Source organism: Passer montanus, unplaced genomic scaffold (genome assembly GCF_014805655.1).
Source record: "Passer montanus isolate IOZ18808 unplaced genomic scaffold, ASM1480565v1 scaffold27, whole genome shotgun sequence".
Lineage (NCBI taxonomy): Eukaryota > Metazoa > Chordata > Aves > Passeriformes > Passeridae > Passer > Passer montanus.
The window spans coordinates 8,044,192-8,116,280 of NW_024367372.1; the positions used below are offsets into that span (position 1 = coordinate 8,044,192).

The 72,089-nt window shown below is 40.0% G+C and overlaps 1 protein-coding gene across 8 annotated transcripts; it reads right to left on the minus strand.

Annotated features, from left to right (window-relative positions):
* Nucleotides 1-21,557: 21,557 nt before the first annotated feature.
* Nucleotides 21,558-57,164, minus strand: BDKRB2 (bradykinin receptor B2). Of its 8 annotated transcripts, XM_039712856.1 has the most exons (4): nucleotides 57,091-57,164; nucleotides 56,240-56,378; nucleotides 42,744-42,939; nucleotides 29,845-32,765 (listed from the first exon to the last, which is right to left on the minus strand). In XM_039712856.1, the coding sequence occupies exon 4, from the start codon at nucleotides 32,761-32,763 to the stop codon at nucleotides 31,621-31,623; it is 1,143 nt and encodes a 380-aa protein (XP_039568790.1). In that variant the 5' UTR covers nucleotides 32,764-32,765; nucleotides 42,744-42,939; nucleotides 56,240-56,378; nucleotides 57,091-57,164; the 3' UTR covers nucleotides 29,845-31,620. The 8 variants fall into 8 exon arrangements, with proteins under 8 accessions (XP_039568794.1, XP_039568795.1, XP_039568790.1 ...); XM_039712855.1 differs by lacking the exons at nucleotides 56,240-56,378; nucleotides 57,091-57,164 and adding an exon at nucleotides 52,851-52,925; XM_039712860.1 differs by lacking the exons at nucleotides 29,845-32,765; nucleotides 42,744-42,939; nucleotides 56,240-56,378; nucleotides 57,091-57,164 and adding exons at nucleotides 21,558-23,514; nucleotides 52,851-52,917.
* Nucleotides 57,165-72,089: the final 14,925 nt, after the last annotated feature.

Genomic DNA, 72,089 nt, shown 5'->3' on the forward strand with positions numbered 1-72,089 from the left:
AGTTGTTGTCTATCTTGTTTACTTCAAAATCAGCAAATAATGTCTTTTGTAAATTAAACTTCATCCCATATATCTGTTGTGGAACAGAAACTACTTGTGTAGAGGACAACCAACACATGAGCTCTAGTCATTCAGGACAAAAAGAGCAGGATAATTACTACTGAGATCTATGGCTGATGCTAAGGTCAATTTTAGGTGTATTACATATACATCTAGCTGGGAAAATGTACATCCTTATATGGATTATATTTTGATTATGATAATAATATTCCAGGAAGTCAAGATATGTGTGAAAAAGCAATAGACATTACAGTTTATGCAATGACAAAGGAAATGTTTTATAAGGCTTATAAATAATTTCCCCAAATTTTCTCATTTTCAGAGGGGAAGTTTTTAGTTGCTCATAATGAAATGCTGAGATTGACTTCAGAAGAAACTGATCACAGTGACAGAAAATACTAACAAGGAAGTGGCTGCTACAGAAGAAAATTAGGTGTCTTAGTCATAGTCATTCACAGAGACCAGGGAAAGTCACAGCAAATTAAGTAGTGAGGTCTCCCAAGTCATTCACAACTAAGTGATGTATCTTAATATAACCAAAGCTGCATTAATTACTGACAATAAATTAGCTTCTCTTTCAACAGAGAAAATAAAGGCTTATTTAAAAAATATGTATATATCTACACAGCCTCTCAAGGAACAGTGATAATTGCTTTGTATTGCAATGTTAAAAATAGTTAAGTGCATTGTTTAGAATGAATAGACTGCAAACTGCACTAAGAATATTTGAGAATATTCTTATTCAAGTCAAATAACTTGAATAATGGTGGTGCAGTGCCACATTAACTTTGGGAGATGTTACTCTTTCCAATAATGGAGCACATCATCATGATGCAGTTTAGTGCCCTGACTCATGCTCATATGGTGTGCTGCTGCTAAAAAGCTTGTGTGCCATTTGGACAGTTCAGGACATGGTTTCCCTTGGTAAATGTATTTTCAACCAGAGGAGTCTCAGTCAAAGGGAGAAGATGGTGAGCAGGAGAAATATGAGGAAATATGAGAAAAATGTTTCTCTTGCTCACCAGCTTTTGGTCTAGTCAAAGAACCACCTTGTTTTGTGGCCTTCACGTCAGAGTTGAGTTCTGCACTGAAGTTTCTACCCTGAGAAGACAATATTACAGCAAGTTTGTGCTTTCTCTGGATACTTTTCAGTTCTTAATTTGAAAGATATTGCAGTTTACTTTTACCCAGCAACTGAGGAAATGGGGGGTTGTTTTACAAATGTGAAGTTTTTGTTGAGATTCTGTTCTACTAGAAATAAATGTTATTGTCCACGTCTATAATTGGCAAAAATGTGTTAATAATGACACACAGAAATACCTTGAATTGATTATGAAACAGTTATTTCCAGAAAAATACCATCTTTAAGAAAGAGGCAGGAGCCCTGATTTTACCTGAGAAGAAGAATAAGTTATATCTATGTAATTCCTGCAGCATTGTACTGTGGGGTTTTTTTATGCATTATGTTTAGGTCACAGGGTGGCTAAAGCTGTCCTTCACCCTTCTTTCCAGTAGCTACTCCATCCATGTCCTGCTTTTCCTCCTGAGCTGTGCCTGGATACCTGGTTTTGTGCTTATATGGTGCATTAGAACTGGAACTGGATAATTAATGGGCTTTAATCCAGATCACTTTCCTGATTCAGTTAATCACACATCTACAGATCCCTCTGTCCTGCCTCAGCTAAAGGAGGAAGAACAAATGGGTGGAGAAAAAGTTCATCTGGGGTAGGATAAACCAACAGAATCCTTGAAAAAATACATGGGAAACTGTGGCCTCAGCAAAGATCAGTTACCTTTATATCTTAATTTGCTCTCTGGGAGAAATGAAAGAGAATTTACCAACTTGTAAGCAGACTGCCTATGAGCACTTGGATCTGTTGTTATCTGTCACAGCAGGATATGACTTTTTACTGCTTTTGGTAATATTGCCTGACACTTGTTTATCAAACTCATTCTCTCTGTTAACCAAAGAACAATCAAAAAATCGCTTTTCCTCCTTTTCTTCCCTTTTTATGAAATGTAAGAGCTCTCATTATCTTGCTGTTCTCTGATTGTGAGGTTCACTATTCAACACTGATATGCATGTGTTTATTTGTATTTAAGTATGTGAATTGGCCTTGATAAAAATCTTGCATGATATGATCTCTTTTCTTTGTATTTCTTTTGCTACATTAATTTAGTAGAAAATGCCTTAATATTTAGCATCTTGCAATAATACTTTTTATTCTGCCTGCATCTCTATTTGTGCTGGGATAAATAACAGTCTACTATCTCAGTGAGATGACACCAATGCAGTTTTTATGCCAATTGTGATAGTAGTCTAATTTGTCAAAATCTCAGATTCTGCCAGTACTTCAGAGAGCAGTGTGGAGACTGGTAAAGATTCATTAATATTAAAATATGTAACTTGCTTTGTCTACACCACAGGTAACTTATAAAGTGCATTTTATGTGCTATTATTTTTTTCCATGTAGTTAAACCCCTAAATGCTTAAGTGTCCACAAAGCCTGACTGTGAGTAATCTTGTCTAATGTTTAGATTTAGCAGAACAGTTAAACAGAAGTCAGTGGAAGTTAGCAATACATGCAAGTGGTTTTTGTAATAAAGGAAAATGTCCTTAAGTGTTTGCTTGAATACAGATTTCAGTTTCTATACAAATAACTGAAATTCACAGCAGTGTGTGGAGTGTGACACATTGAAGGTCATGAACTGTTTAAAGCAATGGATGATTCATCTTCTCAGATACCTGATTTTATGGAGTGGCCCTTTTGGATCTTCACCAAAATTCAGTAAACAGATTATTTTCTAGAGTGTGTTTTTAAATCCCTTCAGATTTTCACTGACAGCATGGGAAAGTGTTAGAGAACAACTTAGTTGCAGTGACTGTAGCTGGAATTAAACACCTTGAATTCCAATTCTTCTGGAGAAGCAGTAATTCATTTCTACCAGGAGGGGCTGCTCAGCAACTGTTCCTTGATTGCAACGAGTCCAAGAAAAAAAGCCTAGCTGGGCTCCAGATCTCTGTGTGTCAGATGTTCACACATGATGTTCACAGATGTGCCTCCCAAATTTCAGGCAGCTTAAAGGAAAGGTTCCTTGTCTGTGTGTGTGCATGTACATACTCTCATCAAGCCTCGTATGATGCTCTGAAACTTCAGTCATGGGGTGGAGTCTTTCACTCAGTAATAGCAATGGCTCTGATTTGGGTCTTCATGCCTCTGTGCCTCAGCTCTCATTAATCTAAATAATAATAAAGCTCAATAATTAACTAATGTTTTGAAGTATTATTATAATAATAAATAAAATAGTATTTTTAAAAAACCCTTTTTCATACCATTATGGCTTTTCTTATTACACTAACTGAATAATTTACAGTTTTGGCAGAGAAGAGGAAGTGAGAATTCAAAGCACTGCAATATTTCCAAAAAAATCCCATGCTGTTTTTGCTTCACATTGCCCTATCCATGCACCAGAGTTAATCTCACTCTTGAAACACTGAAGGAAAAGCTGCCTTAGATATCCATAACAGTGGTCTTTGAAATGTTGTCAGTTGTCTTGGCTTTCTCAGATTTATTCACAAAGTCTGCTCTGATATTTTTGGTTGTGCTCCAAAGCAACCTGAGCCTTCTCATCTGCCAGCCTGGACCAGCCAAGCTCCCTGCATGGCCACTTGCCCTTCCAAGCTGTTGATCATGGCTGCAGCCAGCTCCTGGCAAGGCAAGCACATTTCCTCAGCATCCAGGAGCAGATGTCCTCACGTATGGGTGGACATGTCTGTCCCAGAATTTCTTTGGTAAAGGATTTCTAGCTGTGCTCTTCAAGACAGAATACACTTGTTATTATTACACAATTGCCTTGGATGGTGGCTTCTTGTCTTTGGTGTATGGCCCTGGGCAGCCAGGCTGACTCCCTGTGATGTGTCTGGTCAGCTGGAGTAAGGCAGCCACCTTCTGGAGGTGAATGCAGACTGGGAAAGCTGTGCCTCTGCAGGCCATGGGTGTCTGGTCTCTAATCAAGGATTAGAGGGGGCAAATGGAAGAGAGAGATGGTGAGCTTTTGTGGGAGAGCCAGGTAGGTCAGTGGTGAATTTGGCACCTGCTGAACACAGCCCATGTCACCTGGTGACCTGTGTTCTCCCTTGTGGCACAGAGGGAGGCAGTAGCTCTCCACTTTGTCCTGCCCTGTGCAGCTGTACCCAGCACGAGCCACTGCTCACTCACACCTGCCTCTGCTACATTCTTGGAGGACTCTCAGGTCTGTGGGTCTGTCCTGGGGCCATAGGTTCACCCAGGGGGAGACCTTCATCAAATGTCAGTGACAGGGGAGTGTCTGTGCCCAGACTCTGTAGCAGGGGACAGGAGGGATCCCTCTGTGAGCAGACTGGGCCAGAGGCAGTGATGACAGCCAGCTCTGAGGATTACCCTCTTGCCAAAGCTGTGGACAAGATTTGTGACTGAGCAGGGCTTTGGTTCCCGCTTGGCAGAGCCAGAGGTGCTAAAGCATTAGAAAAGAGGTGGGTTGTAGCACCCCAAAGCTCTTTGTATGTGCAGGTTTAGTGTTGCTGTTTGTCCACACACAGCAGGAAGGAATTTGACTGGCCACTGGCCAATTTATGAATGTGCTCTTGAGAGGAGATGATTTTGATTTACACTGTCAGAGCATATCAGGTAGAGGAGTCTTGTGCACCCACATGTCATGAGTTATAAAGAGTTCTGTTCATTCATTCATTGTCTTTAATGAATACAAACTGGAACACAGTAGTGAAAAGAATTCTCTTTGTGTCACCAGGGATCTGGGCCTGACTGGCTTCAAAACTTCAGAGCACAAAGTGTGCATTACTCTCTGGCATAGAAAAAATAATGTAGCTTTCATCCTTTTTTATTCCCTTTTTGAGCTACAGTTCCTCTTATGTTTGGGTATTGTTGTTTTGGTGGTTTTATGGGCCTCAGGGAGCTTTTCTTTCCAGGACACCTTGCTTTTCATCTGGAAGACTTCAATTTAGTGCCCTCCATGATCACTCCCACTTGAGTCAAGACTAAGCACAAGATACAGAACTCTAAGCGTCAATTTTTTATTCTCAGATGTTTCTCACAGAAAACCAATGCTTTGGTTTTGAGTTCATGCTTTGTGAGTGTGATAAAGATGACCATCTTCACCTTTCCAAGACTTCTTTTATTACCCTTCAGCTGCAGAAGTGAGGTGAAAATTGTGTGTACATGACAGCTTTTCTTTCCAACTCCAAATGGTGCCTTAACCTCCAAGCCTCCTGTAAAAGCTTCCAGCTCTCTTTAAATGGGCGTCTAGTGCTCAGTTACTATCCATCCAAGAGTCTGGATCAGTGCTCAGTTCAGGGTTTGCAATCCATACAATGTTGTGGGGATGTGAAAATCAGCCTGGATGCTGGTCCAGAAACATCTCCTAAGCACACTTGATTCACATGAAAAGCAGTCAAATAGCTGCCATCACCCTCCACCTCACAGAGATGTGCTCTCCACAGGCTGCTCCACGCCATGAAAACTCACATTTAGTGCCCATTTGCAGCTCTGAGTTTTGCACTGGTTATTTTAGAATCCTTTGCATGTATTTGCATAGCCATTTACATAAGGAGGCCTTGATGGTAAGAGTGAAAATGGAAGGGAAATGCAGTCCTTAGTGTTCTGATAATGTTTCATGGTGTTTGATTCCAGAGCTCCTGCTTCACAGCTTATTTGTCCACTCATGTAGACACTGGCAATTCTGAGTTCTCATCAGACATGCTCTGGAATGATTTTGGGGCAGTTCAGGCAGGACAGAGTAGTGCCTACTGTTGTTTTTCCATAGGAAACACAGCAGCTAAGGCTTGGGAAGCAGGTCAGTGAGTTCTGCATGGTGTTAGAAACCATCAGTGTCCAGCTCTGTGTTGCCAAGAACTGCTTCCCTAAGTGCTTCTTTTTGAGTAGAGAGTGCATGGCAAGGCAATAAATGTATTTTTTAAAACTGCATTGGAATGTTTGAGAGTAACTAAGCAACACAGGTAATATGCATTAAAAACGTAGTACACAAAAGGACAAGGCACCAAGAGCTCCTCTACTAACATCTAAGCTACATGATTGATTCTCTGTGTCCTCACAGAGGTGTAAATCAGACTGGCCTTGTTGCAGACAAAGGATCTGTGTTGTTGGAGACTCCTTCTGTAGCCCTCAAGTTTTCTGTGCTCACACCTAGCAGTGCCTTTAGTTAGAGAGGAGTCTGTAAGGGATCATCCCTTGGAGAAGGCAGTTAAGGGGCAGCAGTGCTTTGGAAGAAGTGATTTTGCAAGACCTCACTGTTGCCTGGGGAACCTGTGTTTCTGCCAAAAGGACTTTAAAAATGCCATGGCATTCTGCCCCAGGGTCTTCTAGAGCTGAGCGAGGGTGCAAACCAAATTCCAGTAAAGTGACTTAAGCAAGATGTTTGCCATCACATTAGGTCTGTTCCAGTATTCTTAAATTGGCTGTGCATTATTTACAGCTGAAAGGAAAAACGCAAACAAGAAGAAAGCAATTGTATTGGTGGGAAACCAGACCATCCACAGGGATAATTTGGCCTTTAGGGTCATTACATCAATGTACATTCACCACTGTCACTGATACTGCTTTGCTGATTAATCATACAGGTCTTTCAACTTCTGCTCTTAAAAATCCCATGGGAATTGGTCACTCTTGCTAGTGAACTCACAGTCACACAACCCTTGGCAGAGACTAACTTCTGGGTGGATATCTTGATCCTAAATTCTGCTGGGAGCCTTAGGACAGGAGTTTCCGATCCAAGCAGGAGGTCAGCAGCCTGCCCAGTGTGGCATGTGTTCAGAGCCCATGGTGGGGCACAGGTTCATGTCTTCTCCTTCAGCTAAGGCAGACTGGAAACCTAAACTAGGTGATCTCAGGAGTTCCCTTTCACATAAATAATTCTGTGACTTCATAATGTGAATTTTAGTCCTAGGTACACATTTCTTGGAAGCAATCTGTCTATGGTTTCAGAGTAAAGCAGGATGCTGAAATCTCAGGAGGTTACTAACATTACATTTGGCAGTGTTCTTTCTTCATCTTTTATCTGTGAACAGGGAGAAAATACTTTAAAATATTTAAACTAAACAATTTTAAGGATTTGCTTAATACAAAATATGCACTTAGCAAAAATAATGCAAAACAATTTAGGCTACCATGAAATTCTGCATAAGCATCCTTAGGAGATTCTTTGGGCTTCTTTAGTGGTTTGGAGGCCTTCCCACCTCTCTTTCTTGGCAGCAGCATTTCTGACTGTGTTTCTGCAGGAAGGACATTAACTGTTACCTGTTACCATGAGAGCTAAGCACATATCCTTAGAAGTTTTCAATCCCCCAGCTCCTCTTTCATGCATGCTCATGCATACACTCTTTCTGCTTCCCTGTGTCCCATTTCTTGAGGACTCAAATGCACATCTCCTGTAAGAGACAAGGTTTCCACTGTAGTACACTGATGTGGTCCCTGAAGCAGCTCAAAGTGGCTGATGAGTGACATGTATTCCTCTTTTCTGAGGAGCTGACAACATTGTCACTTCACCCCTGGGAAGGCAATAATATCCTCATTTACTTGGCATCCACTCAAATCATCTTGCACCAGTTATTTGAATTTCAGGGCCATGTGGCACAAGAATTCATTGGCACAGAGCAGTATCATTAACAGCTGCATTGGTGGAAAGAAATGGGCATCCTGAGGATCTCCTAAAATTCACAGGTCTTAGGAAGTTGTCTACAGACAGAATGTGATAGGTAGGTCTTTCTCATGCCTTTGAAAAGAGCAGGGGTTGTTCCGTGAGCACCTGTTCAGTGAGCACACCTTGCTTTGAATCATAAGCTTCTGTTTTCAATTTAATTTTTGTGTTTTAACAGAGCTCTACTCTCCATTTGCAGTCCTAAGTAATAATGCCAGAAGTTTCTCAGGCTGCTTGGCTGCTGTCTGACTATTAGGTCAAGTCCTTCAGAACAGTCACATCAGCCCAAAACAGATAGTATTTAGAAAGGGATTTACAACAGTTGAGAAGAAAAGTAGAAGTTTTCATCTAATCTTGAAGAAAAATATGAATGTTGTACTTCCCCAACATGCCTATACCCATCCTCAGCAGCTGCCTCTGCACTTGAGCTCACCTTCAGGAAAGCTTCTTTACCTTGTCCTCCAATCCTCCTCTGAGGCAAAAAGAGATGTGTGAGCAAGCAGACCAGAGGAGCTCTAACACAAGGACAAGCTAACAAAGCAGGGGACTGGGAGCTGCCTGATGCTCCAGTGTTTTTCTCCAATACAGACCATCAAGGTGAACAAAGCAATTTAATGGTTGGAATGGATCAGGGAGATCCAGCTTCATCTGACTGCTCCTGAATCACATTTCTGGTGCCTCTACTTGGCTGTTTAAGTGCAATTCCCCTTTATTTTTCTTTCAGGTGTGTTAACTCTAATGGTATGTTCCATGTAAGATCTGTTGGTGATTTCGCTGCTGAAACAGGCAGTGAACCATAGGTCATGGTCCCATCAGTGTGGACATAGCTGGGGACCTAGCTTGCCCTGTGGCATTGTCATGTCTCATACTGGTAGCATCTAATCTAAGCTGTCAGAGCTGCTGCAGTGACAGCCCGTGTGTGCTGTGATTGATGTGAAGGTGTGCAGAAGAATTGGGATTGAACAAGGAGGCCATGTCAGCATTGCTGCACGCTTTAATTTGGTGACACAGGCTATGCTGGGCAGTGCTGGTGCTTGGGAGCACTGGGCAGGAGTGAGAGGCACAACACAGCTCACAGACACTTCCAGTAAAGCATGCCCACAGTGCTTTCTGGCTTGTCAGTTCCCATGGGGCAACCACTGATGTGGATAATGCTCCTTGCACAGAGTTCTGCAGCAGTGGTCCAGGCTGCAACACAAGAGACCTGCTGTGATAGCTTTTGAAATTCTGTCTTGTGTGTTATAAATTGCAGTTGTAAATTTGCATAACTTACAACTGCAATTTTAAAAGGTTTAGAGAAATTAGGCATTCATGAAGCTCTATATTGCTTTACCAATCATATTCACTAGGAGTCTTTTTTATTTTTTATTTTCTCTGAGAAGGCCATCTTATGGGGTGGTCTGAATTCTAGATGAGATTACAATGAAAATATTGTGTTCAAATGTGGATGAAGCATTGTAAATATCATTAGTCTTTCAGAGACAAACTTGGCAGGCAGCACAGTAAGCTGCATAGAGCAGCAAGCAGAATGTGCAACACAGCCTTTCCTTGAGACTGAAGAGATGCATTTCACCAAAAGCCCCTAATACCTGTGAATATTTCAATAGCTCAGGCTAACAGCTGCTGGTAAAACTGTGCTGAAGGTCCTTTAGGTCACAGCACAGTGCTGTGTGTGCAGCTTGCCACTGTTTATGCTGGTCTGTTGGGAAGGTCTCCTCCAGCTTGGTAAGTGCTGCTGCAAAAAACAGACTTAAACTCTGAATTAATTTCCATGTATGCAGACTGAGTGGAGACATGGAAATTGCTTCAAAGAGGTCGGGTGGAAGAAACCCAGATAGTTTCCAGCAGGAGTGTCCAGCTGAACCACAGAGGCAGAGCAGTTTTAGGGGCTACTACTAATCCAGCAAAGCAAGAGTCACCCTTTTCTTCTTTCCCATATTCACAAATTCCTCCCCCACTTCACCAACATTTCTCTCACATGCCAATCTGAACAAAGTGACTTGACTATTCCTGTGGAAGGGTGCTCCTGTCAAAAGAGGCTCTGCTTAGTGGGTCTGAAAGAATCCTGGCTGATGGAAGAAAAAGGAAAGTAGGTGCTTTGGATGGCTGTCCACACTGAAAACCAGCATGTGAAACTGCCAGCAGCAAGATTAAAGAGATAATCATTCTTCAGTATGCTGCAATATATACCATGTACTGCATAATTCCAAACAATGAGCATTTGAAACAAAAGACAGCTTGTTCATTCTCTAGATATTTGGTAAGGAAAAAAGTGGCTGTATTTTTCAAATAAAATGCTTGTCTAGAAATGGTTCACCAATTCTAATCAAACCCATCTATCTTCATATAACTCAGTGTCAGACAGTAATTACAGTCAGTTATGTTAGCAGACACTAAAAACAAATTTGCTGAAAGGGAAATTTGGAGTATTTATTGTAGTGCATATGTGGAGGAAGGAAGAGCTAATGCCCTAGAATATTGCAAATGGTAAATGGATGGGGTTTAGACCTCATGAATTAGAAAATATTTGCCTTTCAGAGCACTGTAGCTTCTCCCTATTTTCATGTAGAAGTAGAAATAGATTATTGAACACTGAAAGGTGTTTTAGTCCTAGTTTCATATGTATACAAAAATACAGAAACTATTCATATAGCAAATAACACTGACAAGACAAATGGCGGAAAACAACCAAATGAACAGCCTCCATTGTCTGCCCTACCTTCATTTACCTTCTTGTGCTGTGAGACTATCTCTGCTCACATGACTAAATAATTATTGCCACACAGTCCTTTTCCTGCTGTCACTCTCGGGGCTTGGACTGACAAGAGGGGGCAAGTCCTCTAGTTTTCTGGCTCTTGCTGTTTATTCTTTAACTTCTTTCAACAAGGATACACAGTTGTAAATCCAATATCAGATGCAGTAGCCCATTTGCCTTCCCCCAACACCCCTGCTCTCACAGCCTCAAGTTATGAGACATTTAACTTTCCCTTCCATGACACACACATTTTTTTCCAAACAGTGAACTGTCTTACTGTCCTTGCAATGAGTTTAGCACTGTTATTTATTACTGTAATTTGAGGTAATAGCATGTTCACAGAACTGTATGTGTCTCAGTTCAGAGAACTGAGTGTGTCTTGCTGTCTCGTTTACTCCTGAAAGGTGTACAGGAAGCATCACTTCGTCCAGCAACAGCCTTGGAAAAACAAAGGAATTTCCCTATTAGCATGTGTGGGGGAAAAAAAAAATTTTTGGACATCTAGGAAGATACTGGTGGTGATTCCTAAAAAGAAGATGGCTTGACTAGTCCATCACTTGTGTCTCATGCTGTTGGCTCCTGTCTCCCTGTTCTCGGCCCTCACAGTAGTCCCTCACTCTGTCATTGAGTTGCAGGGGCTTTCCTGCTCTGGGCCAGCCTGTTCTGGATACACCTGGTTCATGGAGAGAGACTGTGTGGCCCTGCTGGAGGACATCTTCTGCCATTATCTACTGATTTCCACTGGTGACCAGGGACTCCAGACAAGGCTCCCACAACACGAGTGGATACAATATTGCCCAGTGCATCAGAAAACAACATATTGCACTGAAAAGGGAAGGGTTTCACTAAAATCAGGACACAGGATAACTCCACTGATAGTAGTCTGAGTAGTTAGAATTTGACAAAAAAGCAGTGAAAGAATCCAATGCCTGAAGGGAGTTGTATTTTACATCAGTATTCCAAAAGTCTGGGACAGTATCCCAAAATAACTCTTCCAGACCCTTCACACCTCATCTGAGTAAACAGGATGGGTTGTGTAGAATGCCTGGAAGTGAAGCAGAGCAGGGGCAGGAAGAACAATGCATGTCTAACATCACACATCTAATTTTATTCTGCTGAAGCTGTGCCCTTGCTTTACATGTTTTCTCTGTGGACTACTCCTTTTAATGTGATCCATCAGTGGTATTTTGTGCAGTTTCTCAGGGACATCAAGTGCTATTTAGAGGATTTCTTTTGCTTTGGACAACATGCTTTGGACAACATGTAGGATATTTAATTTTTGGCACAGCATGAAAGATGGAATATGAATAATCCTAACAAAGCTCATTTTCTTCCTGCTGTTCCAAGTAAATGGCTATCTCATAGTAAAAAAATGAATACTTCTTTTATAGATAATATTTGACTAGCAAATACAAACTTATACCTTTACCTAGAACATAGGTAGGAAAACAGCAGTGATGCAGCCACCAGGATGCAACAACCAGCAAGACAGGTATTGTGGGAAAATTTTGGGCCAGTGTTCTGCATTTAACGTAAGTGCCATATACTCACAGACAATCGGTGGAATACCTTTCATTGTCATGATGAAGCACTTGGTAATCTCTATTGTTACAGTATCTGATGTCTGACAATGCCCTCAGGCACATGGTGATTCTTGGAGTGTCCTGCACAAGTCAGAGTTGGACTCCATGGTCCTGATGGGTCCCTTCCAACTCAGCCCATTACATGATTCTATGATCATATACCTATTTTATTTTGAGTTGCCACCAGAGATCAAGACATCTGTGAAATTTGGAAGCCTTATTATATTGGTGGTCACCTGACACATGTTGGTGGCAGTGATCCTGCTATGTGTAGGGCAGATCACAGGAGCCTCAAAACAAAAGTGCCCTTTTGGCTACACTGTTTGTGCCAGGGCTCACCTCTGGGGTGACTACTGGTACATTTAGGGGCAAATCAGGTGTGCACACAGAGCCTAGAGCAGCCTGCAAGGCTGCAATTAGAGCCCCATCTACCTCTTCTGGTGATTTAAATTAAAAAAAAAAAAGTCTATAGAAGAGGAGGGTGCTGAAACTGTCTCTCAGAAGCCCCCTTTGTGCCTTAGCCACTGGAATACTTTTGCCAAATCTTGCTGCTGAAAGCCAGCCCTCAAGGGCAGCTGAGAAGAGCTAATATAGCTGCTGCAGAATGCCAAAGGGATGAGTGGGTATGGCTGGCACCAGAGCTGGTGCACTGTGGTTTTGGGGAACTTAGATACTGGATGCACAATTGGTAATTAGAGCACTGTCTTTCCTCCTTGGGCTACCATGTGTGTGCATTGGCCTAAGAAAGACAACAAGCCTTGGTTTGAACGGGGCCATGTGTGAAGGAAAATGTGTCTTTAATGCATCACTGAGCACCTGAATGTTGCTCTTGATCTGCAATGACAATTTACCAAGGAACATTCTTGAAGTTCAGGATGTGTGAAGTCTCAGTAGTCTGCACACCTAGGAGTTCTTTTAGAAAAGTAACACATCTTCTTTTCTGGAATTGTCTTCTGTTAAGTATTTTTCTGTTAGCCTGAATTTGTTTCTCTTCCTCCTTTATGATCCAGTCATGAAGACCATACCAGGGCTGACTGTAGGATTTTAATACCATGAAATGGAATGGAATGGGATGTTCCTGATGTTCCGTATACCTGCATTCATCTTCTGCCATCATTAGTTCCCTGTTCTCTTAACTGGGCAGTGACAACCATTTCCATGATATCCTGATAGTGATGGTTTATCAGAGCATTTCTTTTCTCCCACACCCTGGGAAGAAGAAAGTTTGCTGACAGTTTTGGACAGCTTTAAACTGTATTTAACTGACTCAATTGTGCTTTGCAGCTCTTCACATCCAAAAGTCTGAGGCAAGGAAGGAGACAAAACTGTGCCTGACCTCATAACACATTCTTACAAATAATTTTGTTATTTTAGTAGATTACTATTTATCTGCAATAAATGTCTGCCTTAGAGGGATATCTGTAGGATGTTAAGCCCCAACAGATGCACCATCATCCATTCTGTGACTACCATTTGCCACGTCAGAGACATTCAGTGTTCTGGCTGTGGGTGATTTGCCTTATGAATTACTGGCATCCATGCTGGGGAGCTGGCATGCAACCAGCAGATAAGGGTTGAGCAATGCTGGCAAGAGGCCTCTCTCAGGGGCTCAGTGCTTCCTCTGATTCATAAGAGACTGACTAAAGTTTTGCAGAATAGGCAGTCTCACCTTTAAATTTTCATGGGTTTCTCATTTTCTGAAAATGTCTTAGCTGCTTTTTAATTTGTTAAATAGTATCTTATATATTTTTTTAAAAAAATGCTTATCTTTTTCAAATCTGAGCTTACCAAGTGTCTCACTTTATCATAGGAGGGTGAACTTTCACATGAGAGTCTCCTCATCACCCTCAATAACTTCTAAAGTGTGCACTAGCAGTTTTGTTACATGAAAATATTTTCATTAGAAGCTTAATAGCTAAAGAGCATAGCAGAAAAAAAAAATAGACAGAGACTACTGCTTATTATGCTGACTATAAGATGATGTAATTTCTTTGTCTCTCAAAAAACTAGGGTAACTTCATTCTGATATAATGATCAACACTCAGGGTCACTATCTCTGTTCAGGACTAGCCCTTTGTCTGCTACAAGTATGTACAGCTTTCTACTACTGTGATGTACATTAAGTGAGGTTTTGGCCTCTGACTTGTTATTCACAGCACAATTCTGTCACTCAGGTAAGGAATGCTTGGAGCTTTAATTATTTCTACTTATCCTCCTTCCAGTGCTGAAGAGCATTTCTCACTCCATGATATTGCAGGTCTACATATCACATGCATTTATCCATACACGAAAAATGGGACAATTTGAAAAGTTTTTTCAGGATTTGGACCTTGCAGTTTATCTATTAAGTTAGTCTTATGTGATGGATGTGAGATTTATTCCAGCTCTTCCTGTGGGAAATGGTGGCGGCTGGTTTCATTTCTCGTGTGTGCCTGGAGATTTTCTGTGCAGGAGCTGAAAGCCAAATATGAACTTTACTATGTGTGAATTACTTCCCAGAGGAGAACATCTTTTCCAGCTGTAGCTGTATATTGGAGTGATAATGGAAAATAAGCTTCACTCCTCAAAGAAAATATCACCAGCAAACAGTGAAGATTTTGCTGGAACAAACCTGAAGAGCACAATATTAAGATGGCTGCAGAGGGTTTTCTAGAGCAGTTGCTTCATGTTTTCTTCCTAATGTTTTTTTCCTCTAGAATGCACTGCAAGCAGCCACACATATGCATAAAACTAGGCAGCTTTGGATGAATGGATTCCTTATTCTGTGTCATGTCATTTAATAACTCTCCATGAGCAGTGCTTGATAGCACAAGGGACTTAATGAGTTTGTGGCAACAACGTGGCCAAAGTAAGGTGTGTGAACAAAGTTCTTCTGTCAGAAGTTGAGGAGCACTGCTAAAGCAGGCTTCTTCCCTCTTACTATTCACACGAGGTAATATGATGTAGTTAGTTTTGGTTCCAGCAGGCAACTAGACACCCTACTGACAGTGTGAGGGGGAGGAGAATCAGAAAAAAAAAGATGAAACTCATGGGTTGAGATAACAACAGTGGTAATTGAAGTAAAGTAAAATATAATAATACAAATTATAATAGTAACTACAATAATAACAGTAATGAAAAGGGCAGAGAGAAATAAACCCCAAGAAAAACAAATTATGTACAAAAAGTTGCTCACCACTAATTGATCAATGCACAACCTGTCTCCTGGCTGAAATAAATTTGATATCAATACTATTCTTAAAGCTAAATACAGTGCTGTGCCAGCTGCTAAGAAGAAAACTAACTCTAGCCCAGCCAAAATCAGGACAGATGTATTGTCACCCATGGACTGAGCCTGAGAGGGAGATGGATCTGTTCAAGCCATGCTTACTAACCAAGCTGAAACTCAAGAATAGGCCTTGCTAACATTTCTCTCACTCACCAATATGGGTATTGATGGTGCAGTGTCCTCTGGAAAATTCAGATAGGACAGGCAATTGTGACCAAATGGGTCCATGGCCATTCTCCACCAGGGATAAACATACTGGTTGCAAGGGCTTCCTGTGATTTGGAGCTGAGGAAAGAGGGGGCAGGTTCTTCATCTAGCTCAGTAGGCTGGGAAAGATAGCCAGGATCTACTCTGAGTCATGTGTGAAATAGAAGTCTTGGCAATAAACAGCAACTACTGAAAACTCAAAGGAAAAAACAGCTAAAATACTTAAATAAACTGTCTAATTCAGATGGATTTGTTTCGCATGAGAGTTTCAAATTCCCTTACAAAAAAACCCAAAAAAACAAACCAAGCCAAACTGCTCTTGCATGGTCCATTCCCAGGATGTGTATTTCCATCTGTTCTTTGAGCTGCCAGAGGAGGATTTATTTTGAAACCCCAGTTTTTCTCTTCATCTGTCCTCCTGACAGACCCAAAGTCCTGCCCTGCTGTTCTGTGATGAAGGTGTTTTGACAAATCCTTTCCAGTGACCAAAAGGAGTGTCTACTCTTTGTCAGGAGTCCTACTGTGCTACATGGAAAGGGGAATGTTTCTTTCTTCATTTTTGCTGATGACAATATTCTTCCTACCTTTTCTTATTTTACAATGTCTTCTAATATTTTCAGTTGTGATCAAACATGATTAATAGACTCATTTCCTTCTAGAAAACCTTATTGAAATTAATTTTTCAGTTTAATTATATGTTGTGTCAAAGATTTCTCAGTGTAAAATTCAAGGGAGCATGTGTGTTATCAATATGATTGATTTTATTTAATATGCAGGATGGATGATTTAATTTCTTCAGGGTATTGTTTGGTTTACGCAAGTGTGTTCCTCTCCTACATAAGGCAGGGTGACACAAGGTTAATCAGAAGTGGATAAGTTGCAATGTTGGAAATTCAAAGCTTAGTCATAAGACTGTAAGACCATATTATAACTCATACCCTGAAGGACACCACACTGAAATTCCAGGGACAGTCTTAGGTCAAATATTTCCTGGCCCCTGGATGTTTGATTTTTAGTGTTTCCAATCCTGACAGGGCTTTTTAAGGGAGTGTAATATTCCAAGTCCCGTCCTGAGATATCTACTTCTTCCCTTTTTTCACAATTTGCTCTGACCTCTTCATCATCAGGTCCCAACTCTGTTCCAGTTTATTGTCAAAGTAATTTCCCTTTTACATGCACATTGTTGTCCCCTGGTCCAGCCAGGGCATGTCTCCTGCTCCCTCAATGTTTTCTTTTGGCCACTGTGACCTCCCTGCTCGTCCCCACACTCTGGCATTGGGAAGATGCTGACAGAGGCACTGGTGGGTTATTTCTTCTCTTGCCTCACCCTTTTCCTCTACTTTTTGACTCCCAATCTCCAATCAGATATTTCTCTGTTCTCCATTAAACTCCACGCATTTCCCCAGTATGATTTTGGTCCTGACACCTTGGTGCAGCTTTTGTCACTCGCTCCTGTCCTGTTGCTGGGAGTGCACCAAGAGCTCACTGGGACAATGAGCAGGTTTTTTGACACCCTCCACCCTTGACCCATGGGCAGTGAAGTGCTCCTGTTGCTCAGTGACCAAGTCTCCTGTGAAGTCCTGTCACAGGCAGCTGCAGAGGTGTAAGCATCTCTGTGAGGATTTGACTGCTGAAAGCTGCAGCACATCTGACCTGTGAGCAAAGTGCTTTTTTTCCATCCAAGAGTCAACATATTTGCTCAATGTGGTACGATTTGACAGGGATGACAAACAGCTCTCTTCCCAGGAAGATGACTGCTGCCAGGTTAGAAATCCATGTGGCTATAGATCTCTGAAAATGCTCAGGTCTTTACTTTTAGGGATCAATGTATTTTCTTCAATTTTCAGTTTTAGAAATCAATCAGCTGGGTTTGGTGGTGTCGTTGCTGTTGTTAAAGGTGAAGGTTCTCTGATATGAGAACTATCTGTATTTACAGGTAGAGTTTTTAATATTGAAATGGCTTGCCAAAATGTTTTGATGTTACAAATGTAAGTCCAGGCTGTATTATTCCTTGAGATGTGTTTCAGTGAATCCTAAATGTCTCTTTATTACACTAGTGCTAGCAGCCCTGCATGATAAACTAAGACTGGGCATTAAGCAAGGCCTGAACAGATAGTGCAAAGATAGTCCTTGTCCTAGAGAAATTAATAGTAAAATACAAATGCTATATAGACAGATGAAAACAAGTTAAATTATACTCGCAAGATCATAAGGTGCAGCAGAGAAGCTTTTTAATGATTAATGCTTGACAACGTTTATGAGGAGTGTGAGAAGTAACATGAGAGAAGGTAAAAATGACGCTTATTGAAAAGAACAAGCCATGGGCAGTGGAGGCTGGCAATATTAGTCCTACAGAGCTGACATTTCAGCACTGATTGAGAGGTGATCAGTGAAGAACCCAAAAGGGCAAACAAGGAAACTTTATTTATTGACCACAAGAGAAGGAATCAGTGGAGGGGTACACACTCCCTTGTGCTGGGGCAGAACCAGCTATGTTGATATTTTCCCCAAAAATTGCTGTCTGAAGTGGTCTCTCAGGGTCCTGTTGCTGCTGTTCTGGGCTCTCTCCTGGGCAGCCTGTCACTGGCTCCACCAGAAGCTTTTTTATTAATGCTTATCCTGAGATATCTTTGCTGCAATTCAAGTTCATTCTCTATTTTCATATACACCTTCAAGGCACAAACAACACAGCACTCCTGGGTCAGGTTTGTTGAGGTTTAACCCCAGCCAGCTGCCAAGCCCCATGCAGCCACTTGCTTATCCCCCCACCAGAGGGATCTGGGAAAGAATCAAAAGGGTCAAGGCTGGAAAACTGATGTGTTGAAAGACAATTTAATAGGGAAAACAAAAGCCACACACATTAACAAAGCAAAATAAGCAATAAATCCACTGTTTCCATGGGCAGGCATGTGTTCAGCCACCTCCAGGAGAGCAGGGCCCCATCACCTGTGACAGATACTTGGAAAGACAAATAACATCACTCCAAATGTCCCCTCCTCCTTTTGCTTCCTTCTCCCTTGCATTTTATATACTGAGCATAATGTCATCTGGTCTGGAATATCCCTTTGGTCCGTTTGGTCACCTATCCTGGCTGTGTCTCCTTCCAATTTCCAGTCTTCTCTCGTGTGGCAGCATGGAAATCAGGAAAGGCCTTTGTTCTGTGTAAACCTTGCTCAGCAATAACAAAAACATCTCTATATTATTAACACTGTGTTCAGCACAAATCCAAAACACAGCTCCATACTAGCCACTGTGAAGAAAATTAATTCTACCCCAGCACATTCCATCACTTATTCCATACCATTTGCATCGTGCCCAGGTCCCACAAGTTCATTAACCACCATCCTTTGACATAATACACAGAAGTAATTTCTTGAGTCAATGGACCACCCCTAGAAAATCCTCATAAAATGTCCACAAATGTTTACAAAACATCCTTTGAGTTCATTTAGTCCATGGTTTCAGGCTCCATCTGTTCTGGCAGTCACTCAATACATGAGTGTTGTTGTGTTTCTTGGAGTTACTGGGCACCAAAGCCAGCTCAGGTCTGGTCACTGGTGCACTTAAACTTCTTCTTGTAAGGCCTCTCCTCCATTGATATGGATTTCTGCTGTGCTAATTCCTGTAACATGAACTCAAATCACAGCTTACAACAATATCAAGGCACATCCATTACAATCTCCACCCTTGGCCCCTTTTTGGACCAGGTTATCTGGTTTAACATTGCAATGAACTCCTCCTCTTGTCTCCAGCCTGGCTGCAACAAGAGGTTCCCCCTGAGGTCCATAATTTATGTAGTCTATGTGGATGTGACAGCTGGTTAAGAGAGAGAGAAAATTAGATAAGTTTTCTCAGAATTGGCCTGAGAGGCTTTAGGGAGTTGAAGATAAACAATGATAGCTTATTATCATAAACAACCTGCAGGTGTTGTTTTCTACTCTCTGTTTTCTTGTTTTTCTCAAAGATTGTTTATAAGAACGGCTTCTTGTAAATTAACCAGTCAGATGAAATGTATTAACCAAATGACCAGTGAAGTCCACCTGGACTGAACAACTTATAAAAAGGAGCAGTCTGAAGTAAATGGCACATTATGCCAATCAGCCTTCTGGTGAGTCTGTGTCATTTCTTACTCAGCAGTGACAAGTCTACATTGTCCTCCTCCATGGGCTGCAGGGCACACTGCTTCACCGTGGGCTTCACCATGGGCTGGAAGAGAATCTCTGCTTCCCCTGCTCCGGCAGATGTTCCCATCCACATGAGACAGTCCTGTTTGAACCTCTCCACTGTAGGTCCTGCTCAAGGGCTGCAGTTTTTCATGAGCTGCTCCAGTGTGGGTGCCCCATGAGATCACAGGTCCTGCCATAAACCCTACTCCAGCAGAGGCTTCTCGCAGGGTCACACCACATACTCCTTCAGGCATCCACCTGCGCCAGTCCCGGGTCCCCCAAGGGCTGCAGGTGAATCTCTGCTCTGTCACGGGCTCATCCACATCCCTTCAACTCAAGGTCACGCTGGTTCCAGCCTGTCCAGTACAGCAGCAACACCCTGGCCACCTGCCAGCCCAGCAGCATCACCGTGGCTGTCACCAGAGCCTTGCTGGGCACAGTTCAGTGAGGTGAGTGCAGCACAGCGCAGCAGCAAAAAGTGGCCACTAACGAGCACCAGACCCTAACACACAGTCAGAAATGCATACATTTACAGACATTCGTGCTGGACAGTAAATCCATTGATTTGCAAGACTCTGTTAAGCAGTTTAAAGCAGTATTTAAACTACAGATGTTTTTCCTGAGTTTACATATGCACAGTTGAGCATATGTAAAAGAAGCAGTGCTTTCATGAAAGCCCTTGTCACTTGCTCATGGATAGAAAGAGGAAGTTTTCCATTAAATTCAGATTTCATGCTCGTTTTCAATCTTTTATGTCATAGCTAAAATATGCCACCACACTCAAGAAGTGTTTTTTCCATTTGTTTGTATATTGAATAACATGAACAAGTGTTAGTCAGATGAGATAAAATATTTTTCCCTTTAAAGGTCCTCAGCTGTAGTGAGAAAATGCAACTTCTTTTTCTGCACCTTTTTCACAATTTCAGACTTTTTTCCTTTTCATTTTCCTTTTCCTTTTCTCTTTTCCCTTTTCTCTTTTCCCTTTTCCCTTTTTTTCCTTTTCCCTTTCCTTTCCCCAGAAAATATCTCTGCTTCGAAGATTTTTCAATTAAAGATTCAGCTGGGGATGTATTCAGTGTTCAACTGTTTACAATACATGGGAATTAGGAATTCGATTTCAGATGAGTCAGGGGACTTCACATGTTGTTGTTATTATTGGTGTTTAAGCCTGATATTTATTTTAAAAACATCTGTCACAGAAGCAGTGGAAGTAGTAAACCTATGACAGATTCTTCCTCCCTGATCCCTTAATTCACCCCTAATTCTTAAACCATCATTGCAGGAAGATAGACTTTTAAGTCTTCAAAAGGCTTCCACTGTTCAGATTCAAAAAGATCAAAAGAACCATTAAAAACTAACACTAATCTTATTGCAATGAAGTTGAATAGATAGATTTCTATAATCAAATAAGAGATTAATTATATATTCAAAATGGAAACACTAAAAAGAACCACAGAAAGTGTGGTGCTGTTACAGTGAGTAACTGTAAAGGCTGAACTGAACAGGCTTTACAGTGAGGAGTTAAATGAATTGTTATACAAATGGTGTGTCTGGATGCTCCCTTCTGCACCAACATCCTCTGGCTGAACAGGCTGCACTATCTTCTTCCATGTCTGTACATACACTTAATTTGATCTCAGTTGCTTTACATCTACTCTGCCATTTTGGCTGTGATGGAAAAGAAGTTTTTTATAAACTATGAGAGTTTGTGTTCTGGTAGCAACAAGGATTTTTATCACAGAACTATATATTTGCTCTTCCCTAAAGGAAAGAGACAAATATAAGAAAGACAAGACTATGAAGCAAAAGAAGATGTTACATAGTTTATTAATTTTGATTCATAAAATCATAAATATGTATCTAAGGATTTGCCTCTAAATAATACCGTATCAGTGGCCATAATATATATATGCACATATAAAAAATAAAAAGGATCTTTACAGTACTTTATAAGCAATTTTGTAATACTTTACTGGATCAGCAAAAATCAAGTTTTGAAGAGGCTACTGTGTTACCTTGTTTTTTTACAATTTCTGTACACTTTCTTCGTGTTACCTCCTCTTGTACAATAGTTATGCACTGCACATGATTAAATTACACAAAAAAAAATTCCATACATCTTACTGTAAAAATGCATATCAGTGAAAATTTTGTTCAAAATAACCAAAGTTATCCCATACCTGCTTCAATGCATTTATCAGCTGAAGATTAAGCTCATATTTGCTCTGTAATACTTGTTGTAATTTTATATATAGTGTTATTGGTGGTATAGTAGCTGTCATCACAGATACAATGCAGCAAAATATTCAGCTAACTTATGGCTTTCTGCAAAGAAACCAGATTTCTGGTATTTTGTCAAAAAGTTTTAAAGCCATGTTAATAGGTAAGACAAGTTAGATCATTTGGTAAAAAGTTCTGGCATCACACGTTGTACATTTGGATGGATAACACAGAACTAGAAAAGCAAGCCTGAGAAAAAAGTAAGCAATCAATCAAGTGATTTACTTTAATAGATAATTAGCTTGGTCTGTGAAGGTCAGATCAGAGTGTTTCATATTCATTTTTAATGCCATTTGCAGTGGCATAAAATAAGTTATAATATCGATGAAGAGGAACTGAGAATCATTATGTTAAACTACTCTTGACTGGAAACATGTTGAAATTTGAAGACATTTCTTTGAAAGATACCCATCTCAAAGGAAATCCACAGGGAATAAACTGTGAAAAAACTTCTAAAGCCTTTTGCCTGAAGTATTTCCCAACAAAGACATAAATCACGGGGTTAATGCAGCTGTTGGTGATAGCCAGCATATAAGAAAACTGCTCCCCAAAGTTGATCAGTTCCCCCCAGAAGCAGCCTTTTATCACTTCTGTATGGTATAATATATCAAGGAATACAAAAAAATGGTGAGGAGTCCAGCAGAAAAGAAACATCAGTACCACAGTGAGGATCAGCCTGGTTGCCTTTGTGCCTTTGTGCCTCTTGCAACCCTTTGCTCTGAGTGCTTTTCGTTCTTTCGCTGTTTTTTGTAGGGACCTAATGGTGGAGAAATTAAGGAAGATGATTGCTGTGGATGGCAGCAGGAACCCCACCACATTGCCTACCAGGCTTTCAGCTATTTCCCACGATGGGCTGGGGAACTCCAAAGTGCAGGCTGAAATATTCCACTGGGGAAAGTCTTTCACAGTCCGGAACATGAAAGCTGGGACGCTGAGAAGGATGCAAAAGAACCAGATGAGCAAGCAGATCCCTTTGGTCATAGACTTGCTCCATATCTCTCTGTGGTTCAAGGTGTGGACAAAAGTCAAATAGCGGTCCATGCTGACGGCCACGAGCAGGTAGATGCTGGTGTACATGTTCAGGGTGATGGAGGCGCTGATGCTGCGGCACAGGAAACTGCCAAAGGGCCAGTTAAACTCATTATTGATGTTCTCTGCCCAGAAAGGGAGGCACGTGAGGAAGATAAGGTCAGCAACAGCAAGGTTCATAAGGTAGATTTCAGCTGTCTTCAGGGGGCCCTTTTGCAGGGAATAAATTAAGAGAACAAACACATTTCCAAGCATACCAATAACGCAGACAGTGTTGATGTACTTGGGTCCTATATAGTACACGATGTCCCACCAGTCATCCAGTTCTGGGCAAACACTTGAGTTGCTCTGATTTTGACTCTGGTTTGAGGAGGGAATATTCAGTAGAGGAGTTTCAGTCATTTTTTAAAAAATTCAGAAGTGAACAGGAGACGTCTTTGAAATGAGAGACAATAACTGCAAAAAAAAAGCATAAAAGAGCAAAAGTCTCCCATGAGTGGTGTAACAAACATTTAACTGCTGCAAATTCTTTATTAGTCCTTACTGATTATTACAGGCTAGATAAATCCATCTTTGATATGTGCAGCAGTGGGAAATGTTCCCAGTACTAGCAAGGATAGAACTTCCTCTACATCCCATTAAGTTTCCTCTCCTTGTTTCCATTGTTTGAAGTGGCACAGAGGAAGAAAAGTCAGGAATTAGTGTAAATAGTTCTGTACATCTCCTCCAGACTGATGACAGACAGATATGGGAGAATTCCATCTCCCTGAGCATAGTGGGAGTCATGCTGGCGACACAAAGCCAACTTTGCATCCTTCCCTGCCCCTTCTCTTACTCTTATTTACCATGCTATGTACATTATTATGTTACTGTATTATATACTGTATTATATATACATTAATATATTATTATATTCTGTTGTCCTGCTGAAGCAGGACCATGCCTGTTTCCCTGAATTGGAAAAGCTGCTCACTCCCTGTATGTGCCACTTGCTGACTGAACTTTGCATTCTTTTGTTCCTTCTCAGTTCCTGTCACCCTGAACTTTGGGTTCAAAATTGCTGTTAGATTAGACAGCTTATTGCCTTCAAATGTCAGTGGTTGGAATAATAAAACACAGACTTCTCCAAAATATTACGCTAAAAATCGTGCCTGGAGGAAAGGCCTCTGCAGCTCTAAATTTACAGCCCTCTTCTCCAGCTCAAAAATTTTATTTGAGTTTGGCTGTCCCAGGCTCCAAAGTGTTTAGCTCATCATAGCATTGGCAATACCTTTATTTTTTTCTCATAGTTCCATGTGAGACTGTGCAGGACTAAGAACATGGGTAAAACCTTATCCTCCCATGAAATTGCTCTGGACTTTTTATCACAGATTCACTGTCAGAGCTGCCCCTGCTTCTTTCTTCTGGTGCTGCCATGCTTGATGATAGTGCCTGGATCCTGGTTTTTACAGCATTTGGTCTCAGAACATTATGGAAGGCAAGTTTTTGTTGAGTCTGTTCTGCCATCTAACATTTCAGTATTTCATATGCAAGTGGAGCATGTCAATCACAGAAAAGAATGTATTTGAAAAAATGAATATTTTGCAATCAGTCATTCTAAATGTTGACTTTCTGCTGCAGCTATTTTACTCTGCCTTTTCAGCTTCTGTATTTTACACCTATTTTTCCATCTAATGATGGAATTTCTGAAAAGACAATTTAGGACCATCTTTCATCTCTTTTACACACATGTCCAGCCTCAGTGATTTCTGTATACGAGTACCTCACAGAACTTATTTTGGGATGCCTCTAGGAATAAGTATTAATATTCCACATCAGGCTATCTGGTACTAATGCACAGAACATTTTTCATCTCTGCAGAATTAGGTGAGCAGTAAAGTTGTGCCAGAGTTCATAAACTCAAGCTGGCAGCCTTGGTGGGGAACTGAGCTACAACTCAAGATAGCACAGCTCCCTGGATTTCCCTCACAACAGTCTGAAGGTTACCTAGTTCACAGACCTCTCACACAAACAAAGATAACTTGAGAGGATCTAAAACTGCAGGTAAAACACATGTAGCAAATGAATGGCTGATTAGCATCAGAGAGGCTCTTTGTGAGACAGCAGAAATCTAGGGCTGTTATAGCAAGAGGCTGGCTAAGGCATGAGAGAGCAGTGGCAGAAAATCTGTAACTTGATATTTCAAAAATAATGTAGAAGAAAGATAACTGTTCAACCTAATCAGAATTATTTATTTTAATAAATATAGAATTAAAAGAAATTCTTACTGTCCTTGCCTGCCCTTTTCCTGACACTTCTTTCTACCAGCTTAAGCCAACCACTCTGCACACTTCAGACACGATCCCTCAGCTGGAGCCACAAATTCATTCAAGATGGGCTCAGCTAAAAACACCTGGAAGTTTTATTTTTCATTGCAACTTAGATTTTATTCACAGCTAAATCTGAATTCTTGTTCAGCTAGCAATAGTACCTGAGGATTCTGTAGGGGTTTTTTTTGCAAATATTTCTTCAGGTCTACTAATCAGTGTCTGAGCACTACCACAAGCCACAAGCCTTTTATAAATTTAGAATTCCAAATGTTCTCTTGACAGAAAATGCATTTTATTTTCCATAATTCCTGTAAGTATTTTGAAGTAGTTAGTGCTAATGGAAAATTAGCCACATGAATGGTTTTCAATTTCTGTCCTTAACACATTCCAGTCATCTTTTATACAAATAATGACATATTTTTCTTACTTTGAACTGATTTCTGATGAATTTCCATGCACAGTGCATCTATCACCCCTTTTACTACTAATACTAATTAGCCAGTTAGAGCAATTAGGTAAAATGGATCGTGGCTTTACATATAAACTTATACTGACCTTCAGAATTACTTTTGTGTTGAAAAAGAAAGGGAAAGTCTTACTAGACTGCGCAGATCAGAACTGAGAGCATAAAAGATTATTTTTTAAGATAAAATATAGAAATGATTTTAATAAAGATAATACATTTAAAAAGATAGGCATACCTACTCTTTGTCCTTCCTGGCAATCCAGGCAAAGTTTCAAATGCGGAAACAGTTGACAAACAGCAGTACAGAGGTTACTGAGAGAATTCAAAGAGGCATCCTGAGGCACAACTGAGTGACTGAGGGCTGTCCTGAGTGTTTTGCTGGCCATACACCATGTGTATGATGTTACATTTTGGAAGAAAGCCCCAGGATTTTTTTTTAACTTTCCCAAACGTCAGCTGAAGTAATTTTCAAGACATGTAAGATATTTCATTCTCATTGTGAAATAATACAAGCCATGTGTCGTGGCTCTTGTCATCCTTTGACCGCTAATTAAAGCTCTCAAATTGTCCTTGACAATTAAAAGTTCCATTGTGTGAATGTCTGTAAAAATAAGAACTTAATTAACAGCTCTGAATTGCCTTCTCTGTACCAGTGCACACAGGGAGAAATTAGAATTAGGTTTTGTTGTGTTGGAAGCTCCTTTCCCTGCTGGACATGAGGGGGGCCATGCCCAGGAGTTGGGGTAAAGCAGCACGGAGAGGTGGGAATGGCTGCTGAAACATGAGCCTTGTTAAATCCCATTAACACTCTTTTTGAAAAGAACTGCTTTTTGCACACACTGTAGGTGTCCAGGGCGTGAATCTCTGTGAATATTATTTTTCAGTAATATTCGTGATGACTGCTGTATTTTCTTAGGCTTGTACCCAAATAAGTTTCTTACATTTCTGATTACTGTCTGGGACCAAGTAGCCTGAGAGTGGTGGTTTATAAATTATTTTTATCTTTTTTATTCTGATTGTCCACTGATTAGAGTAATATTTTGCATCCCAGACTTTACATGCAAATCTGTCTTAAGCATAGCCATATAAATAATGTAGGTTTTCAATTAAAAAAAACCCCAACAAACAATGAGAAATTATCAAGGGACTGGAATTTTCCTACTTATAGGAAAATATTCTTTTGGCTACTTAACGAACACATGCACCATATATCTCAATTCTTATTCAATTGTGTCCATTTTTCTTTGATAAGTAAGTTAAAATGAAAAGGCAGGGGAGGTTGAGTGGTGATACCATATTATGAACTTCCTTATCATGAAAAATACTTTTATTCCAAATTTTTATTCATTAAAGGATAGTAAGATAGCTATGCAAACAGTGCTAAAATTGACAAACAAAACATGTTCCAGTTAACACCATCACAATGGAGAAAACTCAAAATGGCTCAAGATTTAATGTGTGTTTGTTTTTCTAATATCTTGTAAAATTTCAATTTTGGCAAAGAATTGAAAACAACATGTAATTTGTGAATTACACATTATGTAAGGAATCCTAACAAATAACAGAAGGAAAATCTTGAAACAGCCCATCTCACACTGACTCATAAAGGTAAGTGCAATATGACAGGAGATCTTCGTCACAGACTTTCCAAAGTCTCCACTTTGCTTACACTACTGCATTTCCGTGTTTAAGTTATTTTTTCCATAATGAAGAACATTTGAGCAACAACAAGAAGTTTGGAATTTGTCCTTGCTTGGACATGAATCTCTAGGATCTGCCAAGTTCCACATTTACTCACAGACTGAATAAAAAACTGCAGCTGTGTCTAAAATTTATATGAAAATTTATATGTTATTTATCTTTATAAATGACAAGTCTTACAAAACTTGTCACATCAAAATGAGATCAAAATACTGGTCTTGCAAATCCAACTCCTCTTTGCAAATCTAGTTTCTTATTTTCTGGGGTTTTTTCATTGCTATATTTGGAACACTTTCCAGTAATGGAGAGAGATTCAAAATTGGAAGTCTATGCATTTAGTAGAAAGAGTGAATAGGCACTGCAGTAGCTCCAGCATTTAAAGATCTTAGAACAAGTCTACAGAAGCTGTAACTTTATATAGAAAGGGGATTTAATTTATTGTGTCTTTACAACTTAATTCCTCATTTCAACCTATAGAAAGTATATAAAGATCTGGTAACATTTCACAGTTTGCACAGGTGTAGTGGAAAATGAATTGAAGGAATTTGAAGGGTTAGTTTAAAAATAAGAGTCAATAGTTAAGGTTTTTTTACTGTAAAAAGCATATCTGTCCATTGGCACCTTCAGTTCAGGATGCTCACAGCTTGTTGGTTAATGTTTTAGGCTAGAATGATCTTCAGTCACACCATCTAGGCAGACTTTCCTGTAGAAAGTAAACATTTTAGAGCTGTGTAAGAATTCACTGATCCTCTCTACTCTCTAAATAGAATGATTAAACAAACATGTTGAATTTAGAGGTAAGACTCTTTGCTTAATTATCGCACACATTACAAGGTAGACAAATGTCGAAAATCCTAAACGTGTCGAGAGTTCTGGCTCTTGGTCCAACAGATCAGCCATTAAAAATCTTCCTTTTAAGATGGCTGGAGCCTTTAATGATTGGGACAAAATATCTTTTTAGATCAGTATGTTTTAATGATTTCTTTTTCTTTATTGAAATGTTTGGCAAATCAGCCTAATTATCTGCTATAACTGTTCATCTGTTCTGTAACACCAGAAAAGGTTTTTGATACGACCTTTAGAGGTAAAACTCTGTGTTCAGCTTTGTTGGATTTCTTCATATATACTCTAGAGATTGCTAAGGAGAGCTTAAACTCTGGCTCAGAAATTTACAATTCCCAAAGAATGATGCTGGTACCATCACAGTCTGGTAATAATCAAGCCCTACTAACTACAGTTTGCAGAGCTTGAAACAGTAAAATATGAAGGAGCTGATACAGGTTGAATGGAATGGAAAGATGATTCAATGGCTAAAGACTGCTTAGGGATTTGGGAGAACGGAACCAAGATCCTAACTCCTCCACTGAAACCCTGTCTAAAAAAGAGCAACATTCTCCTGTCTGCAGTGAGCGCCTGCAGCTTCTGTAACAGCTCTTAAACTCTTAATTTTTCAAGTGAAGACAATAATCCACATGAAAAATGAGAGAGTGGAGATATAATTCCTCCCTGTAAATGCTGAAGGCCAGAAATAGAATCTGGCTGTTGATATCCTTGCCATTCCTCTGGCCATGGTCCCCACCTCTGTCAGACTGAATGGGGAGTCAGATCTTTGCATGCCCAGAGTCTTGGTATCAGTTGTGGCAGGCTCAGTAAAAGAGAAGATGGGAGCAGAGGTAAGAGGGGGACAGAATAAAGAAGAGTAAAAAGATATGATTACTGTTTGCCATCTTCAGCTCTGAAATTCTCTGGACAGAGTCTGACCTTATATTACCAAAAATCCTTCTCATATTTTGTCATGTCTGTAAGAACAGAACTGAGCCAAGTGTGACTGGAAACTATCAGTAGGTCAGATGTAGCTTGGAGGTTACACTTTATTTATTGGGGTTTTTTCTTGCATGTGTAAATGGTGCATGTGAATACCACAAAAGTGTCATCACACTGAAGAGTCAGGAAAATGGGAATGAAACAGTTTGTGAGCTGCCACTGTCTGTTCTGTGATGTGCAGAAGCTGCTGCAGGGGCTTTCCATTGTTGCTGGTGTCTGCATAGGACCTTAAGTTATCAGCAGGCAGAGAAAAGCTACCACAAATATTTCACTACCCTTAACTGCCTTAATTCTGATTTAAACTTGCAAAGGGACTGAGGGTGGTCAACAGCACTCAGAAATGGGCCCTGAAAAGAAATATTTCAAAGCAACTAAAATTCTGTTGTTTCAGCTCACTTTCCTTTGGTGTACCAGGAAGCCAAGTAAGCATCTGGAGCAGTTGAACTTCTGACAAATCATTCCTTAGGAACAGGATACAGGCTAGAGAAGAAAATGCCAGGAAATCTCATTTCTCAAAGTACTTTATTTTCTTTTGTACATGCTTACTGCATAGCAAAAAAAAAATAATAAATTGTGCCTATATATTTACATTATTTAAATTAATGTGATATTAACATAATAACATTTTTATATCTTACTTCTCAGTACCAAATACTCAAAAATAACTTCTGTTGCCTCGATAACATCTGTATGGAGTTCCTTTTGTGTAAGGTTTGCATGAACAGCATGCTCATGGATGAGACAGTATGATAAGACTGGATATAACAGAAAACCTTGCAATGTTTCATCATAGTTGTCCCCATTGCTTCAGACAGTAAAAAGGATGAGCAATAGATGTATTTATGACACAGGATTACACTGGCTTATCAAAGAAAAACCATGGAAATTGCCTATAAATCATATACAGTGATCTAAATCCCTTAGTCTTTAAATCACATCTGAACACTTATATTTTGTGGCTTAGTTATTTGAAGGTTTAATACAAATTTCCCATCTTAAATGAACTTTATTGCTCCATTCAAGCTCTGATGGATAAAGACCGTGTAGTTGCCATCTAAGCTTACTCACGTCACCAAACTCCATTTCCCTTGGTAGCTTTAGAAGCTGTAACCTTAAGTGCTTTGAAAGGAATAAAGATGTTTCAGCATATCTTACATCACCTTCCACTCAGTTTTGGTCAAGGTTCCTAGAGGTTAAAGTGCATACAGACAATTCAGTACACTGTGAGTCTCTTTATGTGTATAATCAACTTAGCTTAAAAATACAGTCCAACTGGGGAAAAGCTATTTTACATTAAAATCTCACAGATTAACTCTACAAACAAAATGTAGGTATTACTAGAATCTGAAAAGGCTCTTCTTGAATACTCTGGGCTTTCAAGACCTCTCTTATCTTCAGTTAGATTTCTAATGTAGTTAGGTGATGCTCTCCTTCATATTCTCAGTTTTTTCTGTTTGTGAAATTATGCCAGTTGTGCTGAGATTTAATATATCCATTGAATAGCATTAATTATGCTTTGTGAATACTAAAAACCTGAGTCTCTGGGCTGAAGTGTAAGCATGAATACAAATAGCATTTGCCCACTCAAAAGGAGTAAGTAAATGTTTAAAGAATCTTCTTCTACGAAGAAAACTCTGCTAACTTCATGCAGGTGGGTGCAGGTTCCCTTCCACTACTGCTTTACCTTTTTCAGCTACTTTTCATACCTATTTTGTCATGTAAATCTGTAACTAACTGGAGCAGCTGCAAAAAGGCACTGCTTGTCAATGAAAAAAATCAGATAGCTTTAGATGACTGAAGAGAGAAGTTAAAAGCCCAAAAGATGGACACATCTAAAAATGCATCCTACTGGATTCACTTAACAGAACTTACTCAAATGCAAGCCCCTCCCAGATCAAAAACCTTAACACACTATTACAGGTACCATACGCAGCTGCAAAATCCTGACAATTGCTTCTGTACTGGGACTCTGTTTGGAGAATTGTATGTACACCTTAGAAAACATTCCAAGTGATACTTGTGCCAAGTATCATTCAGCCATGAAAATGTAAGTAAGCTACAAAATAAGATTCAATCACGAAAAACATCCAATAACACTAGAAGCAGGTGTCTTTATGGAATTTCCACTAAGATCAAACAACTCTTTTCCCTCACATAATGAAGATTACCACATGTTTACTTTGTGGACCTATAAGAGATGGATATGGGTGGAGACTGACACATTAGACGGCTTTCTTCCTTTAAGGATTTCCTAAAATTATGCTATCGGGGTAATGACAAAACAGACTTTTTCCTTGAGTATTCGCTTGAAATAGAAGTTCTTAAAGTGTCCAAGGAGTTTTCCATCTGCACAGACTGTGATTTTCTGCACCTCTTTGTGAACAAGTCCTTGTAGAATTCCACAGCTTTCTTCTGGAAGTTTTTCCCAACAATCACATACAAGACTGGGTTCAGGCAGCTGTTGCTAAAGGAGCAGTATGTGGCTATCTGGGTCAGTATGTCATTGATGTCCTCCAGGCATCTGAGAGTGGGTGAGAAGTAACGGATTGTGTCGATGGCTGTGCTGATCTGGAATGGAAGCCAGCAAATGATGAACAGCAGGAGCACAGCAAAGACCAGCATGGTGGCTCTCCTCTCTGTCTGGACTACCTTCATTTTTCGTAGCTCACTGCTTCGTAAGGCTTTGATGATTTGCACAGTGCAATAAGTAATTACACAGAATGGGATCACAAACCCCACAATATTCAGCAAGCAGTTGTTTGTGGGCTCCCAGTAGCTAGCTGGGTAAAGAAGAGCACAGGCTGTGATGTTGTACTCTTTAAAATAATGCAAATTTCGAAACACCATTGTAGGTGAACACATGAGCAGTGCACATGTCCAGATTACAAAACAATTCCATTTGGCACAGACGGTTCGTCTCATCCGTCCAAGGGACATGGTTTTCACCAAGGCCAGGTAGCGATCAATGCTCACTAGTGTCAGGAAATAAATGCTAGAATATAAGTTCATGTAGCTCATAATGTTGACGGCTTTACAGAGAAACTGACCAAAAGGCCAATGAAAATTATTAGAAATATTAATGGCCCAGAAAGGTAAAGTACAGACTAACATTAGGTCCGCAAATGCCATGTTTGCTAGGTAAATTTCAGCCACTGTGCAGCTACTCTTGTGGAAACACAGGACGGTGAGTACAAAGGAATTTTCTATTGATCCCAGAATAAATATAAACCAGAGAAATCCAGGCTGAAAATCCTGTAGCCATTTCCACACATCTGTACTAACACATTCATATTGATCTATCTGATGCACTCCTGAATTATTGTGGGAATATTCTGGACTGACTGTAAATTCCTGGGTGGTCATGTTGTACAGCTGCGTAACATTTTCAGCTGTGATGGAAACCATTTCTGTGAAGAGAAAAATAGATGACATGAGATTTCTAGATCTAGCTCATTGCTGCAAAAGACACGATAAGAAAAGCTGTCTTTTGCTTTTCCTAGTGTCCTCAAAGCATAGCTTTTGAACAGGCTTGCAGTTCCCTGGGCTGCTTCTCATAGACATTGGGTGTGTCTGTAGAATGTTTTACAGACTGCATTGCTACAGACTGCCTGGACCAATTTTAGGCAAGTGAAGCAAAGGGGATGTAGCAACAACAGGTATTGTTATGAATGGGTTAACTGAAGAGACTATTTAGAAGACTTTATTCACTAGAACTGAGCTGAAGCAAGTCTTTGTTAACTCTTTGAGGATATTCATCATTAGTTTGTCTTCTTATCTTTTTATTTCATTAGCCATGGACTCCTAAAGGACAGGAGTACCTTGTGTCTCAGGTTGCTTATGGTAATGCTGCTAGTTCTGTGTCACATCCTGCAACATTTTACACCATCCCCTGTAGAACAAGAACTGAGTGGAATTCAGTGGTGCTTCCTCCCCAAAGAACACCACATATTTTCTCAAATGTTATGACTGTACAATAAAGAGACACTTAGTTTGCAGCTCTAGTTTGCATTGAGAACGCTGATGGATCAGTGTTTGCCAGCAGTGAGCCTTTCTCAGCTTTTCACTGAAGTTTCTGTGTATTTCTGTCTCAGTGTTGCAGTCTCTTTCTGCGCCAAGCCTCAGTGGACATAAATGGTACAACCTTCCTGAGGGAGCTCACTTTTAAGAGGTGTGCAGTGGTGGGGCTGGCAATCTGGTTGAGACAGGGGCCATCCTACAAACCAGGACCTGTCTGCAGTCAGCCAGCTTGGTGCAAGAGCACAGTCTGAAAACCAGAATACTGTAAGCATTCTACAGATCAGAACAGCCTGGGATGGTACAGGGAGCTATTGACAGGCAGAAATGTCAGATGTGTACTGAAATTTTACTAGAACCAAACAAAAGCTGAGTGTGCAGCATCACTCACTACTGATAAAATGCTAACTGTGTTTTCTTGTTGTGTTCTTGGACAATGAATGCTGTGATATTATTCAAATGCAAGATTGGCTTCCCAGATCTGTACATATAATTCTCTGGACTGAGTGACAGAAACACTGTTTGTCTTTTTTTAGGTGTTTATAATAACCACTGTTTATATTATCATTTGATTGGAAGCTTTTCAAATGTATTTTTAATTAAGACATTTGTCCTATTCAACTGGTAACTTGGCAGTGAAAAGGGATGCACTTGCAATTCCTGAAAGAGTGAGGGTTCTCACTCGTTTTCTGATTGCTGGAATTGTTGGCTGGTATCAGTGCTTAATATGCATACAGAAATTCGGTTATTGGTTGCAGAACTGATGAAAAATGATGGTCATATTTTGTGTATTTTGTGTTAATAAAACACTGTAGCACTTAAACATCTCAAAGGCCAGCTTGTGTGGATGTGAGAGCTGTCACTAACGGATTGCAAACAGCAGTTTCAAGTCTCCCTTTCTTTCTGTGCTGGCACTTTTCACTGTAGAAACGCATAGGAAGTGAAACACTAATGGATGGGCAACAAGAGGTCATCTGTGAATAGAGAAGTTCTGTTGCCTGATGCAATTAAAAGAAACTGTTTCTTCTGCTGGTAATAGGCTGTAAACCAGCAGGAAAAAAATTTAAGTGCATTGTTTTACACTTTGAGGTTGGATGTATGCATATATTTAATAAGATGAGCATTAGTAATTCAGGGAGTGGTCATAAAGGTCATGTTGGCTTTTTCTGGGATTTTCCTTCATTACATTAATTTCCAGCAAATAGCAGCTCCCAAACTGCATATTGATTTATCTGTATTTTCTCTGCAATTAATCTCTTTCAGATTTTGGTTTTAGAAGGAAAAGACCTAGAATACTTTAAAATAAGTTAGTTATATCATATTACTGTGGTCTAGGAACAGTGTGCAGGGTCTAGTTAGGATGTCACCAAGTCCATGACATGGGGCTTCTGGCAATGTGCCTCCTTGGTCCTTAGCTCAAGTCCTTCCATAATATCTTGCTAGAAATAGGGGAGTGAACAAGGTAAAATGTGCTATTTATCAATTTACAAACCCTAATGTTTAGGGTTAAAATTATGTGCTTGATGCTATTCTATATAGCATCAAGCACAGGAGACTCATTTAAAGTATGTGACTGCTGAATAAATTATGATTGACAAAGCCACAGCTTACAGAAGGCAGTGATTTGCTGTTTTCTTGTCATATTTTGGTGAAAATAAATGGGATCCTTTCACACATTCTCTACAAATATTTTCTGTGCAATGCAAGACGAGCCAAATATCTCAGCAGGGACTTTCAACAAGATTTCATGTGGCAGTCTTGATTGAAATACTGCCCAGCTGAACTAATCTATCATTACTGGTTCTGAGGGACTCCTGTGGGGGCTAAATTTGAACCTGATGGAGTTCCTATCCTGTTGCGAGTTACCTCCTCCTTGGCCGTCTATAAACCCACTGTCAGTCATTATCTCGTGGTCTGGAGTATTTTTTTAAATAGCATTGGAACAAATGACAAGGTTTTGATGGAGGGTGTTTCAGGTGCCCTGTGTGGGAGGCAGTCATGGCCTGGAAGGGCTGGTGGCAACCAGCCCTGTGCCTCTTGCAGACACTGCCCTCAGCAAGGCAGGAGGGCTTTGGGGTTGGCTCATGGGTGCTCCTTGGGTGTGAACAAGATCCTGCCAATGCTGCAAACGAGGAACCCTTGCAGAGGGACCGGGAAGAAGGGATTGATCAACTGCTGGGTTGTCACTACAGGCAGGTGGAGGAGGACTCCAAAAAGGTGGTGGTCATGAGTGCCATAGCCTGAAACTCTGAGGGCTGGGCAGTCACCAGGGCACCTTGGTGTCTCCCACCAAACTCCTGGGATGCCCTGCTGTTCAAGGACTGACCCACACAACCAGCACTGGAGGGAGCATGCCAGAAGACAGGCATGAGTTAATCAGCAAGCCAAGGAGAACACCTGGAGTGCAGCAGAGTGGTTAATCCTAGAATGTGGAGGGAAAATCTCCTTGCTACAGCAATATGTGCTAGGGCTATGGAAACTCTTGAAAGAAAGGGAATATGTTGAATTGGAACAAAAAGTCCTCTAAGTATCAAGAGGTACAAGCTAAGAATGGAAGGATAAGGGAAAAAAAAGGTCAGAGCTCAGTTAATGCAGCTGCTGGGTTAATGCAAGCTCTGGCACAGCTTTACTCAGATGAGATATGCCCCTTCAGGTGAATGTTTTTCACCATCTCTTTTGGGTCTGGATGAAGCCCTACAGCTGCTGAACTCATGGCTATTAGTATTGCTGCTGGTGTTAATCTTTCCTTGTATCATGTTAAACATTTTCATACAGTGAATAACTCACTGTCTCACGATGGTCTTAGTCATGTCTTATACAAGGATGAGTTCTGAAATGTGTAATGAGTTCAGGTTATTTCAATGTCACCTGGAATAATTTACTCTGTGGGAGTAAGAGAGAGACTTTGTAACATATTTTACGGCTGTTTTGACTTTGCTGATTACATGTTTTGCAGAAGCAAGGTGCGAAATTTGTAATTAGTATATTCTGAGATTGTCATAATATCAACCTTGCTAATTTAGTCCTCAGAGAGAAGAGGTGGAGCCTAAAACAGATAAATGCTGTTATGATGTTAACTGCTATAATGTCGTTTGCTGGAACAAGAGAATATTAAAAAGCATAGGTACACAGTCCTGATGTTTTCCTACACAGTCTAATTTGCAAGGACAGAGTGGCTCAAGGCCTCACTAGTCTTCCCAAATGAGGAATTTCTCTGATGGATGATCATCCATGATGAAAGTTGCCTAGAAAGCAGCCTTATTTTCCATTTATTTCAGGGATTTCTTAGCAAGGCCGTATGAAGGATAGGTATGACACCCAGACTGTAGCATCCCTAGCAGAATTTTACAATTACCTGGTTTGCTTTGAGTGCTGTCAGTAGCCAAAAGTGTTTTCAGAGACATACAGCTGGCTTGCCACACACCCATACAGCTCCATGTACAGCTGGGGGTCAGTGGCACAGAGTAGAGGAAAAGCTGGGAGCAAAAATATGGGTTTGAATGAATGGCTGCAGACTGAGAGGCATTGGCTGACTTCTGACATGGTGATATTTTAGAAGATGTATTAGCTGCAGAAAGAAATAGCAAGGGCTGCCCCAGCCTCTCCTCTGAGTCTGTTTCTCTGCAGAGCCCAGCCTGCTTTGACGCTTTGTATTTTTTATGGGAGTTTGTCCTTCTGAACGTCTCTGAGCCCAGCTTGGGCAGCCAAGTGTCCCTGGTGGTGCTTATTTGCCAGGCAGCCTTGCTTTTAATATAATATAAAAGCTAGAGTCAATGTAACACAGGAGCTGCCGGAGCCATGAGAGGAAAAAGGGATTTACCTGAGAGATCTGCTGCCCCTGAAATGGGAAACAGCAGGAGTTCAAAAGCTGCTGTAGGTAAGAGAGTTCTTCTGCAGTGGTCTGTGCAAGGCAGCCTGAAAGTCCTGCTGACTCCATGCAAATACCACTGCTGCCCTGAGGAGCTTGGAGTGTAAACCTGACAGACTCAGCCAGCTGTTAGGAGGCTGGAGTGATGTCCCCTAAACTGCCTCGTTTGTGACCATCAGACAGGTGTTTGCTGGCCAAGGAGAGAGAAGTTTAATTTTAACAGCTTTGGAGGATTTGGTTCCTGGACAATGTCTATTTGTGAGGAAAAGGAGGTTTTTGTTTAGTGATAGATTATAACAAAACAATCTGAATGCATAATTTCTCCTCCAGCCATACTGACAGGTCTGGCATCCCATGTGTGATGGGATGGCATGAGCAGAGGCTCTGCTATCAAGAAGCCAAAGGTGTGCTGGAAGATCGACCATCAGTGGTGGACTCTTACATTCAGAATTTAGTATCAACAAAAATACAGGAAACCCACCCTTTTTATAAATTCTATATCTTCTCTATAAGGTTTATTTTGAAAGCCTCTATTTCAGCCTGGTCTTCTTGCAACCTTTCCTGAAAAAAAAAATCTCCTTTTCCAACTATTCCCAGTTCACAGAGACTCTTGTTTCCACCTAATCCAAGCCCAATGGAACTGCTCATACCCCTCTCTGGCTTCAGAATGGGTTGGGTTTGTATCCTTACCTGGATGAATATTGGAAGGTAAAATTATATCACTCTTGTAGCATCTCTGCAACATTCTCTGAACATCCTTTTAATTCTTTCTGTGGAGGCATTACTTATTTTGGAGAGGTAGAGGAAATGTGGGAAACATTCCTAAAATGTTCTGCTTTTACAGTTCCCACAACATTAATTTTTAATTTCCAATCTTTGTATAATGAATCTCTAATGGGCTTTACTACATTTGGGGTTGTAGATCAGGGGACACTTTCTGTGGCAGTGTTAACTTGAAGGTTTCCTGCTTTTCATTTACTCTCCACTGTCCCTTTTACCTTTATGGCTGCCTTTGCAGTTTGTGAAGCTTCATGTTGAACCAGATTCAGGAACTTGCCTGGGACAAAAATATCCTTGTAAAAGAAAAAAATTCTTTTTAACACAAATCAGCTCCATAGTTTGCCAGAAAATTAAGGCAGTAAAGAAAATATACAGAGGAGCTACCTCTCAAAAGTGCAATTTTTGCATATTATTTGTTGTGTAAGCTTGAAGCACACCATGGAAAGAAACTATGGCTCTGAAGTTACCATTAAAGGTATCTACATCAACTGTGTTAGGAAAGATGGGGGGAAAAAAGTTGTTCTGGTAAAGTAGTTATTTCAATAACAGTGAAACTAAGGTGAGAAGAGGCTACTAATTTTTCTCCCTGTGTGGGACATAGCCACTCAATTCCAGCTAAAGAAAGGTGTGGAAAGAGCAGAAACCTAATCAAGTGCAATGCATAAGACATTTTTAATATATAACTTTTATGCAAAGAACCTTGCATAATATATTTTTGCCAAGTGGAAATCTTGAATATTCTTATTTTAAATTCTCCAGAGTTACAATTTGCTAAAAAAAGAATCCTATACTTTTTAGTTTTAAAAACATGATGAGTTATTATTCAATGCTCTTTATACAACCCAGTCAATAACTGTGATGACTCTGACAAAATATATTATCTCTGTGTAAAGTAGTTATAACTGAAATGGAGAAGAACAGCATGGCTGGGCTGTGGAGAGAACTGGAAGGAGAGGAAAAATATGAACCAGTTCAGAAAGAAGTAGTGTCTGGATCTCAGGACCTTTGTGTAAGGGAAAGGGCTCATCTCATTATAAAGCTTTGATTTAGTTCAGATTTGGTGATGATGTTTGAGTTAGTCCATGTTTGACCTCTGACTTGCTGCCAACAATATTTTAGAAATTTTTCAAATAAGGTGACCTTCAAAACATTGCAAATGTCACCAATGCTGGATTTTGCTGTTATTCTGAAAGAGCGCATTTTTTACATCTATTTAATCTGAAATGAGAAATAATGCTTTTAACATTAGAGGCTGTTTCAGGTCAAAACACAGAATCTGCAAGTATCTCCAGCCACTAAATTATTACATTTCAGCCTTATAATCCTCAGAAGTTTCAAAGACCCAGCTGGAAAAGCTCAGAGTAGCATAATTTGATTTTGTAGCTGACCCAGCTTTGAGCAAGAGGCTGGCTTGCAGACCTTCCAACCCACATTATCTTAAATTCCTGAATTTACATTTCTTGCGCTAATAAATGAAAATTCCAGTTGGATTAAGGCCAACAAAACCAACAAAATCATAGAATCATAGAATGTCTTGAGTTGTAAGGGACTTTAAAGATCATTCAATTCCATGTCCCCAGCCATGGGCAGCTCTGATCACCTATCATTCCCATTGTAATAAGTATAGATGCTATGTGTTATTGTTATAAGTAAGCAGTAATTTTACTAAGATTACTTCACAAAAGTGAATGGATTCAGTGTCTCCTGTGAACATTTGTCAGCTGGCCTGTTACAAGGCTACATGGGCACATCCAGTCAGTGGTGAGCATAAGGACTAGATGGAGCACTCTTGCCATAAAGGGTTAGTTGCACTTTTGTTGCAGGTGTTAACTCACTGGGCTGCTCTTTGGGGCTATGTAACTCCTCTGGTTTGGAAATCTTTCACGGATCCCAGCCCGCAGAAAATATTCATAAAAACATTGCTGTTGGTGATGCACTGAGTGAGGACATTCCTCTTGCAGAGAGAGGATGCATTGGAACATCATTAAATTAAAAAAGGAAGGGTATAAGCAATTAAGTAATAGGAAATGCCAAATTAATTGAAAAGTTCTCTAGAGTTGTTGTGAAACATATAGCAAGGCACAGCTTGAATGAAGGAATGAATATAAGGATAAATAATAAACATTTGGCTAGTATTAGAGAGGATTTATCAATAAAATTAAGGGGGTCTGCAACTGTGGGACCATAATGAACTGAAAAAGTGATACATACAGAACATGTTCATGGTGATGTGCTCACAGCAACAATTCCATAAGTTAAATTTAGACCTGGATATCTGGTTTAGCATTTAGTTTTCCTGAAGATTTCTATTATGCTAATGCTGTGCAGCTTTTCCCTTCCCTTTTGTACATGATGGATTGGTAAACACAGTAGAACTTCCCTGAAGTAGAACTTCCCATGCTTCTCAGCCACTTTTACAATTGTAGTTCATGAGCAGAGAAAGAAGTTTAATTCCAAAACTGACTGCTCTGAAAACAGGTATCACTGCCTTTCATATCCTCCCAGTACACATTTCAATTTCTGCTGTTCAAACAGCTTAGTAAGTTTAAGCTGTTCTGCTTTACAGAGCTATTTTCTCCTCCATCTCTAGCTTTCTCTAGACTGTATATGTCTATGAAAAAATGAGGTATATGACGGTCTTAAATCTGAGTGTTAAACAAATATGTCAGTTTGTTCTTCTCTTTGTAGTCACTGGGCAGATGAAAAATCTATTTCCAAATCTCTATGCTGTTTAGCTGGAAATTGGATGATTTACATGTCTGTATACCAGAAGGCCACAAGCTTTTTGAATAATGTTGATTGAGAGTATTTATCTTTATAAAGCTATTTTCAGTTAGTATAGATACTTAAATAAACATTGAATCTGAATCTTCCATCTTTGGAAATATCACCAGTTTTGAGGTCTACAATGTCAATCTCACAACTCCTTCTCTCTCTCCTTGTGAATACTTGCTGCTCTTCTCTTTAATTCTTCAGGATTTGGTCTTCTTGGACCCGCCTTAGACTTAATGTCACTCTACTCCACAGCCTGGTGTCCCTGAACCAAGAAGATAACTTTCTGATTAACAGCAAAGCACATAAATCTTACACAACACAAGTCACAGCTGGATCTACACTTTTTCTGTGTGTATTGCAATGTGTTTGCTCAAAATGTTTTGACAACTGAGAAGGAAAATATTCAAACAGGAGAAAACTGACCACAAGCTCGCTCTGCAAGGCTGGAAGGTTATTTTGGTTTGTTTCTTTTGGCATTTCCCATATGAGAACAGGTAAGGTTAACCATGAGTGCTCTTTGTCCAGAGCTCAGCCAACAGCTAGCATTTAGGTTAGTTTCAGGAGAGTGAGAAATCTAGGAGCTGTAGTAGGAGTGGGACTGCAAAGGCACTGCAGGAATGAAGAGCAGCCATCCACCTGAACTCATCCTTGAAAACATTTTCATGGGAACCACGCACGGGGTAAGATTCAGCCCACACTAGGGTTCAGGTTAGGTCTAGGGGAGTGACAGGCTATGTCTGCTCTTTCAGAGGTAGGGTGAGCCCTGTCAGGCCCTTGCATGTGTTTATCACACTTCTGACACTGAGTCTCATCAGTTCTCTGTGTTTTCCCATGTATGTGATATTGGCTCAGCCTGCTTTTGCATACTGCTGTCTTGAAATTTGTAGTTAGCATTTGCTTTCAGAAAGCTCTGAACATAACACTGAGCTTAAGGTCTGCAGCCATGTCTGACTTGTGTTCTTTTGGCTTTTGTTTACTTGATTTTCATATTTGGTTAAAGTGATGTTTTATATTTTCTATTGTTAGCTGGAAGGCCTCCTGCAAACAGGAGCTACGATCAAATTGTGGTTTGCTTACATTTTTAAGATTTGCAGAGTTTATGCTTGACATTGGTTCTGTTGCTGAGAAGATGACATATATATTAGCATAATTTATTCTTGTTCCTAGCTGGTTCACTGCCTGGCTTGATAATATCTCCCCCAGCTGAACTGTCTTGCAAGCCAAACTGCACATTTGTACTGTGAGAGAAGCAGCCAAAGCAGTGCTTGGAGTGAAAGCAACATGCCTTGGCCCTAGGAACCTCACAGGGCTCCCTGTTGGGTGTCAGTAACTGCTGGGAAACCCTATTTTGTCCCAGGACAGAAATCATTCATGTCCCTTAACTCTCCTGCACTCAGGTGTCTGACTACAAAGCTTGCACAAATTAAGTGAAGTACGAAGACAAATAAAGGACTGCAAACTTCCTGAGTTTTATAATATAACATGTAGATTTACCAAGTTGAGCAATGTCAAAGGTGGTTGTATCTACTCCCCTGAGCTCTGCAGGTACCACAAGAATTCTCTGCTGTAGACAAGGGATTGCTGTGCCCCATGGCCACTACAAAATTAAGTGCTTAGCACACTAGCATTGTGAGACCAATTTAATATCCATTGCAGGAGTCTGATACCATGTGAAATGGCAGGTCTGATGGTATCAAACAGTACAATGTGCCTCTCAAATGGCAGACAATACCCTGAGCCCAGTGAATAGCTAAGGTATCCAGTAATAAAGAAATGAAATGCTAGTGATCGTATCAAGAGTAGGTTGTGCACTTAGATTATATTTCTTTTTAAAGTGAGAATTTCCTGCTTTAGAAAGCAGTCTTTCATGAAAACCAGATAGCTCACACCTATTGCAAGAACCAGGCCAAAACCAGCTAAACTGGAAAAGAAAAAGAAGAATTTTCACCTGGCTGATGACAGCTTTTGGGACATGGGCTGCAGGAGTTGAGCTGTTCCTAGTGTGGGTTCTCAAAACTGGTCTTGGGGTTCATCTAGTTTAGTTACAGTCTTGATCTCAGTATGAAAGACAGGAGAGCACTGATGAACCATGCCAGTGACATAAATTTCTTGCTATCTTCATTACAGAGAACGATAGGAATATCCTACAGAGAGAAGTAGACGACATTAATAAAGTCTCAGAGGTGCAATGGTAAGAATAAAAGGCTGTAAGTCCTGAAGCATATCAGTTCCCCAGGAATATTACTTAGTGATGCTCTTTTATTTGCCTTGCTGTAGTGGAGGCACAGGAGAGCTGTTCAGCAGTGCACAAACCTCCACTCAAGGCTCCCTCCCTGATGTGCACGTGGATGTCCTTTAGAGCTTTTGCTCTTTGATGCATTACTCCCACCAGACCTCTTCAGCTCAGTTTAGCCACACCTTTTTCTTAGCAATTGAAATATTGCTCTTTTCCCTGGGTAACAGCATTAGGTTCTCATGACTATGTAAAATGTGAAGGTCTAATGGCCTAATAGTATTTTTCAGTATTGGTCCCTCTGAGCATTACATATTTAATGGAGAAATTTGCCTTTCATATGAACTGGCTCTGTGCCCTGAAAGCACTTTACTTCTAGCACCTTGAGGACATTTTGGCAGCCATTTAGGAAAAAAGAAGAGATTTGCTATCTTGAGTGCCTCCAGCCACTATAATATTTACACTATTGTAATGTATTTTCAATAATGCAGCATTTCCTGCACATTTTCACCACTGTCTCTCACAGGTGTGGCCTTTGAGGAAAGCCCAAGTGTCTCCCAGAGCAAAGAGCTCCCAAAGAAGCTCACAGCATGTGGCTGGCTGGCTGTTGTCACAAAGTCTAATAATGATTTCTTTGACAACTACTGCTTTCCTCATTTCTTATCCTACAGGTAACTGATGGCTCCCAAAGAAGCTCATAGCATGTGGGGCTGATGGCTGTTGTTACAAAGTCTAACATTGATTTCTTTGACAACTACTGCTTTCCTCATTTCTTATCCTACAGGTAACTGATGATTTCACTCTGCTGTAATTATCAAAAACATAGAAGACATTTTAACCTGTCACATTATATTTGAAAACCACATTTGCAACTACACAGTCATCCCTACCTGCAGCTGGACATGTTTCAGTCACAACTTTCCACTGCTGAGCCACACACTGATGGCTCTGTGGAAGCAGTGGCACAGACGGCACCCCGGGCTGAATCTGTCCTCCCTGTAAATCAGTAATAATGCCTTGTGTTTTCTTAATGCCTTTCACCACAGGGATATATGGATGGCTTCACTGAGTAATGGCTCAGTTTCCAAAAAGCACTTCAGGTTCTGACAACAGAACAGGCTAGAAAGTATGTAACTATAACTATGTAATGCTTAGGTGAAATTACAGCTTTAATTTTGAACAGGTGAAATTCAGAAGAGATGATATTTACCCAGTTTGTTCAGGTTAGCACCTCTAATTCATGGGTTTCTGAAGGTGGTCCTAGTTTAATTTAGAGCTTCTGACAACAGCTACAATAACTATAAATTCAGATTTCAGCCTCCTGAATAGGTTTTCTTGTGGATCATCACAGGGAATAGTCCCTCGTATTGCTGATTTGTGTCATGGAAGCAATATAAATATGACATGATGCTCATTGTCTAAATGACAGGTTGTTTTTATTAAAGAATTTTAGGGTTTTGTTTATTTTAAATTTCATATTATTTTAAAAATTAAAATCACAGCGTGGCAGTGCAAGCAACAGTGAGTTCCCTTCTCAAGAAGAAGCCTAGTCTGTAATGTGCTTCTTAAATGACGAAATTCAGAAAGCCATTTTGCCTTGTCCTTCCTAGGTCAAACACATCCTCCTATGTTGTTGTTTCTTGAGCAGCTGGGACAGTCATTTCATATTATTTTCATGTATCTGCTCTTCACTTTGCCAGTACATTAAGTATTTGCAAAAAATAAGTATTTGAAAAAGAGATCAGTTTTCAGATAGCTTGGTTAGAAATCCCCATACTCTATATACTGTAGAGAAAAGCTCAAAACCAGACATATTTGTTAAAAATGGTGTGTAATTCACACTATAGTGAACTTCAAATTGTATTGCAATTATTTTGCTAGGAACAGCATATAAAAATTATATACAATCCAAATGGAGCCTATTTTTCTACTGAAAACCCAGGGGAACTCTAATGGCAACAGTCCTTTAGTGGGGATACACCCTATCTCTATTAGAACTCAAGTGTTCAAATACATGCTGATAGGGATTTAGTGATTGAACTGTACAAACATGGATTTGACTTTCAGCGCTGAGAGATCTAGAAGGTTCAGGACACTTCTCCAACTAAGAAGTAGTATAATTTACAATGCTGATTTACAACAATCAGTGTCTGGATTACCATTTTAATTTTGCCTTTTTAAGATTTGCCAGTGTTGAAATTAAATTGTGTATTAATTTATTGTTATCCCTTTGTTAGCAACAGGAGATGACAGAGCCCTGCTGGAACCTGGTGCAGACAGTTTGTTTTTCACTCTGCATACACAGGTTCTGAGCACTGGTGTTTACAAAGAAGATATGTCCTATCTGCTCTTTCCAGAATGTCAGACCCAACAAAAAATACAGGGCAACAATTAAGTTAGAGAGACAGATTCCCTTAGTACATGCCACAGCTCCTTCAAAGAACTATTGTACCCAAAGTTAACAAAAAGATAAAGTTTAATATCTTTGTCTTGGACACAGACAGTGGGATCAAGTGCACCCTCAGCAAGCTTGCCAGTGACCCAAGTTGTGTGGTGCAGGTGACTGACACACTGGGGGGAAGGGATTCACCCAGAGAGAAGGGATGCTTGAGAGGTGAGTGAGCCTACACAAACTTCAGGAGGTTCAACAAGCCAAGTGCAAGCTGCTGCCCCTGGGTTGGGGCAGCCCCTGGTATCCACACAAGCCGGGATGGAGAGCAGCCCTGCCAGGGAGGGCTTGGGGTTCTGGTGGATGAGAGGCTGGACTTGAGCCAGCAATGTTTACCTGCAGCCCAGAAAGCCAATTGTGCTCCAGCCTGCATCCAAAGCATAGTGGCCAGCAGGGTGAGGGAGGGGTTCTGCCCCTCTGCTCTGCTCCAGTTGCTGGATCATGTTTTCTGCTACCTTAAACTCACATATAAACACTCCTAGCTATGTAGGATATACTTTTCAACGTGTTGGAGAAGGAGAATTTTCTTTTCCTATTAAAATGACTATCAAAACAGAACATTTCTGAAGAAACTGCTTTTAAAAGAATGATTTTTCTCAAAAGATTTAGGTAATATAACAGAAAATGTTTTAAAGATGTCATTTCTTATCTTGAAGAAAGGAGAAGATGTACTGACACCTCACAGTTTAGCAGGTGACCCAGATCCACTCTTGCTCTCTCTGGCCAACTAGGAGTTTAATATCTTTACAAAGTGGAGTAGTTGCAAAAAAAAAAAAAATAAAAGAAAAAAAAACCAGAGACTGCAAGAGTGCAATTCACGATAGTTTACCCTTCAGGCACTTGCTTAAGAAGGAAGATGCTTCTTTCAAAATCCCTTATCAGTACTCCCAATTCCCAGGCAGATTTATCCTCTGTGTGTGCATTTCTTCTGTGGTTTGTTTTCTTGCTTTTGTTAAAAATATCAAGACCCTTCACCAATTTTTCTCTGGAACAGAAATAGCTTCTGACCAGCTTTGTTAATTTTGAAAAATATCCTGATTTAAGTTAACCACGTCACTGTTGACCTTGTGACCCATCATTTTTTGTCACCACTGTAGAAGAGAAAGCTCTGTGTGGAATTGTGAGCGACAGTTTTGTGCAGCAGGCAGCAAAGGCTCACGGCAGGATGTCAGGGCAGGAACAAGCGAAGGGGAATTGAGTGGATGTGAGTTCTGGAAGGGAACACAATGCTGCTAAAGGAAGCAAAGGAGAAGTGCTGTGTTGGGAAGAAAGGAAGGATGAAAAAGGAGAAATATAAACGTTGATTGGAACAGAAAGAAAGAAGGGGAAAAGAAGGGTTTAATTTTCCAAGAGGGTAAAGGGTTCCAAACCAAACAATGAATAAGGATTCTTGCTTAAGTTGAATAAGGGTACAATGAATAAGGATTCTTGCCTAAACTGGTATATGCCAGGCTTACAGGGGCTTCATCTGGGATTTTAATTTAAAATGTTAGCAAACTTCAGTAGTTTAAACAGTTTGGATCCATATTTTACCCAGATTCAGAATAGTACAAAATCTGAAATAATTTGATTCTTGTATTTAAAGTCAAATTTTTCTTTGATTTTAAAAAGTTATTTAACCAGAGTACATTTATTCTAAGGCAAACTTTATTAATACATTATATTGAGCCCTTTTAAAAAACCAGAGACAAGTGTGCAGTAGAAACTACTTAACCTGTCTACAGAAATACATCAGGCAAAGAGTAGAAGACTGAAAATCCAGATGTCTCATACTGTACAGTTATGAGCTGTAGCATGATTTAAATGCCAATTTGTAAACTACACCTATTGTAGAAGAAAATAAATTGTTGTTATATTTCCAAAAAAGACTGTTCTCAAAGCATTGCCGGTAACATTCACACAAAACTGGCTGCTCTTTGTTACTTCTACTTCCTTCTACTTCTGGGAAATGTCCCTTTTTCTGACCCAGCTGACTGGAATTTATGAGCTATAAGGTGACTATTCTAAAGAAAAAAAAAGAAAAGTTTTTCATAGGCAAGATATAATCAGAAGGTGAGTTGTCTTATGTGACCTGCCTCCACATGCTGTTTTTTAAAGAATGTGTATGTTATAAATTAAAACTTCTAATGCCAATATCCCAGCCATTCATGAATGAACTGCATTCATGTCTGATTCATTATGACTGCTTTGGTCAGATTGCACTAATATAATATTGAAAATGAACTTGCAACTTGCATAGGAGAAGAAAAAAATACAGTATGGAGAAAGCTCTTAAGTTTTAAAGTGGTTCCCTTGTTCTGGTAAATAACAATTCCAAATTCTTTGTCTTATTTGAATTTGCTGTTTACTGCAAATCTCTACACAGATTGCAGGCTTGGAAGCATATAACTGCTTTTGGTTACTTATCTGCCCATGAGCGATTGTCCCAGTTCCTTATCACTTGGAAACTCTGGCATTAACTGAGAGGAGAAGGAAAAAAGGTCCTTGCCCAGGCTAAGGAAAATAAAAATAAAACTGCAACTGGTGTCTTGATCCTAATAGACGCACACATCAGAACTGTCTGATGAAAATATTTAATAGTTGTTTCATGCAATGTAAAAAATCTGGGACGAAAGTTCCTAATAGATGCACACATCAGAACTGTCCAATGAAAATATTTAATGGTTGTTTTGTGCAATGTAAAAAATCTGGGAGGAAAGTTATGGAAGTTCCATCCATATAGAATCATCGCCTAGCAATGGGTAGGAGAGGGCTGCATGGATATGCAAAGAAACATGTATTTTACTTCCCTGGCAAGATTCTCATAATTTTTAATATGTGTTTGTGAGTATATATATATATCTGTGTGTGTGTATGTCTGTGTGTGTATGGAGGGAGAGGAGAGAGAATTTCCACAAAGCAGATACTTCCTGGTCACCTTCGGTGCCTCACACCTTTTGCCTGGTCTTTTGCTGTTTACTCAGGGAGAAAGTGGCTTGTGTGCACCCCCAGCACTAGCAGAAATAAGCACAGGAAACTTTCCTAGGTGATGCCAAGGTGAACAGCCATCTGCAAGCTGGTCTTGAACAGGTAGAACAGGATTCTACAGGATTCTGCATGAGGAGCACGTGGAGAGCTCCCCAGAGCACAAACAATGTCAGGTGGGTTTGTGTTAGATGACTTGATCTGAAGAAATAATGAAAGAAAAATTCATCCTAGAGCTCAGGTATCAGACAGAAATGAGACTGTTAAACAGCCTGATGACATTAGGCTGATGTAAGATCCATTGTCTGAATTCAGTGTTGAACTGAAGCTGTACAGTTACAAAGGCTAGAATGTGACTTGGAGCATATCATGTGTCCCAGAGCTAGGTTTATCTGTTGTGATGGGTAAAGGAACATGTATGGCATACATTTCCTTGTAATCTCCTAATTTCACAGCTAGGACAATCAGCCTTTCACAGACCTTTCCCTCTGAAGACAGAGGCCAAGACAAGAGGATGTGTCAGTGAGTTTGTTAAGCAGCCTACCAGTAGCAAGTTGCTCAGATCTGCTGATGTATCCTTAAAACCTTATATTCTATAATCTGTCATTGCTCACTGATGCTGATTTGGAGAGCACTGCAAACATTCAGTCCAGCTGAGGATCTAGCCTGTGTAGTTACTTGTATCTCTTTTTTCTCTGCCTCCATCTGCTTGTTTTCTTGGTGGGCTGTTTGTGCTGTCTAGCAGGTAGGAGCAGGAGCACAGCTCTGGGGACACTGTCTGTGTTACACTGATGGCCAGAGGCTTTGGGGATAATCACTGTGCAAAGTCTTGCAAGCACAGGGACAGGCTGTGCCTCAAGGGGCTTCTAATCTAAGCAGAATTCAAATGTAATGCAGAGTGTAGAATATGACTTATTCTAGGGAAAGACTGCTGCAGAAAAAGGTGAGAGGTGCATGCAGAGCTGAGCCAAAATCTAGCAACACGTACTGCAATATTTCTGTTTTCCTACGTACGTGTTTAAGGATTGGGTCCCAACTTTGAATTATGACATCTTAACAGTTGCTTTTAGTAAAAATGCTCAGGACACCTGATGAAGCACTTCCAGTTTGATGGCCTGCCCACTACTTGTAGGGAGTCTGTCCTTCACATCAGGAAAGGGGCACGTTGCTGTGCTCCATGTGTATGGGTAGAGGGACCTGCTGTCCTTTGGTAACCCAGGACACTGCAGAGCAGCAGCCCTTCATCAGTCAGGCAGCTGATGGGAAGCCTTACAACCATGGCAAAGGGACAGAACACCTCCACACTGGGGTGTGGTCCCAAAGGGCTTATTCCTTTCTGCCAAGGCAGGAATTCAGCAGGAGGAAAAGCCTCTATGACCAGTTCTGCCTCTGGGCATGCATGCATAAATCCTGTTAAAAAGACCTGGCTCTCTACCATGGATCACTCACTTTTTGGTGGCATTTAACTGTAATCTCAGATAAAATGAATGGGACAAATGGATTTCTGCATTTTGACAGCTCCCTTCTCTGCAAATTAACCATAGTCTGAACAGTGTCTTTGCAATACTGTCACCATTCTGGGATACCTTAGTGTGCAAAGCTACTGATCTGCAAACCTGGATGATCAGATTTGTTTTCAGGGTCTCACAAACCAACCCAACCTTGCTGAATCAAGTTGAGGAGTTAACATGTAGGGGACATGTAAATATAGCACAGCAGCAAAAGCAAGTCAAATCCACCCTTTCAGAGAACATAAAAAGTCCTGAAGTATTTTGGTGAAGTTTTATATAGCAGCTTTACCACAGTATCTGCACGCTTTGGACTTGCCTATCATCAGACTGAAGATAAGTGATTTCAGCTGGCAACTTTTCTCCTTGTGTTTCTCTGGTCTGTGTCTCATTTGTGCCTGTTCTCCAACATTTAACTCCTACGTGGGGTGTTGGCCCATGACCAGAGTCCCTCAGTCCCAGCTCATTAGCTTTACTTCTAAATAAAGGAGGTGGTGACACCTCTGTGTGATCACAAGCAGGTACAGCTCCGTCTGTGTGAAGCCAACCTGCAGGGCCCAAATTTCAAGTACTGCTCTCGCCCTCTGTGGCTTCCCCCTGGCTGGCCCAGGACCAGGATGCCCTCTCCTCCCTCTGTCCCTGCTCAGGGCACCCAGCCAGGGGACAAGCTGCTCCAGCCATGTGCCTGCCACCTGTTTGTGAGTCAGCACCCAAGGGCTGCTCCAGGGGTGATTCCTGAGCAGCTACACCTTACTAAAGCCCAGAAAGGGCTGGCAAAGGACAGCTCTTGCCTCCACTTTAAAGTGCCCTGTTCCTTTACAGCTGGGTATCAGCCAGGCAGAGGCAGAACTTTCCATCTCCATGTATGTAGTGTGCTAAATGCATAAGCCTTTTGATAAGGTAGGGGGAAACTCATCTCTATGGAGTACTTGAGAAGGAGGTTTAGAAATCCATGAGTGACAAGAGAACAAGGCTTATGAATAATTTTAAAGAAAAGTGGATGTTTTAGCTAAACAGCATTTTTCTCTTGTTTTTCTTTTTTTAACTTTACATTGATTAGCATTGCTAATGGGTTCAGGTGTACTTTTGCAGTTGATTCAGTTACTGAGAGGGAATTTGTTTTGAAAGCAAAGCTCTGTTTTCTGATAAGGTCTCCACATTAAACTTGTCATATGATTTTTTTTTTTTTTTGCTTACTGTGACTTTAAAAACAGTGGAATTGGAGTGCCTAACAGATTTTTACACCCTTCTTTTAATGAGAAACAGATTATCAAACACTGGCCATTCTTAAACAATAAATTTTAGGGTCTTCATAATGAATGTCCTAAAATTTACCCTAATTGCTATAGTTTTCTGCCTGTGAAAATACTTGAAATATTAAATAGCTACAGTAATATTTAAAGTTGTTTTCCTGTGCAAGGATGGGATGCTTATTTCAGGAAGCTCTAACTCAGTAGGAAAGGCGGTTCTTTTGTTAGATTGTCGGTACAAAATGTTCAGGTAACACTGAGTAACTCAATTAATCTTGTTCTCACATGTACTCAGGGGCCCAATGGAAAACCTGGCAAAGATTTTCTGGAGGTGTCTCTGGTCTGCTATTCCAAAGTCTTTATTAACTTGGGTGTATTTATCCCTTCTGTTTGTGTTTTCACTAGTCACACTGAAAACAAGACAAATATATTTGGAAGTCTATAAATGAACCTGGAGTCCTAAGATGCTTCTCTTAATTTTTTTTTTTAATGATTGCACATTACCAGATAGAAGTTATATGACTGATATTACTCAATATGTTGATACTTCGATCTTAGAGACTCATATGTGAAAATATATTTCTTTTACCTAGATAACTGTCTTCTAGTTTCTAAGAAAATATGTACAGCTGTTGAAGATAAAAACATACCCCTATCTCAGGAGATGGCATCTCTAAGATCACAAACAAAATATTAAACCAAGAATTCTAATGGTTAACTATATGACTATATGAACACTTTTGGCTTTATGGTTATTTGCTATTTTTACACTAAGAAGGCTGCTTAGGATACTGAGTAATGGAAAATGAGTAGCTAAAAATATAACATATATTTCAGCCTTTGTTGTTTTTTTTTTTTTTTTTGGTTATTCTAATTACAATACCACTACTAAGTTCTCTGTTTTCATCAGCACCTTAAAGGTCAAGGTCCCAATGATTTTTTTTTATTTGCATACAAATTTTTAAAAGAAACTAATAATGTAGTTTAAATGTCATCCAAAATAAGAAATTCTTATTCTTATTTTATATATTTATCTATTCTAAGTAAAAGTTTCAAAGGTTTAGCCTTTGCCATTCAATCAGTGCAGATTAGCAGTGTAAGGTACACACACATGCACTTCTACATCCTGCTCAGCAAAGTTTACAATCAAAACTATAAACAGAAAAAAAAATCAGTATGTACAGAAAAGAATTGCTCTGGTTTCTCCCTACTGTTTTGTAGGTAAATTCTCAGCCAAAACCAAAGTTAGCTGCTTGTACTTTCTGATTGTTTTTGTGAGATGAAAGAAACAGTGCCCGTGGTATGATTACAGACATGAAGAGTCATCTGGATAGGAGAAATCCTTACTCTCCAGCACACAGGACAGTATTTGTGGCAAGTGAAGCACTCTGTGGCTTTGATACACTGGGTACTTTGAAATAAAGCATTTTTTTCTGTAAATATTATAGCTCTGCAAAACCCAACAAGTTACAAAATCACATTAGCAAAAATTATTTTTCTCCTCCTTTTTCTGGAACAATAATATCAGCTTTTTTGTCACTGAACCAGAAACATATTAAGAATTCAATAAGTGGTTTCCAAGAAGCGACAAACCACACTGAATTTAAATAGTAAGAACTTTTCATATGAAAGAGAAGTGAAAAAAACATACCTTGATTGAAAATTCACCACTGAGCAGATACAAATGAGTGAAGTGCAACACGTCTCTGAGAACAGCTCCTTCTCTAGTATGAATGAGTCTAACTTATGGTTTTACTGCCCCTCCCTGAACACGGAGACTCATCGCTCTGTTGATGACATCACATTCCTGGATTTTCTCCCATACTATATTTTAAAAACAATGTTTATCTACTGTATCCATTATGAGACCACTGATATTTTAATATGGGTGGCAAGCAACACAAACAGAGCTAAGGCACTGATGTTCCCCAGTATGTGTATAAAACAGCCATGTGTTTGTACAACAGCTTCCAGAGTTGTGCCTGAGCATGCACGCACAAACACATGGCTCTTATCCTGATTTGATAATGATGAGCACATTTTTTATTTTACTGGTGTTAGAGCTAAACAAGCCAGCTTTCTGGAGGACTTGGATCTTTAAAGCAGAAAAGATCAACTATCTCATTTAAAATCTAAGATATCTTTTTTTCCATGGGAAAAAATTTACTGTTTGTATTCTGGAAGACACTGCTCTTTCTCTCTGACTGCTCAGTCTGCTGAGAGCAAGTACAGAATCCAAATACCACTTAAAGATTTATTGGCCAAAATTTCTTCAAGGCTGTGGATGAAATCTCTATATGAATCAGAATTATAGCCAGACACTAGAGCATACCCTTTTACTTACTACATTGACTTTTATTTAGGATGTCAGATAATTAACAGAGAACTCATTTTAGACTGTTTATTAGAGACATAGCTGGTTTTCCTGTAATATTTACACAATCAAACTGAAATCTGAAATGGCAGCCATGGTTGCAGAATTCCACACAAAGGGCATATATTTATTCAAAGAAGAATTGATCAAAGAAAAGAACCATCCAACCATGGTTGCAGAATTCCACACAAAGGTGGAATTATCTTCATTCAAAGAAGAATTGATCAAAGAAAAGAACCATCCACTCCCTTAGTTTGCCACAAAATTCTAATTCTGCAAGTGAACAATTCAGGAAAAATGCTGGTCTATATTGTGACTGGTGGTATCTAGCAGTGAACATATCTGCCTCCCACCCTCCACTGGTTTGTCATTTACAGTTCTAGTGCAATACACTTCCTTGGTGTGTATTCTGTAAAGCAGGAATCGCTGCTTTACTTCTCAGTACTGTCCCTTTTCTTTCTCTTCTCATAATGGATGCTTGGTACATTTTCTGTCTTTATTGGAACTAGTTGAGTCATGCTGTACCAGCAATACCTCCCCCTGGTCTGTCCCTGATTTCCCTCCACCAGTTCCAGTTTGGTTGTGTCATCTTGAGACTCACAATCTCCAAGATCTTTATTCCACATTTTTTTCAGTTTTATTTTTTTTTAAAAAAACTCATTATGCACTTGAATAAAAATTTTACAACTACCTCTAGATTTGGGGGTTTTTGGCTGGTCATGTATTTAATATTAAATATTATCATAACTCAGAATTCTGCTTTGATTTTATTTTTTTCAGGTTTTTTTTTTAACTCATTATACACTTGGATAAAAATGTTACAACTACCTCTAGATTTGTGGGGTTTTGGCTGGTCATGTATTTAATATTAAATATTAACATAATTTTGCAAATACATTTCCTCAGAATTCTGCTTTGATTTTAAGACAAATTTTATGGAGTCCCTAATTTATAGGAGGGACTCTACTGGCTCAATTGTAATGATGTAAGAAAACCCAGCTACGGCCAGATCTACTCAGCTGCACCTCAGGAACGTGGATAACTTTTGGAAGAGCAGGTGAGGGCTACTCTACAGCTTTTTCAAGAGGCTGAGGCTGGTGTTGCCAGCAGCCAGTCTGCTATGGAGGCTCGCTGAATGGTGAAATGAATGTATGCAGTCATCTCAAAAGCTTCAGAAAGGCAAAGCTCTGCAAGACAGGAGCTATCAGTCTATACATACAGCCAGGGCTGCCCCATCCCAGATGCAGAATCCAGAACTTTCCCTTGTTGAACTTCATACAACTGGTGATTTCCCATCTCTCTAATTTGTCAAGGGCCTCTCTGTCCTTGAGGGAGTTGGTAGCTCGTCCCAATTTAGTGTTTTTGGCAAATTTACAATCCCCTCCAGTCCTGTGTTCAGGTCATTAATGAAGATGTTGAAGAGCACAGGGCTGAGGATGGAGCCCTGTGGAACCCCACTAAGTGACAGGTCCCCAGTCTTATGTCACCCCAGCTGATGTCACTGTAACCCTTTGTACCTGACCTGTGGGCCAGCTGCTCACCCAAGGTGTAACATGATTATCCAGTGGGATGGACACTTTGCTCAGAATGATGTTGTGACAGTAGCAAAAACTTTGCTGAAGTCCGAAAAGATTATGCCTACTGACTTTTCTAGACCAAGCAGGTGTGTTAACCTGTTGTAAAAGGAAATCAGGTTTGATAAGCAGGACTTTCCTCTCATGAAGTCATGCTCGTTGTGACCAAGGACTGTATTTTCATTCAGGTGTTTTTTAATACTTCCCTAAGTAATCTTCTCCATAATTTTTCCAGACACTGAAATGAGACTGACAGGCCTGTAGTTTCTGAAATCCTCCTTCTTGCCCTTCATGAAAATTACGACAATATTCACCAACTTCCAGTCAGCTCCAGATTCCCAAGATCACTTGAAAATGGTTGAGAGAGGCTTTGCAATTACATCAGCTAGCTCTTAGAGGACTGTCAGATTAATCCCATGAGTCTCCATAGATTTGTAGGGATCCAGTTGGAGCAGCAGATACCATGAAATTTCAGAGTATACTGATCATTGTCCTCCACCTCAGGGCTCCAAGAACCCCTTGGTTCATCACTGGTGTTGAAGACAGAGGTAAAGAATGCATTAACTCACAGTCATTGTCCTCCAGCTCAGGTCTCCAAGAACTCCTTGGTTCATCACTGGTGCTGAAGACAGAATGCATTAAACACCTCTGCCTTGTTTCTGTCCCTGTTTGTGAAGTGACCATCCTGGAACGGGCTGAAGTTGTTTTTATTGACTATTGCCATGAATATATTTGGAAAAACTTTTTATTGTCCCCCATATTTCTGGAAGCTTCAACTCCAGTAGAGGTTTGGCCACACAAATTTTCTCCCTGCAGTGGTGAGCAGCATCTCCGTGTGTTCCTGTATCACCTGACCTTGCTGCCACCAGGCACACACTCTGAACTGGCTTACGTGGGAACATTGCTGCTCAGTTAGCATTTATTTAAGGAACTGAGAGGGAATGCATGTAAATATTTGGCTCTGTTAACTCAAGACAACAAACAGTGAATAAAGAGTAAATATAAGGAGGGAATTGGTTGCCTAGGTAGTTGTTCAGGACTGTTGCAAGCACTTTCTAGGGGAGAAAAATCTTACCACATAATTTTACTTACTGGCTTCTGAATTTTTCCAGGTATGTTTTGCTCTTTTTGGCCTACCAAGTCTGCAGGTATAGAAGAAGGAGGCAGTCCTTGGCTTTTTAACAGGGACTTGGAACTTTGGTTATTGGTGATTGAACAGGAGTCCCCAGACCTGTTGTGGACAGGTAACTTGCACGACTTGCATTAAGTGATAGAAGCTACATTCAGATAAGTGCAGCTCTTTAATCTCTCTGTGTGTCTGTACACACTGATCAGTCTCCTAGAAGAAACTATTTTTGCAGCTAAGTCTGTGTATTACTTCTCCTACAAACTCAGTGTTTTTCCAAGACTCACTAATTAAAATTAACAACTGAAGATATTTGGGTAACTTTCTCTAAAGAGGAGGCTGAGTAATTTCCTTTTCCTTCTCCTGAACTGATCAGATTCTCCTAAATAAATTGTATCAGGACAGTTTTATAGCATTTATAAGGGTTTTGTGTCATCACTGAACCTTGGCTTCTTGGGATGTCTTTTGGTTTAAACAGCCATTCATTTTGGCCGGTTATATTTTTCTGGAATGGGAACAACTTTTTTGTCTCCTATGTGTTTCTGATCCTTCAATGTGCTGCATTTATTTAAAACCTCTTTTCAGTAATGTGTAAATACATTTTTTTTTCCTTTCTACAATTAAGAATTATGGTACTTTTTTATTGTAAGGGAGATTGAATTAATTAGGATCTAGAATGTGTCTGAGCTACTGAAGGACTGTACAATCAGTTCAGTGCTGAAAGACCTCTAAGGAGATAAAGTTTGACTACAGATGTGCAGAATATCAACAGAGAGAAGCAAAGACAATTCTAATGGAAATATTGCAGCTTACTTACCAGGAGAAACCCCTTTGCTCAAAAACTGGATCTTCTATACATTGTATTGTAGAGGTACAGAGCCAGAATTAAACTTCTTCAGTTCTGTGCAAGTTCCGTGCATTCGTCTTTGGAAGCAGCCAAGTGGATCTCACACCATCCCTTTGCAAGCATCTACAGAAACCCACAAGGAGCAATTAATGTTGTGGTGCTCTTTTAGCAGTAAAATTCAGATGAGTGGCCAGAAGATGAATCTGTGCTGCATGAGATGAAGGAAATTACACTGGAATAAGAAGAGAAGGCTTTTTGTACCTTTTGTAGTCTGCACAGGCTGCAGCAGGAAATGCTGCTGGGATGAGAATGATTTTTATCAGTACATCCAGAAGTATTGGAAGGAATATAATTATAACCCAACATTTGGCCCACAGCATTATAACCACAACATTTAGTTTCTTCTCCAGCATTAATCACAGGCTGGCTGCACTTCCAAGGAAAGGGGTGATTACCTACACAAGGAGATGGCACTTACCCTCACAGCAATGTCAGGCATACATTGAGCTCTGCTACTGAGTGGTAACTCTACAGATCTTCATCAAATGTACAAACAAACAGCACCAGAATTGCCTCTCTTTCTTGCTTCCTGACCAGCTTTATCTCAGCAAGCTTCTCCTAAGGGTGCCACTGCATGCTAATGTATGGGATTAGCTCTGATATACAGTGCCACAGGGTGTTACAGTTTAGGTTATTCCTTTTCTGCTGTTTTGCATCAAGTGTTTTTCCCTTTTTCCTCTGTAGACATTGGGTGGGATTAATTGCAACCAGGAAAAAGAGTCAACATTCCCCCTAGGAATAAAAAACAAACGCCCCCCCAACTCAAGTCCTGGATTGTGCACCTATCCTCACAATTACTGAAATCCTGTAAACAACTTCACAGATGTACTTCAAATTAAGTTCTCTCATTCAGGAAGGAAATTTGCTGATTCTCCTTGTTAAAATCAGACTCCTTTTCACTCTTATTGGAAAATTGCTGAGTTCCTCTCTGTCCTGAGAGAACTCTGCAAAGGAAGTCTGCTGCTGTCTGTATCCAACCCTGCAAGCATAAAAGCTAATATATGTTGGATGAGCTAAGCAAACATCCTATTTCTAAAATATTCCTTGGACTGAACATGTCCAAATTAACTGTTGTAGCTCAACACCACACTGTACAACTTTCAGCTAGAGATTAAGGAGACTTATTCTTTGTGTGCCTCCTCAGTTGCACTGGCCTTTGTTAAAATTGCCAGTGCACACTGTTCTCTTCCTGATTTCCTCAGGCAAAATTTTACCAGTTGGTTCATTTCTTAGCCCTTTTGTGCTAGTTACAAAGAGAGACATAATGCAAACACAGGAACCAAGACCTGCTTGGTGCATGAATATGAGGTACAGCAATAGCCATTTAAGTTAGCTGATGAAAATTTTATCTGTGACAATGGCTGTGGTAATAGCAGTGATTATAAATGTCCAGATATGAGGGCAGCTGCATGAGCTGCCCTTTACTAGCAGAATGGATAGCAGTGAAGCAGTGTGGCACAGAAGGGGCTGTCAGAATTTGACAGTTTGGTAGGGCAAAAATCAGAGAGCCATGTCCCCTGGTTCTTGTTAGCCTGCCTTCTCTGCAGGTGGTGATGGGTGGATGAAAAAGTCTTGTTCTCATATGCTTAAATGGCATTATGGAGCATTTCTGCACAAACTCAAATAACCTGTGTTTGCTGTGAAAATCTGCCTAAACAAAGACTGCTGGGATTGCAGTTGGGATGCTGTGATGATTGGACTGTTATATTTTATTTATTATTTTTATTTTGAAAAGCTAATGGATTTTCAGTCAAAAGCAACCCTATACCTCAGGGAACAATACATTCTGTTTATGTCTGGGTCTTGTATTGTTTATATGAAAACTCTCCTGACTTCCCAGATTTGGTGTGCCGCAGCCTGGTAGGACAATGCAGATGCCCAAGGCAGTCTTTATAGATATTTAGGTCCATACAGGCTGAACCTAAGGGAAATTAACATTTAGGTAGAAATATTCTAAAGCAAGTTTCTTTGCACTTTGAAGGCAGTTGATGTTTTTGCAGTATACACCATAAAATAGCTTATTTTATTTGCAACTTACTTTTGTAACTTTCCACAGCTAATTTTATTCTGATGTAGGTATTGTTGCCTCCTCATGGCATTGTTTTGCAGACAGGGGACACTGCAATGCTGATTGATGCAATCTACTGAACTTTGGAGTGTCACACTCTGATCCTTCAGGTGCTGAAAGGACACAGCTCCTCTTGTTGTCTCTTTCTTATGATCTGCATCTAAATGGTACAGTCTCAAGCTGAAATTCTAAGATATACTACAGTTCCAGAGAAGCTGACCATACTCAGGGGCTGTTAGCATTGGGTTTATCCACACATCTACCAAGAGTTAATACAAATCACTTATTACAGGGGAAGGGATGGGTCTGACTTTTTTAACACTTCCAAAGCAGTTTGTTTAGTAGAGAATTTTGAAATTGATCCAAAGGTATTTTCCTGGAAGTATGTAACCAATAAGTGCTAAAATCAAGTATAGAAAATGGAAGCTTGAACAGGGCATTTTGTTGAGCAAGAAGAGTGACAGTGGATTTTGCTCTTGGCAGCAGGGTGGTCATGAGCTGCTCAAGGGCTTGAGCCACAGGCTGACCCAGGCACTGTACACAGAAACAGAAAAATTAGTGGTTTGAACCTTTTCTGTGTCAGTATGCAATAAAAATTAAACAGGTGTAACCATTATAATTCAGCAATATCCAAATTCTCTTTCTAAAGATATCAAAGGCAAGGATTTGATGATCATAGTAACAAAATCCTAAAGAGGAGTAGCTCTAAGTAGTCCTGGAGCTTCAATATGAACATTTTAATCTTTGTGAACTTCTTATAGTGACAATTGCCTGTCAGGAACTAATTCCTGCTACAAATTGTGACATGTGTGAATAATTTTCAGCTTTTTCTCAGTGTCCAGTAATAGTCCCTGCATTAGCATGCTTGATTTCATTCTAAGAATTTATCGTCTTCTGGAGGAGAGTGGGGAAAGGGACACAAGACCATTGGATTGCAAGAAAACTGTGTTTTCTGGAGAAGGGAGAGGTTATTTTTGTTTCTGCATAAAGGGATTCTTTGGTTTCATATTCATAAGCTCCTAGGTACTTGTGTCCAAGTAGTCTGATGGGGATGGTTTGTGTGTGACACTGAGGATGATGAATGCTGTGTTGTTTTCTTGGTTTGGGCATCTTCAATTTACCGAGTATATTCTCGTTTGAATAACAGGAAGAGAAATGACACTGGGCTATAAACTCATTAACCCCCCTCCTCTACCAGAGCACAGGCCTACAGCTAGTGAGTCATCCCTGCCATGATCTTGGTGTGAGCAGCACATTCTTCAGGGTTTACCAGTTTTACCAGTGTTAATTTTGGTCTATTTTTGGATGTCATCTTCAATCCCTGCTCTGTTGTTCCTTTTCCTCGGTTTACAAATATGTCTTTGCCTTTATATTTATTTCATCCCAACCTTAACAGTGCTGTTGCAACCCTCTCCAGGGCTAAACTGACATAAGAGTAAGACTGAACCAAGGAGTGGACATTAACATTTGACTAGAATGAGATAAGATAGTCCTCTGTCCTGAAGGTGCATGCCCTAACTCTAGCAGAAAAGTGATTTACTAAATATTATTTGTAAACCATTGTAGGAAAAAAAAGTGCTTCCACTCCTTACTATAATACCATGGGGCTTGCTTGTTTATTTATTTATGAGAATTAATTGATACAGAAACCAAATAGTTGCTTGTGTGTATTTTTCCACACCAAGTGGTTGGTAGCAATAACAGATAGGACAGAAGAGTACTGCAAGAAACAGTGTGGTACTGAGATTAAAGGGATTGTAGGAGCAAGAGAAAATAAGCAAATTCTCCTTCGTACCATTGTGTTACACTTCCCCAGTCTAACCATAGTCTGGATTTCACAGCAGTGAAGATAATATTTGCTCAGAGTCACGTATTGTCTATTTCCTTTTTCACTGCTACCCAGCATGAGCAGACAAGGAAAATTAAGGATAGAATTTGTTCTTATCCACCTTGATTTTAAATGAGGTCACAAGAATAGATTTAAATTGTTTATTGATTCAACATTCTTTTTTAATGTTTGTAACTAAATGCTTATTGGGTGGACAATCCACATTAAGCATAGCAGAAGAACCTAAGGGAAAGACAGGATCAGATAAATTGCATGCTGCTTATCTTCACCTTAGTTCTGAGAACTGTGGAGAAAATTCAATTGTTTCCAAGCACACTAATAAGAAAGTGGCTGGGAATACTCAACACAGGCATACCAAGGGCAAATGATGCCTGCTGATCTGGTTTTCCTTCTCTGAAGAAATGGCAGCTGGCTGGGTGAAAAAGGAAGAGTAGTGGATGCTGTTTATTTTCACTTTGTCAGATTATTTGATCCTAATTCCATGAACTGTATTCTTATAGATGAAATGGGTAGATGCAGATTTCTTGTGGGACCTACAGAGTATGAGAAGATGGAAGTACTCAAGTAGTGCACATTATCTTCAGGGCCACTGGGCTCAGAAGGTAATGGGCAGAACTTCAGCATCAGTGTTCTACCACTGCTTAAAGTGTTCATCAACAACCTGAATGACAGAAAAGAGCTGAGGATTGACACCAAGCTGGGGGAGGGCATGGAGGGGCAGGAATCTGATAAAGGACAGAGAGACCTCAAAAAGCTAGAGGAGCTGGCTGATGGGAAACTTGTCCAATTCAACAGACATGAGCATCTGGGGGGAGCAGCCGCATGCTCAATACAGGCTGTAGGTGAGCTAAGCAGGTAACAGCCCTGCAGGAGAAGATCTGGACAGTCCTAGTGAGCAGCAGGTCCTACATGAAGCAGCAATGAAGCCTTGCAGCACACTGCTCAGTTAGTAAGAGCACAAGCAGCAGGTTGATGCAATTATTCTCCTCTGCCCCACAGTTTTGAGGCTGCCTCTAGAGTCATGTCTCCATTTCCACCCACTCCTACCCACAAGAGAGATATACCAACTGGAAGCTGGAAGGAGTCCGAAGAAGGACCACTGAGATGACACAGGAATAGAAATATGTGACATTCTAAGAGGAAGCTGACGGAAGTGGTTTTCCTAATCCAGAAGAAGAGGAGTTTGAAGGGGAATACTTGATACATTAAACAGTGTAGTGGGTGGTTGCTAGAAAATAGAAATCCAGACTCTTCTCAGGTGTCAATGCTAAAGGACAAGAAGGAAGGGATGAGAAATACATTATGGAAAGTTCCTATTTCCTATTGGGACAAGAAATTCTCTTTACAGATTGTTGAACAGTGGATTGTGTCACACAGAGAGATTGTGAAATTTCTGTCCTTGAAAAGATTCAAAACTCATCTAGATAGAGCTCTGAGCGATCTGATATGACTTTGAAGTTACCCTGCTTTGAGCAGAGGGTTGGGCTAGCTAACCTTCAGACTATTTTTAACAAAATTCTGTCATTCTGTGAAATTTTGGCGCTTCCAGAGATGAAGATCCTATGAAAATGTGAAAAGTTTTTTATGTCTCCTTCTTTGCAGACCTGGTGTCTATGTGCACGTCTTCCAAGCATTGGCACTTCTTACACCTTTGTCTGCCGTGCTGTAGAAACCTTCATTGAAGTTTAGTTCTCCATGTTGGTGGCTGCATTCTGTGATGCAGCTATTTCTGCACCTTTTCTTTGAGAAGTTAGAAAGACAGAGCTATGAAGCAGATTTCCCACTATTTAACAACTCTTTTCTAAATCTTCTCTGATGAGCTATTCCATTATTTTCAGACAGGCTCTTCCCATAGTAAAAGCAGTCATTTTCTTTCAGAGGCTAACTTTAGAGGAACAGGTCACTCTACACTTTTTGACAATGTTGACACAAGTCAGAACAGGGAGAAGTTTCTAAAGTCCAGCAGAAAAATTACCACAGTTTCTTTTTCTGTCCTGTACTAACATTTCCCCTTTTTCTCAGCTTAGCTCTAGGAGAAGCTTGATTTAGGGGCAGTTTTATAGAGCTGCTGCAAGAATTCTGATTTTATTATTGAACACTGCATCTCTGCAGGAAATTCAATATTCAGCAATAAATTCAATACTCAGCAGCATTTATTTATTATAAACTGAAATGATACATACTTTCTGCCAAATTAAATTTCTAAGTGGAAATGCACTTGAAGAAGAAATACAAACCCAGCTTTGGAAGACATGGAATCAGAGTCATAGGATGGTAGGGAAAGAACCTTAAAGGCCATCAAGTTCTAACCTCCTTGCCATGAGCAGAGACACCTGTGACTAGACCAGGTTGTTCAAAGCCCCATCAAGCCTGGCCTTGATAGTTTCCAGGGATAGAACATCTAAAACTTCTATGGGTAACCTGTTCTGGTGCCTTTCCACCTTTACAATAAAGAATTTCTTCCTCATATCCAATCTAAACATCCACATTTTCAATTTAAAGCCACTCCCCATTGTTATATCTCTACATGTACTTGTGTTAAGAATAAACCTCTCCTTTTTTCATTATTTAATCTGTATGAGTAGCAAACTTGGGCATTTTAAAAAATCAAACTCACGTTTATTCACTTTTTAAAAGCTGATTTTCCAGCACTTTCACCAGTTTCTTTTTGATCACTCGTCTCTTACTTAATGAAACATGAATGATTTATCATCTTTACAATCAGTTGTAATGACAAAAATATGGATAACCATAATAAACATGCAAGACAAATTACAACTGAACTGTACAGAAAGGATAGTCTGAAGGATAAAGATGAAAATATGAGTTCATCCTTTTACATGTTTCCTTTACAACTCTCATTGGAACAAAAGCTGCTTGAATAGTTTTACTGTTGCTTGTTCTTAGATTTTTACAGAGCTCAGAGTGTGCAGGCGCCTTCTGACCGTGGTATGAGATGTACCCTTAGAAGGAATAAATATGCTGGCTGCAGTCTGTCTGCTCAGTCCTGCTGGATGCTAATGTATAAACACCTTCCCTGCTTTGCCTTCTGGCTGTGCAAGGGCAGGAGAAGGGAAAATCCCACTCTTTCCTCTGAGTGAGGGGACTTCAGCTCCGAAAGGGTGTGCTGGAAAGCAGACAGAGGAATACTACACCTAACTTTTACTAGAGCAGTGAGTGGAATGATCCTTGGTGCCTCAGAGGAGGGTGGGATTTTCCTTAAAAAACATAAATAAAAACCCTCCATGTTTCTGCCCTTTAGATTTTATAGCCTTCATACAAAGGCAGTAGTATCATACTAATTCTGTGATGTTTGTGAGCTTTAATAACCCACTCAACAAACCTCTAGAAGATCCAGGGAAATGTCTAAGTGTGGAGACTCTAAAAACCTTTTATCTATGGGAAAGTGTTTTTAATGTTTCCCTTGTGCTTTTTGCTTTTTACAAGTAGCTTGAGTGCCTCATGCCAAATGCTAGAATATCTAGTGTGCCTCTGTCTGTGTGTCTGTCTGTGTGTCTCTCTGTGCATGTCTACAGAAAGTTTAGCTGATTCTTCACAAATATAATGGTGTTATAAATTGCTGGCATATCACATCTCCCTTGATTTTTTACCACTAAATATTGCAGTGTCTCTGTATTATTCTGGTTTTACCAGGGTTGCAGTTCTTCTCCAACCTCCTCTCTAAAGTTTTATTTCTCTTTGGCCCTGCATAATGCCATCTCCAGTTCAGCCTTTGCTTGTATTTAGTTTCCCTAATTATTTCCATTAACTTCTTTATGTTCCCATCTGTTTATTGTATCCATGTTTTAACAATTAAGTAATTCTGTCAAATAAAAGTTTTTTAATTATTTCCACAATAGCCTCCTCTGACCCAGCCAAAAAACTACTGAAAACAGTGAGAATACTGGGTCTGTTGATGAATATGGGCTGCTCTTTTGCCTGAATTGTGTGTGGATGTGCAATTTGGCAAAGGGGGGGAGGGGAAATCAAAATATTTTATACATATCTGGGAAATATTGGCTGAGTTGCATCTTTTTCTTAATGAGTTTGTCAGAATAATTCAAATGATCCTATCTTAGCTCCAGACTTAGAAAACAGTTCATGTCTAAAGAACTTTATAGGCGTGAGCCTTTGCTTGACTTTATCACATAGGATTAAGGATGACAAATCATATATATTCATGTGAATAGAATTAATTATCTATTTAAATGGATGATGATAATGATTACACTAGAATATATTAATCAGTATTATTTACTACACAGTATAGATAACTACAGCTACTAATATAGTGTTATTGAAGCAGTATCCAAGTCATGATATCAAAGTCAGCAAAGTAATTATGCAGAGATTTATGTTACACACCCATACCAATGACCATGAGCTAATCTCTTTTGACCAGGCTCAAGGACTAACCTGGAGAGGGATCCCCACTCAAGGGGGGAATCTCCACACAAACTCCAAGTTAAAAAGTAGGACAGAGGTTTCATAATACGAAGTGGTTGGCAGTCCTGTGTCAGCTCAGCAGCTTTAGATAAATTATCAGCATTACAACTTGTTGGTTGCTTTATCAGGAACTTTCTCTGCCATGTGCTCACTGGTGCCAGCTTCAGGGAATGTTCTTCTTCCTCAGAGCATTTAACTTTTGGATTGATGAGACTGGTCTCAGCATTTTTCAGTGCTAAAGCAGCATGACCTCCCTTCATCCAGCAGTGGTAACTTCTGCATATTTTGTATAGTTCCAGGTCAGTTAGACAAGGCATGCTGCTACAAAGGCACCATGCATGTGTGCACATATGTAAAAAAGGAAAAAGAGGCAAGGCAGAACAGGGAAACACTCCTTAGCATAACGGGAGAAAGACACCTTATTAAAACTGAATTGCAGACCACCTTCTCAATTCAGCTAGGTAAAGAAAATGAATCTACAGATGCTCAGCCAACTGTTCCCATCTAACCAGCAGTTTCATGAGAAAAAATAGAAGGCAGACCCTATACGGGGTTTACACAAGAAACATAAGAATCAGTTTGCTTGAAAATGTGTGACTATACTGCGGTTTATTAAGGAAACCATCTCTAGCAAGACAAGTACAAAATAATTATTCACTGTTCAGCCAGTGGTAAAGTTCGAAGCAGAGTAGTGTCAAGTTTGGGTGGTCTGATCAAAAGTCAAAATTCAGAGATCTGAAAAAAACCGGCCTGTACAGAAAAACTAAATGAATTTGGATTCTTCAGTTTTAGGAAGAGAAGTCTGACCTCTCAGGTGAGTAAATGGTGTTGCAAAAAGGCACAGGAGATTCTCCCAATTTGAGGCTATCAATAAATCATGGATAGAAATTGTAGCAAGAAACATCCAGGACAAATGTCAGAAAAATTCTTCTGGTAGTAAAGACAATGAAACACTGACATGTTTTTCATAGGAAGCTTTCATCCTTTCAGGAATAGCTATGTCTGATTGGCTGTGAGGAAAGAGGATTTTCTAGGTGGTCTCTGGAGGTCCCCTCCAGTCCTCTGACACAGAAATTCAGACACTTGATTTATTTTCTGTTTTATAGCAACAAAGAGAACATAGGCTACTTGACCTAAAATCAGAACCATCTTTTAAACACTTTCAGTTCATTCTAGAGTGCTATGCCTCTGCTAGCTTATAAATCTGAAATTAAGGGCAGTGGTAAGAAAACATGTTTTATTTTTTTTTAATCCTTAAAAATAGTTTTAAAAAATTAAAAACTCCACTAGTCATATTAAAATATAGGGACTAAATGACATTGTAAGTGAATTCTTCAGCACCCTCTTTCAAGTAGAAAATAAGTTTATTCTGAGATACTGCATTTCCCACTTTAGCTCCTGTCTGTTCTAGCAGGGCTGAAGCTCTGACTGAGAGATGTGGTGTGACAATTGCTAGGGCTGCAATACACTCTTTTTCAAGTATCTTTCAGTATTATTAAAATATGAGCATCTCCTCTAACTAGACAAATATTGTCGTCTTGCACAATGACTTCTCTGTAAGGCAAAAATAAAATATACCCTGTCGTACCAGCTATTAAGGGAAACACAAATATTTAGGTGACAGTGCACATGGGGGTATCTGGAAGCCCTTCTGTAAAGCATGGAAAGGACCTGGATGTGAGTGGTAGGTGTTAACCAGATTGTCACCATTTTAGTGGGGGTAAAGCAAGTCTGTAGAAGTAATGTTTTGAAGTGTTGCCATCCTTTCTCACACTGATGTAATTTTTCCAGATGTACTTTTTTCACTCATTTAAGAGATAAGGGATCTTTTCTATTAAAATTTGAGACCTTACTTTATTTTTCCATCAGTCATTCATATTCTCTGAGGATGTATTCTCCCTGTGGTGAAATAAACTACCAAATCAAGTAAAAGTCAGTTTTGGGAGGTGGCACTGCTGCTGGGAGAGTACTGTTAAAGGAAAGTAGTTTTATCATTGGGGATAGGAGGATTTTCTCAAGTTGCACCCACTGCTGTGATATCTGTGATATTTTGTGGGTTTTTCCCCACAATGGTTATAATCATGCACCTATTTTGTAATACAGGATTTGTCACTGATAGCTTCTGCAGCTTTTGCTCTGGAAGCAGGTGAAACTAAGCAGCAGGGAAGATTGTTCTGAAAATACAGTGCAAAGCAGCTTGTTTCCTAGGGGAAGTCATATTTGAACACCATTATTACCCTCTCTCTGCATTCACTTGAGCTCCAGGACAGCCAGGTCACTTAAGCAGCCATGACAAACTACAGTAATCCTCTCTGAGGTTGTCTCTTCCTGCCAGGCCTGAAAGAGCTGTGTCATTGGTGATCTCCAGGCCAGACTGAGCTGAGGATACCCAGCAGGGCTAACTCATGTTTCAGCAGGTTTTCAAGTGCATGGACATCCCACAAATGTGAGGGAAATCGCCTTACTCCTCCCTTGCTTCCAAGGCCCACAGTACTGCTACTCAAGCAAAAATGACAGTACCCTCCAAAGAATGATTTTTGTAGCTAAAGCACTGCACTGATAATCTGGACCCTGTCTGAATCTACTGTAGGTTCTACAAGACAGTCATTAATTCTCTTACTCCTTGTATTTTTCTCCCTGTTGTAACATTCTGAATGATGCTGGATTTTGTAGAGAGACTCTGAATTTAACACTGACAAAAGGTTGTGAAGTAGTTTAGAGATGTCTCCTAAACATGTAAAGTCTTGTGACAGAGAAGCTGCAGGCTTGGCCTTGCACCATTTGGCAATGGCAAAAAATAATCTGAATATGCAGTATCTGCCAATTGCCTGCTCAGTTACCATTGGAGGCATGATTAATAATGGACAGAAAGCAAGTTCACAGGATGGATTGGCTGTAGGCTACAGCCAACTGGCCTGAAACACTCATATTTCAGATAGACATCTGCTATGACTGAGATGTTCAAAAAAGTGGCTGCATTTCAAATGAAGATGTTTGACTGTAGTAGTAACACCAGTTCTGGCATAGTTAACTTACCCTCCTACTATTGGATGCTAATGAGTGGGAGACAAATAATGCCTGAGAAAAATAACATCTGTTTAAGGACAAATAAAATACAGGTCAGTGTACAAGTGGTTCAGAAGGATGTTTGTATCCTTCCTCTACCACCCCAACAACCTGAGAAATGAAAGAAAGCATTGCTAGAACACACTTTTAGCTGCACACACACACACAGGGCTGAACAGATTTGTGTTTCCATTCAGCACATGGTGCTCATTCTGCTTGCTCTGCCTGTACCATTCTCAGGAGACTGAAAAGTGTGCCTTTCTCATTGTGCACAGATGCTTTTTGAATCTTGGGGGAAGAAGTTATTTTAGGACATGGTAGTTCACCAGGTGAGACTGAATGAATTTATACACTAGTCATCTTGGCTTCCTCCTTCCCCTAGATGATTTTGACCAAATAATTTGTTCTTCCAGATCTTCACAATAGTTTTTAGACTTTTCATCATGGAAGGCTGTGATGAATTTGAAAGTTATAAGCAGTCAGTTCTTGTTACAAATAAAAACAGTTTGAATCTAGGACAAATAAGAGCAGTTACTTGAATCTGGGGCAGCAAATCACTCTTAACACAAATTGCAAAGTATGTGTGGGATACTTGAAATCTACCCTCCTAAAAAAAAAAAAAGAAAAAAAATAAGTTCTCTTGGCTTCTGTTGATGTCAGTATTAAACTCGTTCACATTTCTGAGGCTGAATGATTTATAATGACTCTAATATTGCTGGGGGTACAGATATAGCAATATAGCAATCTCCATCTAAGCTGAAGACAGAACCTAGTAGAACAGATTTCTGCCTCTAATACAAAAAAGGTTTAAACAAACTCCCAAAATTATAAGATTTTAAGGCAAAAAAAGATCAATTATGTTTATTTTTCTTCTATCCTTCTCACTTCATGGGCATGTGCTCAGGAAAAGGGTACTAGGTAAAATGAGGACAAACAAATAAAAGTAATAGAGTGAATGGTATTTGGAGATGGATTTAATTTTCCAGTGTATAATAACTATCCAGTGTCCTTTAAATGCTGTTTTGTTGGCTTAGTAAGGAATATGTGAGATTTAAAGTGCCCTGTCCTATATTATCATAATTTTAGCCTTGTCGTAAGGAAGGTAATGAAATTGTGGATCTTTCAGGATATTGTTTTATGCCTGAGGCCCCACAGATTTTGGGAACAGAATCCATTTCAAAGCAAAATCCCTTATCAAGGAAGGAAGCACAGGAGGGTGCAGGGGTGACGTTTGCTGGACTAGATGTTCTTCAAAAATCCCTTCCAACCAAATATATTCTATGACTCTGTGAAATTGAATCCTAATCCAAGCTTCATGATGACCAGATCCTGGACCTGGCTGGCTGGGACATGTCTGCCCCAAGGCTGAGGTCTGACATCCTGCCACTTAGGGCTTATCAACTCCTTCAAACCTCCCTGTGCTTATTCCTGCTCTTGTAACAGACAGTGCTGCCTTCCATTATTCAGCAACAGCTGTTTGCAGCAAGCATGACTGAAATATTTTGGAGAACTGGTCTGGTCGAAGGGCTACAAAACCCATACATGGATACATTATTTTAATTCCAAGTCAACATTGCAGCATGAATGACCCAACAGCATTTGCCATCCCTTTGGCTGCCTCAATGCAAGAGTGCAGGGCAACATGGAGACTCTGCCCTTTCCTCCAGTTAGCAAGTTTAGTTATTGCAAATATCTTGGAGGGATGTAAGATTATTAGGAGTGTAGATCAGGCTTGTTAAAAGCTATATGAATGCTGCTCACAAGACATTGAAATAAACCATTGACTCACCTGTAACCACTGCTGCTGCTGACTCCTCTGTTGCCAAGCGCTGTCAGGTAGCCCAGGAGCTTGCCTTAATGCTCTTCTGATGGTTGAGACAACAGCTTTAAACAACAACAGTATGGCAACCTGTAAATGCTACTTTGAAGCAAACCCAGATGGAATTTATTCACCTCACAGAAGTACTGGCTCTCATATTACAATCTCAAATTACAAGGGCTACTTTTTTACACAGCGAGTGTTAGTCTGAAAATTTGACAGCCTAAATCTCCAAGTTGCTATTGTGAATTGTATGTGAATTGTTGAAATACCGAATTCATGGTTCACTGGGATTTTACTTCTGAATGTTCTTAAAACGAAGAACATGCTCACATATGCAGATATATCTGCATGTACATGTATATCTGCATGTGTTTGTATATCTTCAAAAGCAGAAATATAACATTAGATATAGGTTGCTATAAAATCTTCCTGATTTTATAGCCAGAAATGTGTGCATGCTCTCTTTTGCTCCTATCACTTTGCTTTTACCATTAATCTTATCTTATTCCTGTCCTCTTCTAATTGGACTTGATGCACAAAATCTAGAAAAACATCCTGAACATCGTGAAGAACTAGATCAAACTTCAGGCTCTGAGTCTGAATGGAAAGTGATACTTCTGCCCACAACTTGTTCAGGTGACAAGTCTTAGAGCACAGTTGCAGAATCTGCAGCTGAATCTAACCCAGCTCTCAGCCAACTAAATTGCTTATACTGGTTAAAAAAGCACTACTGCTGAATTGCTGAGTCCTGCTAAGGTGGGACCTGCACCTGAACTCCTGGTTTGCCTGCAGGTGTCTTCATTAAACACTGTGGTTTCAGTAGGTCTGAGATAATTGAGGTGGGGACATTTGCCACAGCTTTTTTTGAGAGTAGTGTCATCCACTGGCTTCCGTGTAATTTTCTGGACACGGAGGTCAGAGGTGGGTGAAGATGAATGTTTGAGTGAGAAGGACTGAGAGGGATTTCTTTTGTTTTTGTTTATATTGCTCATGTTTATACAGATGACATAACCTCCTTTTGAAATTCAAAGAGAGCATTAGTGCAATTTGTGTATGTGTACAAATGTTTTTAGCTACCTCCAAACAGTAATTCAGTACTGATGTTCTGAGATAATGGAAAGTTGAGGTTTGCAGGCAACAGGAGCTGGTGACCTTGCCCCATCAAGCACTGATAGGTCACTAAAAGTTCAAGTTCTGAATGCAAGGGAGTAGCTTTCTAAGCAGCCTCTGCATCAGCAAAGATCCACACCACCTCTTTCTCTCAGAGACACTGAGTTGCAGTCAGAACTTGTCCTTGCCTTTTGGCAGGGGTAGTTACTCGAACATCCTTCAGCATGAGTTTGCAAATTTCGAAGTGAAAGCAAATAAGAATGGTATTGCCATTTTTTTGTTTAATTTCTTGTGTTTAATTAATGAGATCTTCTGCTGGGAATATTTTTTTTTCATTTTGTGTATTGACAAACAGATAATTATTCTTCCTGGCTTCAATTTGAAAATGGTACCATTGCAAAGGGAACAAATTCAACAGTGAATCAAAACACATTTTATTTACCCACAGATGGGCTTAAGGAAAAGAAAAAGTTGGTATTTTTTTATCTGCAGTGTCTAATTGAGAAGAAGTATATTAGAGCGAGTGATGAGCATGCTGTGCATCAGCC

What these genes read in the sequence shown, in the direction of transcription:
- BDKRB2 (XM_039712856.1), bottom strand. Translation starts at nt 32,763, where the DNA reads ATGGTTTCCATCACAGCTGAAAATGTTACGCAGCTGTACAACATGACC.